The following is a 72,089-nucleotide window of genomic DNA, read 5'->3' as shown; positions in this document are numbered from 1 at the left end:
GGGCTATAAACTCAGCTTTGCAGCTAGTTTGGCAAGAAAGTAAACTCCAGGACTGAGGGAGGCAGAAAACAGAGATGAAGGGAAGGGAGGAAGGGAGGGAGGGAGTGGTCATCTGCAGAGGATGAGAAGAGTAGGCACAGGATTTCTGTGAGTGACAGTGTCTGGAGCCGGACTTTTAGCTGAAGACTGGCTTTGAACGTCTGCCCCATCTCACTTGTAATTCTATGATGTTGGACAACCATTTAATTCACTTGACCTTCAGCTCTTCTTCTGTTTACCAGGAAGCAAATGTTCCATCTTGCAGGTTGTGGCGAGGTTCCCACGAGAAGCTGTGTGAAAAGCTGTGGAAACTGTCCACATTTAGGGGGTCACGTTACTCTCAGAGACCTGGGGGGAGGGGAGGATCATCCTTCCTATGAAGAGTCCCTGTTCCCCATTCTGACCTGAAATTCTCTTCTTCCTGTGAACCTTCAAAGGCCCCATTTATCAGCCGTCAGAGTACAAAGCAAACTGCCTCCTTGGCCTCTGTGTCAGGGTATCACTTACACTTCCCAGTTGGAATATTATCTTTCTTATGTCCACACTGCAGAAATGCATGACACCACCTCTCTGAGTTGTATGGAAAATTACTTAGATGAGCACCCTAGCTGCAAAGAAGAGAAGAGAGTCTGGGAATTCAAAACACAGTTGAGGAAGCCAGCATGATGTTTGAAGTTAAAGGAAAGAGTTCAAATCCTTACCCTCTTACTGGTTGTATGGCGTTAAGAGAGTTGCTTAACCTCCCTGACTATCTGAAAAATGCAGGACAATAATACAAATCATTGCAAGCTGTTCAAGAATTAACTTAGACAATATCCCTCTAGAGTTCTTGACCAACTTCCCTGCTGAAAACACCAACAATCACTATACAGTGTGAAATGACATCTCTGAGATCCAGTCCATAAATATTTATGAAGCCCATGCTGTGTCCCAGGCACTGAGCAAGGGACATAGTACTGAAAAACACAGGAGGATCCCTGCTCTCCTGGAGCTTGTAACCCAGAGGGTAGAAAGAAGGTAGTGAGGGGAGAAAGACACACACACACACACGCACACACACACAAAATTACAAGACTGTTATGGATTGAATTATGTCCCCCAAAAATGTGTGTCAACTTGACTAGGCTATGATTCCCAGTATTGTGTGATTGTCCACCATTTTGTCATCTGATGTGATTTTCCTAAGTGTTGTAAATCCTACCTCTATGATGTTAAAGAGGCAGGATTAGAGGTAGTTATGTTAATGAGGCAAGACTCAATCTACAAGATTAGGTTGTGTCTTAAACCAATCTCTTTTGATATAAAAGAGAGAAGCAAGCAGAGAGACAGGAGGACCTAATGCCACCAAGACTGAAGAACCAGGAGGGGAGTGTATCCTTTGGACCCAGGGTCCCTGCACTGAGAAGCTCCTAGACCAGGGGAAGACTGATGACAAGAACTTTCCCCCAGAGCTGACAAGAGAGAGAAAGCCTTCCCTTGGAGCTGGCACCCAGAATTTGGACCTCTATCCTCCTAGACTGAGAGAATAAATTTCTCTTTGTTAAAACCATCTACTTGTGGTATTTCTGTTATAGAAGCACTAGATAACTAAGACAAACACAAATTCAGATCATGATAAGTGCTGTCCAAAGAGAGACTTAAAATAAGATGATCTGATAGAGAGGAGATATGTGGTGACCTAAAATTGGGTGCATGGGGATGGCTATCCATGTAATTAGGATGACCAAGGGGACAGCCAGTGCAAAGTCCCTTGGGCCTGAGAGAACTGAGCAAATGTAAGGACTATCAAGAAGGCTAGTAGGGCAAGAACATGAAATGTGCAAGGAGAATGGTAAAAGATAGAGTCAAAGAGGTTGGTGGAGACAGATGACAGAGGGCTTTGCAAACCAAGGGAAGGAGTTTGGGTTTGGTTTTGGTTTCTGTTTTCAGTGACACCAGAGGCCAACAAAGGGTTTTAAACAGGAGACTTATTTGGTCTTATTTGCCTTTTTAAAAGATCACTGTGGCTACTTTGTGGAGAATGGATCGTAGGATGACAAGAGTAGAAGGGATCCTGTGATGGTTAAGATCGTATGTCAACTTGGCTGGACCATGATTCTCACCATTTTGTCAGTTGTATAATGTTATGATCACTTCTCTGTTAAGATTTGATATGTGATCACTCCATGATGCAATCTGCTTTGAGTAGCCAATCAGTTGAAACGGAGTTTCCTCGGGTGTGTGGCCTGCATCAAGTGTGGATGGACATTCTGGCAGGGCTTGGGGGGCTTTTGCTCATTCTGGATCCTGCAGCTGGCTCCTGTTCATCTGACTTCCTGTTCTTGGGACTTGAGCTAGCAGATTACCTGCAGTCTTGCCTGCCGATCTTGGGAGTCACTGATCTTCACAGCCTGTGAGCAACAGCCCTGCTCTCTAGCCTGCCAATTTTGGGTTTGCCAGCCCCTGTGGCCACATGAATAAGAAGAAGCCTCTTTCCTGACCCACAGACTATACACTTCCTGGTTTTGCTTCTTTAGAGAACCCAGCCTAACACAGATACCAATTAGGAAAATATTTTTGATAGTTCTGATGAGAGATTATGATGTCTTAGACTGGGTTGGAGATGAGGGAGTTGGAAGAAGTGGACAATTCTGTGTGTGTTTTGAATGGAAAGTCAACAGGACTTAGTGACTATATTAGTTTCCTAGGCTGACACAAAAACTGGCTTAAAACAACAGAAATTTATCTTCTCACAGCTCTGGAGGCCAGAAGTCTGAAATTAAGGTATCAGCAGGGCCATGCTCTCTCTGAAGTCTCTCGGGAAGAATCCTTCCTTGCTTCTTCTTGCTGCCCCTGGCTGCCAGCAATTCTTGGTGTTCCTTGGCTTGTAGATACATCACTCCAATCTCTGCCTCTGTAACCACATCGTGTTCTTCCTGTGTGTCTCTGTGTCTCTGCTTTCTCTTCTTAAGAGGACACCAAGTCATTGGATTAAGACCTATCCTACTCTTGTATGACCTCATCTTAACTTGATAACACCTGCAAAGAACCTACTTCCAAATAAGGTCACATTCATAGATACTGGAGAGTTAGGACTTCAACGTATCTTTTGGGAGGACATATTCAACACAACTGGATACAACAGTGACCAATTAGATCTGGAAGATAGAAGAAAGAAAGGAATCAAGGATAACTCAGATTTCTAGAGTGAGAAACTATGAAGCTATTTACTGAGATGGGAAAGCCCAGTGGAAACCAGGTTTGCAAGGGGAAATCAAGAGTTCTGCTTTGGCCGTGCTATTCTTCTGATGCCTAAAGATCTCCATGTAGAGGTGTATACTTAGTATTTAGATATAAAAGTCTGGAGTTCCAGGGTTTTTTCAGGGCTGGAGGTAAAAATTCATGATTCACTGAAATTGCAGATACCATTCAGGAACCTATTTATTCAACTTTATTACACATGATATATGATCGACTCTTTGCACCCAGCCTCTGCCCTCAAGATACTCTCAGTGCTATGGAGAAAGATACAGAAAATTACAATATTGTTTGGTAAGTATTAGGATGGAGGTATTTACGGAATGCGAATCTGGGACCTGGGTTCGATTCCCAGCTGAAACACCTCATGCACAGCCATTTGTCAGTGAAGGCCTGCATGTTGCTGTGGAGCTTCCAGATTAAGTTAGACTAGAAAGAAAGGCCTGGTGATCTACTTCTGAAAATCAGACAATTAAAACCCTATGGATCACTACACTCCAGTCCTCAACCAATCATGGGGATGGCACAGGTCCAGGAAGCATTTTGTTCTGCTGTGCATGGGATCACCATGAGTCAGGGTCTGACTCAATGGTAGCTAACAACAACATCAACTACAATCTACGTGTCCTTCACGCTCTTGGGTCTCTCTAGTCCTCAGTTTTGCTCACAAAATGGGGATAATACCTCTTGTCTTGCCAACAGGACGGTAAGAGTCTCATAGGATATAATGTAGATGGAAGTAAATGGAAAACAAAGAGCCCTGTATTATTATCCTACTGAAAAGAGGCAGAAAGCTGGCATGAAGAGCTTATTAACAAACTTCCCAGCAAAACACAGGGCTAAGTTCTGGCTGATAGGACATAAATGCGTCAGTCTATCTAATCACTGCAGCAGGAAATGTAATTCTTCACAAAGCCAGTGTTGCTATGTGGGAATTTGCATGAGGCGTAAGATAGGATGGGAACCTTCTCTCTTTGCTGCTGCAGCAAAGTGATAGATAGATCTTAAAAAACAGACACAAAAGACTTGGTGGCTGTTTGTTCCATACCAGCCCACCCTTGACCCTGTAACAGAAGTTCAACTTTCAAACTCTGCACCAATAACATAACACTGTCCAATTGTAAGTCCAAAAAGTGCAATGAGCCGTTGAGTGGGGATCTGCTCATAGTTCAAATGTTGAGATTGTCCCCTAATAGATATACCACATGACCAAGTTCCATAGCCTCACTTTCCTGATTTATAATATGGTTGTGAGGATTTATCAATACAATGTTAGTGAGAGTACTTACTATGGTGCACGCTACAAAATCAGTACCCTAAACATGTCTTGCGGCATTGCTGGTTCAATGGTAAAATTTGCATCTTCCAAGCAGGAGATCTGGATTTGATTCTGGCCAAAGCCACCTCATGTGCAGCCACCACCCATCTGTCAGTGGAAGTTTGCATGTTGCTATGATGCTGAACAGACTTCAGCTTACCTTCCAGACTAAGATGGACTAGGAAGAAAAGCCTGGTGATCTATTTCCAAAAATCAGCCAGAGAAAACTCTACGGATCACAACAGTCTGATCTGCAACCAATCATGGGGATGGTGCAGCACCAGGCAAGATTTCGTTCCACTGTGCATGGGGTTGCCATGGAGTTGGCAGCTAACAAAAACAACAAACATGTCTTAATCTGGAAAGAGTCTGGTTAAGGCAAGAATGGCATATGACTTTATTCAAATCTTTACTCACTGGGGCCACAAATGGATTCTGTTAATCTGGATACTGCCAGCACCTAGCAGAATGGAGGTTCTATATATGTTTGTGAAATAAACAAATGGCATGCAAAATATCTGCATGAAGTCCTTGAAGGGCACAATAAGAGACCTCTGGCTAAAAATGCCTTCCCCTTACCAGAGACCCTTCCCTACTGGGCCCAGCTGGTGCCCAGAAGTTGAAAAAATCAACTTTCTGATTCACAATTTCAATAGTGCCTTTGTTTAAGAAGTCTGACATTGGAGCCCTATGGGAGAAAAAAGAAAAGTTCCTGTCACTATATAATTACCTCAGTTTTCTTCCTCCCCTCTACCGAAAGGCAGAGCCTACTTTGACAAAGGGAACATTAAAACCCTGCTTCTGCTCTGGCAGGTTAAAAAAAATGTCATTGTGAGACTCCTCTCAATGTGATCGGCTCCTACAGAAGGGAGAATATTCATTGAAATAAACTTTCTTCACCTTGTAAAAATTGAATTGTACAAGAAGTAGATGTTTGCTTGGACTAACATTTCCCAAAGTGTAATTGTTGGGACACTGGATCTGCAGAATGTTAGTAGGTATTACTGGGAAGAAAGGCCTCACTCCATGGCCACCTAGGTTTGGGAAAGACTAGCATAAACAAAGTTAAAGAGCTTTTCTTTTTTTCTGTGGAATTGTTTCACCTTTAATATGCTAATGTTCATTGTCAGTCTCTGATCATGAGGCTAGAGGGTGACTCAGTGTCCAAATTCACTGTATTCCTAGAGCTTCTCACAGGCTTATCACACTTTGCGTAAGGTTGAACTGGACTGTCCTCCAGAATTCAACTGGGTACAAGTCTCTGTGATCGTTAAGGTTGTGTGTCAGCTTGGCTGGGCCATGATTCTCAGTGGTTTGGCAGTTATGATGCAGTCTGGCAGTCATATACTAATGTGATCACCTTCATGATGGGATCTGCTCTGAGTAGCCAATCAGTTGAAAGGGAGTTTCCTTGGGGGTGTGGCCTACATCCAATATAGGTGGACTTTCTGGTAAGGCCTCGTGGGCCTTTGCTCTCCCTGGATCCTGCAGCTAGCTCCTGTTCATCTGACCTCTGGTACTTGGGACTTGAGCTAGCAGCTTACCTGCCATCTTGCCTGCCAATCTGGGGATTCATCAATCTTCACAGCCTGTAAGCCAGAGCCCTGATGTCTGACTTGCTGATTTGGGTTCACCAGCCCCTATAGCTAAATGAATCAGGAGAAGCCTCCAGCCTGACCCATGGACTTGGGATGTTCCAGCCTCTACAACTGCATAAGCCATTTCCTTAATATAAATCTCTCTATATATATATATATTTATATGCCTTACTGGTTTTGCTTCTCTAGAGAAACAGCCTAAGACATTCTCCTTGGAGTCAGAAATGGACCAGATAAGATTTCAAGTCCCTTCTGGCCTAAATTAACTGTTTATTTCCTATCATACAAAATTTAAAAGGAAGCTATAAATAGGCTAAGCATGTTTACATACTCTTGGAAATGTTCCCTGACTATCTCATGAATCCATTTATTTATTCATGTAAGAAATCACTATTCGTTAAATATATGTTAGAAACCTGCTTCCAGAAGTCCCCCACATTCTCTCCCCAAACACTACCCTTCCCACCTCCCCAAAGGTACCTACCACTCTGGCTTCTGACCCCTGTGGATTTGTTTTGTCTTTTTTGAACTTTATATAAATGGAATCATACAGTATGTGAGCTCTGCCGTTTTAACTACTGTGTTATGCTGCAGGGCTGAGGATAAGACCAGAATAAACAAGATGCCAATCTCCATTTTCTCTGCACATAGTAAGTGGTCACATAGGAAAGGTGGCATGCTGGCCTATGTCTTTCTTCTTCCTCACAGAGGGTCTGCATGATGCACGCTTTCTAGGTCCCAAGTTGAATTATGGTCCTCTGTGACTACCTCTATTAATTTCCTATTGCTGCTGTAAAAAATTCCTACAAATTTAGTGGCTTAAACAACATAAATTTATCCTTGTATAGTTCCAGAGGTCTGAAGTCCAGACAGGCCACTCATATTCCCTGGCTTGTGGTCGCACATCACCTGACCTCCGCTTCTGTCGTCACATCTACTTCTCTGAATCTGACGCTCCTATTTCCCTTTTATAAGGATCTTTGTAATTACAGTGGTCCCATTTGGATGATCCAGGAAAATCTCCCATCTCAAGATCCTTAACTTGATCACAGCCCAGTCCTTTTTGCCATGTAAAGTAACATATTCCCAGGTTTCAGGGATTAGGATGTGGTCATCATCTTTGGGGACCATTATTCTACCTACCAAACTACCCCATGGAGCCTCCAGAAAGAACACAATCCTGACGTCACCTTAGAGACCACAGAGTCGTAACCTCTGAATCTGAACACACACATCACTTACCTTTTTATTTTTTTCATTCCTATTTGTCTCTGTTGAGGATCTAACACATTCTAGGCACCCAATACATGACTGCTGAATGAAATTGAATAGCTGTGTCCCCCTCTAGACTGTTAGATCTTGGAGGAAAAAGACCATGTCTCATTCATCCTCATATCCCCAGCCCCTAGCATAACGTCTGCTACATGGCTGGTGTTTAATAAATATTTGTTGAATAGACGGATAAGTCAACCAGTTCCTGGAACCTCCCCCAAGGCCTGGGCTTCCCCACAGACAAGTGGAGCCAGATGACGAGAAGCACAGCTCCAATCTCAGTGAGCCCCATGGAGCATTCCAGCATCACAAATATCAGTTACCAAGAGATGATATTATAAGAGCCATAGCTGTATTTTACACCACAGGGGAAATTCTCTGGATGTTACCATAATTATTGCTCACATTTTCCAGTCATAACAACAAATAATATAAATGCTTACCATTTCCCAAAGAGTCAGTGAGAGAGAAATACCCTTTTGAGGCAATTATGTTCCACATCTGCCATTCTCGATTGTCTACAACTCCCATAGAATCCAAGAACATTACATTAATGCCGGAAGGGACCTCAAAGACCAGTTAGTCCAGCCCTCTCCTTTTACACATGAGGAAGAAAATAACTTGTAATGTTTTTTTTTTCCTAAATCACTTTTTCTAGGGTGTGTTTCTTTTTTTCCAGACTTGATAAGACATAATACCCTTTAAAAATAGTATTTTATTAACACCTATCTTACAAATATATGCATCATACATATATATATACACACCCTTGAGGAAAAAATTAAAATATCTGGAAGGAATATTAAATTCTGAATGACCAAATCATGCAGTCAGGATCTAGACAGAAAAAAAGAACCTGAGGTACAGTCTCACCACTTGTCAATAATACAGCTCATCTATGGAAATCATTTTAGACAATTTCCAAAGAGAGAGCAGAGCCATGCCAAGCTTATGTCCATGGCTGAAGGAGAACAGGGTGCTACAGGGAGAAATGTGTGAGTTGTGGGGAGAAAAGTATGGTTATATCACAAATCATTTTGATTTTAAAAAATGTGTTATCAAGAGCACTCACTATTCTCTGGGGAGTTTCCAGAGGCATCTACAACTGCCTCCTCTTCTGACCAACTCCGACAAGTCCGGAACCTGGTTTCCCACATTCTGAATCATCCAATGTGCCTCTCCCTCTTGTGGCTGGGAAGAAGAGGGTGTGAAAAGCCTGCATGGAACCGCCAGGCCCAGTCCTAAGATCGGTTCTGGAAAAGCTTCTAGAAAAGCCTCTTTTCTTTCAGAACATCAGATTAGAAAGAAGGTTCTTTATGATCTTATCTTGCTTCTTTCTTCATGTCATCTCCCACTGGTGCCCTGTTCAATCCCTGCATCTTAATCAGGCCAAACTTCTCATTTATCTTGATGTGGTAGGTATCACACTTCTGCTGTTGGCTGGACTCTCCTTTCCTCAAACATTGGTTTGGTCAATTCCCAATTCAGAACAATTTGTTTCAGTGTCACTTCCCTCCTACCTCCCTGCAAGCAGTTGTGGAAGATGCCCCTCTTTGCTGCTTCCCAGCCCCCAGTGACGCTTCTATCATAGCTCTCATCACATTCCTGTGTCTCCATCATTCACTTACCTATCTCCCCAATAGACTCTGAGCTACTGAAGACAGGGAACTTAGTGTCCTCCACTTAGAACAGTGCCAGGCAATGAAAGTTTGCCAAATGAATGAATAAAGAAGTAGAGTTATGCAGAGAACAGTCAAGTAGGATGGGGTGGGAAATGATGTTATAAAGCTTCCCTAATAATTTTCACAATGTTAACTATGATTCTTTATAAATAGATTTCTCAGTCTTTTGTATGCAAATGTGCGTAGTAAATGTCCAAGGGGATAATATAAGAAGCAGTACTTCCCAACTTATTTGACCATGGAACACTGTGTGTGTGTGTGTGTGTGTGTGTGTGTGTGTGTGTGTGTGTGTGGTGTTTCTGCTAACATCTCCCAGAAAGATTGCTCAGGAGATGCAGCTTTAGGGCATTCTCAACTGGACCATTTCCTTAAGGGTGAGACCATCACCAGAAAGTATACTACTTGCCAGTGTCTGAGTTATTAGTCCCATGTGAAGGGCTGTGAGTGCTACCACAAACAGCTGAGTTGAGTTAGACTTAAGAGTAGCTCAAGCTAACTTGAGGCTAAAATTCTCATGATGAAGAAGTTCTTCTTCTGAAGTTCTGTAAAATCTGTCTGGACTCTTGACTGGGGAACATCCTGTACACTTTGTATGGAAAAATAAAGGAGATGGTTATACCAAGTAGCCTGGCCTCACTCTTCTCATCTCTGGGTAAGTAAAGGTCACCAGAAATAGCTCCCAACCATTGCTTTCATGTACCACATTTCTGGGTGTTCTGCATGCTGGGTGGTAAAGATAATGGGAAAAACACCTTTTGAAACCATGGTAATTTTCCCACAGGTGATATTTTTTGTAGTCATAAAATTCTTGCCTATGATTTACATATGTCTGAATCCCCTAGGCATTGTCCGAATGTAGAGGAAGAAAATGTGATTCAGAAATTCATTCAGAAAATATCACTGACCACTTTCTTTGTGCCCAGTGCTAGAACTGCAAGAGTCCAGTGCTAGAAGCTAGAAAATAAAATGATCTGCTTTCAAGAAGATTGAGGTCCCTTACAGAGATGAATCATAAGTAAATAGGTAAATGACAATGAGATCAGGGATGGAATCTGATTTACCATGATGTCTCCAGCATAAAGCCTTGAACATGGTAGGTGCTTCATAAATATTGAATAAGTGAGTAAATGAACTCACAAATGAATGAATGAAGGCAGCATTTGAATGGATGTCTTGATATGTCAAAGGAGGGTTTCACAAAAGACTGGGGATTGAGGAGGGCTTTGAAAGTGGGCTTCCCTAAATGGGCACATTCTGGATGCATGGGGAGCATGGTGGGATCTTCCTAAGTAATATGGAGGCATGGGGTGAGGGGTGGTTCAAAGCCAATGACTAGACTTATCTGAGCCAAGCGGGGAGTTTGGGCTGGAACACAGTACTCACACTGACAGCTACATTGGGGCAACACATAGAAAAGCATTAAATGCCAGGTTAAGCAGCCAGAGTCTTATACTAAAGGTAAAAGGAAGTTGCTGAAGGACGTTTTTGACATGGGAAGTAATAAGATGATGGCTGTTTTTAGGGAGATGGATGTCTCATCGTGGATCACAAGGAAAAAATTTTAATTGGATGGACATTGATGAAAAAAACTCTTCTCAAGTCTGAAGTCCTTGGGAATATATGTACAAACCAATGCTTCAGGGTTCTTTACATGTAAGGAATTGAGTGGAGATAGTGTCTGAGAGCAGTAAGTAGGATATCTGACATACCAATATTTAAATCTCTGCTGCTTAATGACTGTGAGATTTGGGGCAAGTTACTTAATCTTGCCAAACCTCAATTTCCTCCACTGCAAAATGGGGATAATAATAGTACCTACCTCATCAAGCTGGTGGTGAGGATTAAATTAGATGATGAATGTCAATTTCTTACACAGTGCTTGATGCACAGTAAATGCTAAAAACATGTTGCCTACTAATATTAGTCTTGAAATTGCAATTAACATTTCATCTACTCAATAGGGCCTTGTCGACAAGACAAATCAATGAATAAATCAGCTATGAAAGTGTTAATTCCTTGGTCTTCTTGTAAGATTTTAAAACATGTTTTGAGGCTGCATATGACCAGGAATGTAGTAAATCACAGTTAATATTTTTGTTCTTTTCATTAATATTTTTGTTCCATTTGAGTACCCATGATTGTATACTGCAGGTATTTAGTTTTTTATTGGCATTCAAGGCCAGTTTGTGCCAAGCCTGTCCCAATTCAATTTCCATCTTCTGGTGACAAAAAACCAAAACCAAACCTGTTGCCGTCGAGTTGATTCCGACTCATAACAACCCTATAGGACACAGTAGAACTGCCCCATAGGGTTTCCAAGGAGCAGCTGGTGGATTTGAACTGCCAACCTTTGGTTAACAGCCAAGCTTTTTAACCACTGTGCCACCAGGACTCCTCTGGTGACAAAGTTAGAGGAAATTAAAGAAAATAATAGGCAATGCCAATTCATCCTCAATGTCCACCTGTACAGACTTGTTCAAGGCTACACAGCTGGTCAATGAGAGAGCAGGACTTGGAACATAAGCCTTCTCACTCCCAAAATGGTGTCCACTTACACCCATAAAATGTTTTTTCCACCCCATGAAGGTGTGCCAACTAAGCAATGATAATACTAAAGTAAGAGCAAATATGAAGCATCAATTTGAAGCGATACAGGAATGCATGGGTGTTTACTGGCACGGCAAATCTGTAGATTTCACTTTCTAAATGAGTCAGATATATATTCTGATGGCTTTATTTAATTTTTGCATTAAATATAGGAAATTTTATATAGCAACCCACATGCAAATATTTGACGTGCTGCTTTTTAGCTCACAGTGTTTTCCCTGCACCTTCTAATCAACCAACCGGAAGCGGTGCGGAAACAATAAAGCTTTTACATTTTGGTCCTCAGAAATTCCCAGATTGCGTACAACACCATCAGAGGACCTCATCTTGACATCAGTACTTCTCCAGCTGGCGCAGAAGACTCTGTTTTAAAGGACAGCCCCATGCTGCAGAGAAATTGCCTAAATATAGATCATAGGCTCATGCTTCTTAGTCCCAAACAGCAAAGTCATCAAACACTGGCTCAAAATAATGCTCAGTGAGTTGGTGGGTGGGTCAGGAGGTATGTATGGCCTCCTGACTTTACAACTTCCCATATAAAAAGTAGGGAAGAGTAAAAATGAGTAAAATGCCATCTTACGAATGTCTTTAGAGCCTGTCTCTAGCACTGAGCACTACAGTTAGCTCAAAGAATCTGTAGCTTCAACACCTCCACCATCAGAGATACACATACTCCATTTTTTTTCCATCCCAAGTCTTATACATGGTGTTGCTTCTACCTTGAAAGTCCTTCCCCACCCTCTGACAACTTGGCACCTCCTACTTCACTTAAAGGTCCTCCTAATAAGAATTAGAAGCCCTGGTGGTGTAGTGCTTAAGAGCTACGGCTGCTAACCAAAAGGTCAGCAGTTCAAATCCACCAGCTGCTCCTTGGAAACCCTAGGGGCAGTTCTACTCTGTCCTATAGGGCTGCTATGAGTTGGAAACGGCAATGAGTTTGGTTTCTTTTTCAGTAACAACTTCTCTGACCAGTCCCTATGTTCCCCTATTGCTTTGCACATGCCCTTCGTATCTCAGTTCTTTGCACAGTCCACTGTTTTGACATGTAACTTCCCCACCAGGCTGTGGGCTACTTACAGGTAAGAAATGTTCTATTTGTCAAATTCTCTTTCGTGGAGGAAAGGGAATGTGGCTAAAGCAGCCAGCACTGGGGCAGTCCCCACTCCTTGAGAGCTGGAGCACACCACGCAGTTACCCAAACCAGATGGTCTAGCATGGATAAGTGTGTGAATGCAAAGCAGAGCCAAGGAGGGTCATGAAGACAGTACCAAGGTTACTGTTAGTTCCAAAGATGGAGTGTGCACACAGGGATAAAAGACAAGGACAGATGTCCTAGGCTAGGGTGATGAAGAACAGGAGGAAGTGATGTATGAAGTAGAAAGGCTCAAGGAAGAGGTCAGGTGGGAGCCAGGCAGAAGGGGACAACATCCAGGGATCTTAATGTCATTGTTGATAACTGAGAGGTAAAGGAGAAAGTTGGCTAGTCTAAATGAGCATGGCTGGAATAGAGCTGTCTGTTTCTAAATTCCCGGAATCTGGTGCACTGCCTGAGACAAAGCAGATATTTGATAAATACTCCCTAAATAAAGGACAGAAAGATGGATAAGTGAGTAAATGAGTTTTCTAAGAGTAGACCTATATATCCCAATAAGGATCTCTGCCTCGCTTACACAGTAATTTGGTCATCTTCTCTTGTAGCAGTTACCATAGTCTGCTTTATTTGTAAGTTATGTATCTATATGTCTCCTTCTATAGATTGTTGTACCAAGAGAGCAACCACGGAGTCCTAGCAGAAAGAAGAATAACATCTCTTGCACAGAGTAAGTGTTCCATAAATACCTGTAGAGTTGCACTGAACTACAATGAATTTAAATGAATCACTCTTCAGTACTGATCAACTTCATGGTCCAAAATGAAAGTTTAGTTTTAGATGAGAGGGAGGGAAAGGTGAAAACAGACATAAAAGAACTGATAAATCAGACTCTAACTTACCAGATGTTTATCATTTTGGACATCTCCTCACTTCGTCACTTCTAGAAGAAAATGGCTACTGGCCATTAAAACACATATAATCACATAAACATACATATACACAAACATCTCAAGCACAACCACACACACACACAAGCATAAACTAGTTTATAGTAAGATTTTCTCTATAAATCAGATTGCTGACCCTAGTAATAGAAACCAGTAGATCTTAGCTTCAACATCTCTCAGCTAGTTAGCTTCCAAATGAGCAGGCATCCCCCATCTACTCTCCATTACAAAGGAACCATTCTCAAAGGGTCCCCAAACAGGTACCACAGACTTCAAGAGCAGAAATGGGTCTCTTCTTGGTCTCAGGATGAAAACAGATGTGTCTCTTTCCCTCCTAAAAGGAGACTCCCCTATGAGCAACTCACTCAGAGGCGGAAGGAAGGTAGAGAAAGTTCTTACAGGCCATCTGCCCACACAGGACCTTGATGGATGCCACATATATGACCACATCACCATGGCACTGAGACATGTGGCTCATAGTGGACCCAGTACACTCGATTCAGATCTACTTAAGAATTCAGATATCAATGTGCTTCTGATCAGTGGGTTTAATGAACAAAGAAACAAGTGCACAGATCTCGAGCCTGGAAGGAAAGATTTCGTAGTCCCTGCTCACTGTCAGAAGGCTTTTCTCCTCCTATCCACCAACCTAGTCATGCATCCTAAAAGGGCCAGTTCAAGTTTTACCTTGTTTGTGAACCCATCCCCCAATTATCCAAGTTCTCAGAAATTTATTTCCCTCTCAACTCCCATGTAAAGATTCTTGGACACCCTTCAGAATAAAGGTTTATACAAGAGTCTCTAGAGCTTTTGCTGAGTTCTTGCTTTGTGTGGTGTTTTGTTCTCAATTAGACTGTGAGTCCCAAATTTGAGCCCACTGCCTTGTCTTCTCTTCCACTTGATACCAGCTGCATCATAGAATATTCTAAGGAATTGGTTAAGTGATTGAGATACTTCCATAACAGCCCTACTGGGTGGAAACACAGTAATATCCCTTTTTAGCAGGTCTTGGTACGTAGCAAATCATCAATAAATATCTATAAGCTGACCATCTCCACTCTGGCACAGCAAGAAGTGCCCTCTCTGAATATCAGTTCTGAGTCCATTTACCAACCAGGAGAAATAGCAGAGAAAAAGCCAGCATCAACTGGCCCCTGAGTAGAGAATACACGTGGACGCCTCCAAGGGTCAGAACTGTGGAGAATTTTGGAGAAGCCCTGGTGGCACAGTGGTTTAAGAGCTTGGCTGCTAACCGAAAGGTCAACAGTTCAAATCCACCAGCTGCTCCTTGGAAATCCTAGGGGCAATTCTACTCTGTCCTATAGGGCTGCTATGAGTCGGAATCAACTCAATGGCAACAGGTTTCAGGTTTTTTGGAGTAATTACCTAATCCAAAGTCAGGTTTCCCCAGAAAGGGAAACTAAATTCAGAAAGGAGAGTAGTTTGCTCAAGGTCACACTGTGAGGTGGGGACAGCTCCAAGACTGGAACGTAGTCTTAACCATAGGGTGGGAGTAATCTACTCAAAGGGCTTTTAACAGTCCATTTCTTTCCTTCCTTCCTCCCTCCCTCCCTTCCTTCTAATCTCTAGATGTGCCATCCTTCCTTCCTTTTAATCTCTATATATGCCACTAGAATGTCAGCTCCATGAAGTCAGGATCATTTGCTGGCTTTTTCTCTGCTATATCGGAAACAACCTAGAACACTGCTGGGAATGTGGTAAGGACTCAATAAATAGTGCTTGAATAAATGAACGCATGTTTAAATGAACAGATGGCTAATACTCTGACAATGACGTGGAAGCACAGAAGAGCAACGTCTCACTTCCAAAATCCAGAGGCAGGTGGAAAAAGAAGAATCGCAGAAGGACACAGAGAGGGCACTCTCCGAGAGGTAGGAGGAAAATCAGAAGAGTGTGATGCCAAAAGCCCACAGAGGGGAGAACTGCTAGAAGGAAAAGAGGATTGATATGTCTTCATTCAAGAATTGTTACTCATCAGCCACTTTGGGCCCCAGAGCCAGGATACCAGGGTGAGACAATGAGGTGCCTAGGGTGTAAAGTTTCAGGAGGCACCCACTCTCAGCGTCATGCAAGGCAGGATCAGTACCGGAAAGCAAGTGTCTCCTTAAACTTTGTGCCTTTTGGTGTCTGGCTTCATTCTAGTCCCAGCCCTGCCGGGTCCAGCACTGTGCTAGGTGCACGGGTATAACAGTCAACAAGAAATAGCCCCTGCCCTCAACAAGCTTAAGGTCTAATGGGCAGACAGCTAAACCAGTGACTCCAGTGCAGGGATGAGATCTGATGGGAGAAGGCAGAGGAGCCATGGGGGACAGACAGGGGCATCTCCATCAGAATGTGGGCTCAATAAATGAGCCAATCACAACCCACATCGGGAGAGGGTGGAAAAGCATTCCAAGCAAGGGAACAGCATCAGCAAAGACTAGAGGGCTTGAAAGTACATAAAGTGGTTTGAAATGTTGAAGTATAGCTAGAAGTGGAAAAAGATAGGTAGTAAATGAGGATAGGGATGTAGGCTCCCATTTTGAGTCCTTTCAGACTGGAACTCCAACTTTCTCTTCACCTTTGTATCAGTATCTGGGGTGGTTTTCCTTGGAAATGGTGCACTGCCTAAATAAATTTGGGTGGGACATCAATCTGTCAGTTCTGCCTGGTGCTGGCCTCTGAGGGAACAGGGAGGAGCCCCACAGAGCCTCTGCTGCTCAGTTAGATGTATTTTTAGCCACAGCAGAAAAAAAAAAAAATGGCAGTGTGTATTTAATTAAAAAAAAAAAAAATCAAGCCCTGGGAATGATCTAGTGCCCGTGTTGGAGCAATCAGGGACAGAATATGTTTCCAATTGAATTACTACTGTGGTCATAGTTATAAAAAGAGAGAGGGAGGAGAAAAATGTGAGGCTGGTCAGCTTCTCGAGAGCATTTAATCTTGGTTTGCTCTAATTTTAACGTTCAAAGACACATGAGCCAACTCTGCCCTTAGGAGTTATTTCAGGAGGACCGGCCAATGCCTGCAATGAGCGGTGAATGCTGGGCGGCCTCCCTGGCTGCTGTTTTCTTTCTTTTCTTCCCTGTCACCCCCAGTTTTGGCCTCCACCAGTTCTTCTGCTCACAAGCTGAGGAGGTACAGTGTGAATAATCACGATGAGGGTAAATTTAGACTCTGACGAAACCGAGGGATGTGGGGCTCCAAAGCTGGGGCTGAGGGAGAGGCGGGGACTGAACCACAAGAAGAGAGCTTTGGGGACTCGTGGGCACTGTGCTTCCTCAGTGCTTCCACAATAGTAAAGTCTCCCTTTCATGAATTGTCCTGGACTGCATCTCATAACCTGGTCATCTTTACCTTTGCCACGTCATCTGTCTCCTGGTCCCCTCCCACGCTTTACCATCTCCTCTAGTGAAAAATCATAATGATTAGCTGCCACCAGTTGGGGGCCTCCTTTGTGCCACACGCTGGCTGAGCAATTAGAGAAGTTATACCATCTCACCTTTATACGGACATTAAAAGTATAAACCATTTATTCTCTGTTACTAGCGAGGAGGCTGAATCGCTAAGAGGTAAAGTCATTTTCCAAACGTCACCTAGCTAATAAGTGACAGAACCTGGATTCTGGCTCATTCTAGAGTCCATCCGGGCTTCCTGAGTGGTGCAAACAGTTAATGCACTCAGCTGCTAATCAAGAGGTTGGCGTTCAAGTTCACCCAGAGGCACCTCAAAAGAAAGTCCTGAAGATCTACTTCCAAAATATCAGCTATTGAAAACCCTATGGAGCACAGTTCTACCTCACACACATGAGGTCACCATGAGTTGGAAAAGACTTGACAGCGACTGGTTCAGAGCCCATCCACCCTCTGCCCAGTGTTACCCTGATGTCCCAATTGGAGCCATTTCTTTAGATGCCGTGCACCTTATACTCCCATACCTTGCACATGCTGCCCCTCCCCTGAAATGTCTTCCCATGCCTTTTCCTAAAATTCTCTCCTAGAATATCTTTGTTTTACTGCACAATTCTCGTGCCATGTATTACCATTAAAATTAGTAATAACTATTGTACATTGGAAACCCTGGTGGCATAGTGGTTAAGTGCCATAGCTACTAACTGAAAGGTCAGCAGTTCAAATCCACCAGGCACTCCTTGGAAACTCTATGGGGCAGTTCTCCTCTGTCCTATGGGGTCACTGTGAGTCAGAATCGACTCTATGGCAATGGGTTTGGTTTGGTTTATTGTATATTAAATTCCGATTGTGTGCCAGGCATTGTTCTAACTACTTTGCATGCATTATCCAATTTAATCTTCTCTTTTCAACAATTTTATGACTTACTATTACCATATCCATTTTACTGAGGGAAACTGATGCATAGAGAGATTAACTGATTTGACCAAGCTTACAGAGTTGGTAAGTAGTACAACTGGAAAAATAACTATCATTAATTGAGTAATTACTACATACCAAGCCTTGGGCTTAGCACCAGACATGGCATTGCACTTGATCTTCACAGCAGTTGCAAGGTAGCATTATTAATCCTCTTTTGCAGATGAGAAGACAGAGGCTAAAAGAGTATAGAGTAACTTGATCGAAGCTACAAGCCAGAATGGGAATTCCGATTTGAGAACTATCCAAGTCCATTGCTCTTATTCTCTGCAGTATTAAAAAAAAGAAAAAAACCTGTTGACATTGAGTTGATTCCAACTCACGGCAACCCCATGTGTTCAGAGTACAATTGCTCCATAGGGTTTTTAAGGTCTTTCAGAAGCAGATCACCAGGGCTTTCCTCCGGGGCACCTCTGGGTGGGATGAAACTGCCAATCTTTTTGTTAGTAGTCAAGCGCTTAACCATTTGGGCCACCCAGGGAATCCAAGTTGCTTCCATATCGGTCTTTTCAATGGATTGTCACTCCTTTAGGACATAAACCAGGCTTTCTTCATTTCCCACAGCCCAGCACTCAGCACAGTGCCCCGGACACATAGGTTCTCAGTAAATGTTAGATGAAAGGAAGAATAAATATAGGGCATTAGTAACTAGTTTCCAATGTGTTATGTTTAAACACATTGGGAACAAGAACCCAGAGTTGACCGTGGACCGGCTGGTGACAGACATTCTTAGGACAGAGGACACTCCCAGTGTGTGTGCCTCCTGCCGGCTGGCCTGGCTGTCAGGTCAGATCGGTCACTGGAAGGCACCACCCCCAACCCTCCAGGCCCCCAACCCCCCGCCCCCCGCCCCCTGGCTCCGGCTATCTGCTCCTGCAAGAGGAGAGGTCGGCCCTGCCCCCGGCCCTCCTCACTGCTCCTGGCCCTCACACAGCTGCCCCTCTCTCACAAGGCCTTGGCTCATTCCAGAGCCCACCCAAGATCCCTGGGAGGTGCAAACAGATAACACACTCAGCTGCTCAAGTTGTCTGCAGGCAGCTATGATAAGGATCACGAGACTGTTGACGTCCTTGCAACGCCCCCTGGAATCCAGCTGTCCTTACGGGGCCTTCACTGCGTCTTTTCTCAGCTACTCTGCATCATGACTGAGGTCAGAAAGTCCTAAAGGCCCTTTTGAAATAAAAAGTTAAAGTGGAATTGCCCTGGGGCTTCCGAGAGCAGGTGGCACACTCCTCAGAATAAGTCCCTGCAGCTTCTTCATGACTGCCACTGTTTCCCTTTCAACCAGCCTCAGAGCTGGAGAGAGCTGGATTCCAAACCTGCTTCTGCCCCTGCTTAGCTAGGTGGCCTTGGGGAAGTCATTCACCTCTCTGAGCCTCCATGTAAACCTGTTGCAGTCAGTCGACTCTGACTCCTGGCGACCCGTGTGTGTCAGAGCAGAACTGGGCTCCATAGAGTTTTTAATGGCTGATTTTTTAGAAGTAGATCACCAAGCCTTTCTTTCAAGGTGCCTCTATGTGGACTCAAACCTCCAACCTTTCAGTAGGTAGATGAGCACTTAACCATCTGAGCCACTCAGGGATTCCCGAACCTCCATTTACCCATCAGTAACACAGGATAACAATCCTGAAATTTCAAAGTTGTTGCAAGATGAGATGATGTCGCGAGTGTACGGCAAGAGAGTGAAAAGGTTAAGGACATGGTCTTTGGCGTAGAGGAAGAATCTCAGCTCCAGCTCCTGTGACCAACTTGCACGGTTTGCCCAGGACAGAAGGATCTCCTGGGATATGGGACTTTTGGTCCTCAACCCAGAAAAGTCGCAGGCAAATGGGGATGACTTGGTCACCCTAATCATCCACCACATACTTGCAGGAGAACTTGAGAAGTTGCTTGATCTCTCTGAGTTCTCTGTTTCCTCATCATTAAAATGAGGACAGTAAGTGCTCCTCGGAATCCCTGGGTGGTGCAAATGGTTAAAGTGCCTGCCTGCTAACCAAAAACTTGTTGATCTCCTTCCAAAAAATTAGCCACTGAAAATAATGTGGACCTCAGTTCTACTCTGACACATGCGGGGTTGCTACAAGTTGGAATCGACTCCACAGCAACTTTTTTTTTTTTTTTAATGCTCTTTCTTTATAGATGATCACAGGATTCTATGAAATGAGAAATGTAAAGCACATGATCCCCTTTCCTTCTGATCCCGACAGTTCGTCCGTGGGTGTCACTCATCTGTGTTGTTTTCTAAACAAAGGAGTCAAGTCAGCTACCCAACCAGGCAGATGGTGGCTAAAGGAAAACCACACTGTCCTTGTCAATCCTTGAAAGAAGGTCTCCCTCCTGGGACTGTTGGCTGAGTAGGCAACTACCGTCTCCTGAGGATGCTGAGTCCCCATTGAGTCCTGAGGAACAGATTTCCGCGATGCTAAATATAAGCTGACTTCACTCACCTGCTTCAGGTCAATCTGGTATCTTGCAGCTTTTGGCTGAAGAAGAGCCAGAGCAGAACCTTCTTTTCATGAAACGACACAGGCCGTGAGCTGAGAGAATGAAGGAAGTGAAATCAGTCTTGTGAGCTGTTCCCAAGAAGGACGTGGATGGAGCAGTGTCACTCAGGGGTAGAGCTCATTCCGTCAAGTCTGCTGAAAACACCTGGTTGACAGATCCAATGCCTGGCACAGGGAAAATGCTCACTAAATATACTTTTAAATGAGTTGATTTTGAAACCATTTTGACATGTCATTTCAAATATTAATTAAACACATTCAAATGTACTTGCCCACACATATCTTTTACTAACATCCCATATCTATTGTACTGAACATTTATCATTAATCCTGTTATCATTAATCCTGTTCACTGTTTGTACCAGCAACTTCATCAACTCTTCACCTCTTTGGTCTTTCCTTCTCTCCTCCACATGTACCTAAAATAAGTCAGGAAGACTGTAGCTCCAGGAATAGAGCATGAGATTTATAAGTCAGACAGGCTTGGGTTCAAATCCAAGTTCCATTACTTATTAGCTACTTCCCCAAGCCTCAGTCTCCAGATGTAAAATGGGAAATTATAATACCTATATTACAAAGTTGTGATAAGAATCAAGAGACATAAAGCTTGTGGGAAGCACCTGCTAAAGAAAGTTTCATGGAAAAACCAGAATTCAAAACCGGGACGCTTGACACCAAAACAGTGATGTGAACTTGAGCAGTGCAACTACTCCGGAGCCAACATAGCCCATCATTTCAGGGCTTGGTTGACATTTCCTAGGCAGGTTGTTTTTTTGTTTTTGTTGTTTTTAACCTAGTATTCTTTTTTTTAACCTAATATTGAATACATATATTAGTTATCCTCTGTATGCCTAGTATATTAAAACATATTACAATGGATAAAAAGAAGTAGTAAGCACAATGGTTGCTGCTGCTGAAATACCTACAGTCTATCTGGGAAAGTAAGTACATATGTAGAAATAGCTAATGAATAATTCCAAGGAGCCCTCAACCATAGCATGCTAGAATCTAGAATATTCTGTAAGTCTGACTTTCCAGATGAAATTGAGATGAGCTGTTTGGTTTGCCTTGTATCTGGGTTCATACTACACTCCACGTGAGCAAACATGATAATAATGATAATAATTGCACCAGCAGTAGTTAACATCTATGGAGTGCCTATTATGTGCCAGGAACTGTATTTAAGCATTTTAGCTGCCATATCCCTTTTAATCCTCACAGCAGTTTTGTGGGCTCTAGTTTAAATACATCAGAAGTGAATCTCAAAACATAATGCTGACTGAAAGAACAGGACAAACTCATCTGTATGGTAAAAAACATAAAAACAGTGGGTGCTTTGAGGGAGTGGGGGCAGAGATCGACAAGCATGAAGGAACTTTTGGGGATCATGGTAATGTTTTATATCTCACCAGGGGTTTGCATTACACAAGCCTATGCATTTTATACATGCATATTTATAATTTCCATTTCCATTGGGAAACTCATCAATGGTAGAGATTTCTATGTTCAAAAGATTTAGAAAATTATAACAAATATTGTATTCTGGATAACGGCAAGATGCTGAAGTATTAAGGAGAAAGTGGTCTGATGTCTGTAACTTACTTTGAATTCTATAAAAAAATATAGATGGATGGATGGATGGATAAATCAGTAGATCAGTGGATAGACTCGTGATAACACAAGTTACAGTGAAATGATAATGGTAGAATCTTGGTGGATGTCCGAGTGCTTTCAACTTATCTGCGTATTGTAGCATTGTCATAAGGAAATTGAGGGGGGAAAAATAAATGCGCAGGGGCAGGCAGCTCACTTTTATCCCAGTTCTCTTAAGGAAACAGAGCTTTAGTGAGCTGCTGACTCATCCTTGCCATGACAGCAAAGCTTAAATTGGGTCAGAAATGGCTGAAAGATAGGACTTTATACACCTGGTTTGGCAAGAAGATGCAGCTGAGACTATTCTCCCTGGGGAGCACCGGCCCCTCCCTGCAGGAGGATCAAAGACTGGCCTTGCTGAGTCATCTCTGCCCTGTGATCCAGGGTGATAGGGAGTGAAGGTCCCGCGCATGTGATGATGAGCGTGATGCCCAGGGGGAGGCTGACATCACCAGGAGCGAATCACTGGGATCATTACAATGACCTGTGTGCAGCATTTGGAAGAGGGAGAGGCAGCCAAGTGCTCCCAAGGCCAGAGGAGGAAAAGCTTAGCCCTGGCCAGCGATGATGCATTCTCCAGTTGATCATATTTAGTCCTCGGTTAGCTTCTATTTGATTTGTTAGATCCAATATTTCACTCCAGTCTGGCTTCTGGGAGTTCACCTCTAGCAGGGCCTTTGTTCGGAATGATGCAACTGGGCCTGCTCTTTTGTTAAAAGGAGAGCTGCTGGTCAGTGGGAAGGCTCTGGATGTCACATCAGGAGGCTTGGGTGAGGGTTGCGAGTAACTAGCTTGGGGACCTCATGAGTCTCTTTAATCATCTGGGCTTCTGTTTCTCCCTGGTTCACAGGTGCTCTGCAAACACTGGCTGTAGGTTCACCATCAACTCCTTGTGAGGACTGTCCCTCCTTCATCTTGATCCTCAGAGGCTAACCTAGCTTCTCGGTGCACGTGAGGCTCTCCATACATGTTGGTTGAACTGCAATGAAGAAGTAGCCACCTCACTTCTGCTCACTATCATCAATGCTGCTAGATTCTGAATCTGGTTTTCATTCTCTCCTGTCACTTACCCAAGTCTCACTGCATGACAAATATGTTACTCAACTATGTTTAATCCTTGCAACAACCGTGTGAAGTAGGCATGGTCACCCTCATTTTACAGTTTTGGGAAAGTGAGGCAGAGAGTGGCCTGCTGTTGAGTCAGGATTGGAATCCACACCTTCAAAGCTCACCCCCTTATTTCTTACCACAATGGTGGATGATCAAAACAGCGGGTAGCTCAGTTTTCCAACGCTGAGTTTCAGCTTTTCCTCATGAGAGACCATAAGTAACAGGTTCTTCCACACTTGACCAAATAAGCAAATTTGTGAAAACGCAGGCAACAGAGTTCTTCTTAGGGGAAATCTCCAAATGTTCTCCATCTCTAGCTGCTGAGAAGGAACAAAGAAACCAGTAAATCTACTCTTAATTGTGGTCCGGGCCCCCTGCAAGATGCATCCCACTTTTGGATCACCCAAGCAGATCAGAAGTCCCTCATGGTGACCCAAAAGGGCTTCCAAGTCACTCAAAGTGATAGCAGAGAGCCTTCAATTCAAGGGCCTGAGTGATGGAATGACTAAGAAAAGATGCTCCTGATAGGCCCCGACCTATCAGCCCAGCCATTCATCTCGCCTGACCATAACCTTTCTCTTCTCACGGGGGAAAACTGGCCTCTAATCCAGCGTACAGCTCCACCCTCCAGATTCCGTTAGCAGGACTGTGATTGCCTTGACTCTTTGAAGAGGGGATAAAAAATACTCCAGCAAGAAGGATGGTTCCTAATGTCTTTATCCGTGAATGATACCTCTGACCCACAGGAGGAGGTTAAACTGTGCTTTGATGCCAAAAAGTTTATTCTAATCGTTAAATCTCATCATTCCTCAAAAGCCACATGATTTTTATCTGTCCTGCTGGAAGAGACTTTGCATGGGTTTCTATGAGCCTGGGCAGTAGTATCACTTAAGTACCCATATTGTACCACACACCATGCAAAGTACAGTGTGTACGTTGTTGTCCTTAATCCCTATAGTGGCCTTAGAGCTGGCACACTCACCCAATTTATGGATTAGGAAAATGGGGCTCACATCCTAGTTCAGAAGATGGTACTTGGCCAAAGCCTTGAAGAAAGAATGTGATTTAAATGCTGTTATTAGCTGCCATCAAGCCGTAGCCTAACTCATGGTGAACCCATGCACAATGAAAGGCTACCCAATCCTGCTCTATCCCCACAACTTGTTTCAGATCAACCATTGTGATCACAGTTAGGTTTTTCATTGGTTGATTTTTGGAAGTAGAGCACCAGGCCTTTTTTCCTAGCCCATCTTAGTCTGGAAGCTCCACTGGATGATAATTGTACATGAGGTGCATTGGCTAGGACCAGAACCTGGGTCTCCCGCATGGATGGTGAGAATTCTACCACTGAACCGCCACACCCCCAACATGATTTAGATAAATGTCACATAATGGCATGGCATTGCGGCTGGGGAATGGCACTTAGATCCAGTCACTCTGGCTGTGTGACCTTGGGAAAGTCACAGAAGGCCATCTGTAGAAGGGGCCTGAGCCTTCCACATGATAATACCCTGATGATAACGCCTTTATCTCAGGACCAATCCAAGGATCAAATAAACTTGCGTAGAACAGTACATCAGACTGGGCCTGATAGATGAGAGGCATTCAGTAAGTTTTGGTGACTTTTAATCAAGGAGAAGAGATGAGACACAAAACACGTGGAAAGCAAAGAAGTGGAGATTAAACAGAGTATAACCTGCAGAAGGGGAGGTCAAGGAGCAGTGGAATATGAGTGGCATAACCAAGACAGAGCCCCTGATTTCAACAGGGAGTCTGATTGAGCAGGATTGGGAGGGAAGTAGGTGAGAAAGGGTTGGGACTGGAATGGCATGAGGAAGAGTTTGGACTGGACCTGGAGGGACACAAACGAGCCATCGCATGTTCTTGAGCAGAGGAGTGGCATGGCCAGAGGAGAGGTGTTTGGCCACCTCCCTGGTCTCTGGCATGGGATATTAACTTTGACATCACGTCAGCTGCCAAACTGCAGTCAATGTTTTTCTTGACTGTCTAATTCTTATAATTCTGTAGCAGTTTTTTTCAAAGCATGGTCAGCCAGTAGCCAAATCTCCTGGGGAGTATAAGAAAGTCACACAGTCGTAGGCCCTGCCCTTGTTGTTGTTGTTGTGTGCTGTCAAGTCCATTTTCAACTCATAGCAACCCCATGTCACAGAGTAGAACTGCCCCATATGGTTTTCTAGGCTATAATCTTTATGGGAGCAGATTGCCTGGTCTTTCTCCTGCAGAGCTGCTGGGTGGGTTCTGCCAAGCTTTCGGTTCAAATCGGCAACCATTGCACCACCAGGGCTCCTTAAGCCCTGCCATAGACCTACGAGTTCAGAAATTCTGGTGATCACGTCCAGGAATTCACATGCTTCCATGTGTCTGGATGATTCACATACTAAAAGTGGAAAGCCACTCTTGTACCACAAAGGGCTTCAAATGGTATAAGAAGAAGACCTCATTGGAACAGACTATCTTATCATAATCGGGGCACTGGTTTTCCAAGGGGCCATTCATAGTATAATAATAAACCAAGACAGGTGCAACCCTCTTCTAAACTGCCAGACACCTAAAAATAAAGTCAGCGAGGCAATGTGGGCTCAAGTCTTGGAAAAGTATCCAGAGGAGAAATTACAATCAGTAACTGACCTCCTGTGATAGAGCAGGACTTTTCTGGACCTGCAGCTCGTGCCAATTCAGAGGCCGAGGGAAGAGCCCAACTTAAGAACAGCTTACACCAGTAGCTAAATAGAGTCCTGGAAAGTGACCATCAGTCTTGGCAACTCTGAAACTGGAGGCAGGGTGCAGAAGAGGCAGGGAGAAGTGGGAAGAGATTCAAGTCAGGTCAACCGTACTGACTCCGCACCTACCATGAGGGAGATAAAACCAAAAAACCAAACCCACCGCCGTGGAGTCAATTCTGACTCATAGCAACCCCGGAGGACAGTGAAGAACTGCCCTACAGGGATTCCAAGGCTATGATCTTTAAGGATGCAGACTGCCACATCTTTCTCCTTTGGAGCAGCTGGTGAGTTCAAACCACCGACCTTTCGGTTAGCAGTCAAGCTCTGTAACCATTGCACCACCAGGACTAATCATGAGGCAGATAGGTAGGTCTTATCATTGTCCCTACTCCTGGTACCAGATCAGTAGGCACCATAACTAGGTTTGAAAAGAATGAATAACAGGAATGAGACTAGACAGCTCCTGGCTCTGAGGCCTCTGCTTGCACAATGTTATCAGCTATGCCTCAATAGATGGCTCTGGATATTCCCTATACAAGTCAAAAACAGTACCTAGAGTCAGGTAACTTGATGGATAGAGAGATGTGGAAGACTGAGGCCAGCCCTCAGGGGACTGTGACCTACTGCAAAGGACAGCACAAGAATATATTATAGTGAAAAAAAAAGAAAAGAAAAGAAAGAAAAATTTAATTCGAATAGGAGAGGAAGGGAAGGTGTTGTGGAGGAGGCTGGCATTTGAGCAGGGTCTTTATAGCATGATCCAATTTCAACAGCCAGAGGTGAGGGGTGAGAATATACAGAGAAAATTTTATAACATAGAGAAATACATTCAGAGAACTCTAGGAAATGCTGAGGATTCTGATGGGATAGAGCTGGTGATTTCTCTCCAAGAAGTAATGGGCGAGAGACTGGAAAAAGAGATTGGGAGTGATTCGTGAAAGCCTCGCATGCTAGACTAAGAAACAGTGTCGTTATTTTGTAGACAACGCGAGGAAGTTCGTTCAAATCGCCTTGGTGACAAACTGGATAGAGGACTGCAGTGAGCAGGCGTAGAGGCACGCATCAGTTTGTCTTAGAGGTTGTTGTTGTTGATGCTGCTAGGTGCCCTCGAGTCGATTTTGACTCACAGCAACCTCATGTGACACTTGTGACCTCTGTGACCTCAACTGCCGCATAAGGTTTTCTAGGCTATGATCTTTATGGGAGCAGATTGCCAGGTCTTTCTCCCATGGAACTGCTAGGAGGTTGGAATCACCAACCTTTCAGTTAATGGCTGAGCACTTAACTGTCGCACCACCAAGACTCCTCCTACCTTAGAGGCAGCAGTGTCTTTGTCTGCATCCCTGCTGGGTTGTTGTTGTTAGGTACCATCAAGTCTATCCTGACTCACAGCGACCCCATGTGACAGAGTAGAATTGCCCTGTAGGGTTTTCTAGGCTGAAATCTTTACCTGAGCTAATCACCAGCTCTTTCTCCCACAGAGCCACTGGGTGCGTTCAAACTACCAACCTTGCAGTTAGCAGGTGGGCACTTAAACATTATGCCACCAGGGCTCCCTGAGGCGGTGGGAGAGTGACTGTATATATTCCTAGAACACCTGTTTTTTTTTTTCCCTGGGTTTAGCACAGCACTGGGGAGATAGTAAGTGATAAATAAATGCTGGTTAGATTGGTTTGAAGGCAGGAAGATCAGTCTGGAGCTGCCCCAATGGTCTAGGCTGCAGGCATCATGAAACCCTCTCCTAGGCAGTGTCAGGGAGGAAAAAGAGCAGGGGGCAAATAAAAGATAAGAGGGGACAGGATCCACATTTTCCTGACTTTCTGGAGTTTTATAGCATTAAATTGCTGCCCCAGCTTAGATATAAGGTTATTTGATAGATTGATTGCCCTGCCCTTGTAGAGCTTCTGGATGTGAGCCCTTCACAATTTACAACATGCTTTCATATCCACTAGCTCATTTGAGGAGCCCTGGTGGTGTAGTAGTTAAGAGCTTGGCAGATAATCAAAAGGTCAGCAGTTCAAATCCACCAGCAGCTCCTTGGAAACCCTATGGGACAGTTCTACTCTGTCCTATAGGGTTGCTACGAGTCAGAACTGACTCAACAGCACCTAAAAACGACAACAGCTCATTAGATTCTTAAAACTCCTACAGGAAGCTATTTTCAGTAGCCTCCACTTGCAGATAAGAATACCAACATTCAGAGAGGTCAACTAAAGTTTCAGAGCTATGCGGTCAGTAAGCTTTCATGCCCCCTAGACTGACAGCCTGTCGTTGTCCCTACTCCTGGTACCAGATTAGTAGACTTCATAGCTAGGTTTTAAAAGAATAAACAACAGTCTAGGATTAGACAGCTTCTGGCTCCAAGGCCTCTGCTTGCTCTATGATATCAGCTATGCCTCAATAGATTGCTTTGGATAGTCCCTACACAAGTCAAAAACAGTACCTAGACTCAGGTAAAGAAAAGGAAATTCATATTCCTCATATCTCCAGCTCCCAATTCTAGTGTGAGTACAGTGAGGGTATCTGCTCAATGTAGTTGCAAAGTCTAGGGATTCAGGCATAGTAGGATCCAGGTGCTCAAATACTTCCTCTCTCTCTCCCTATCTCTACTCTGCTTTGCTCTGTGTCGGCTTCCTTCCCCTTCAGACTGTATCAGCAGGGTGGGTAAAATGAACTCTGGCAACTCCAGTCTTTCAAGATCCTTTCAGCTCAAGACCTGAGAGACACTGTCTCTCTGAATGTCCATGTTAACTCCCTCTGAAGGACTCTAATATGCCCATCTTAGGCTACATGCCCAACCTTGGACTAATCATTCTGTCCAGGAGAATAAGGTACTCTTTTTGGCCACTTTTCTGTAAAAGTAAACAAAGACAACAGATGCCCACCAGAGTAATCAGTAAATACTCTGTGCTTGGCTGATCTTGTCTGTTTTCATGCATCTTGCATTCATCTTTGAATGCTTAATGAATGAGTCTGGACTCACAATGATTCAGATCTATGCCCACTGCTAAGGTAAAGGCCAACGTCTCCCCGCTCCCCACCCACAACATTCCAAAAGTTGAGTGTTGTCTAACCAATAACCCTTCCTCGGAAGCAATTCTACACGCATCTGTACCCTGAGTATATAATTAAATCAGAGATGAGTTCAGCTAGTGAGAGCAGGAAGACATGCACAAACTCTTCAATCTAGGAATGTTTTTGGACCCTGTCATTGTATCCGCCCCCCAACCCCCGCCATGCTAATCTGTCCCACCGGGACTCCACAAACTCCATGACTCTAACTGTTCTCTGGCTGAAAATACATGACTTCTCTTCCTGAACAGTAGCTTTCCACTGCTCTCCCTTTACTGAAAGTCTCTGCAAACGATCACCAAATGAAAACAATTCCCAAGCCATTAGGTGAGAGGTTGAGCTAAGTGCCATTCAAGGCAGAATATCATTACTGAGAAAGGAAAATTAAAAAGAGTAGATTTTAGAATCAGAAAGACTGTCTATACAATTTACACACTGTGTGATCTTTGGCAGGTTACTTAACTTCTCTGAGCCCCAGTAGCTACATCTGTACAGTATGTGTAATAAAACCTGCCTTAGATGGTTGCTGTGAAGATTAGAGGTTGTTAGGAATATAACAGGCCCTAGCACAATGCCTGGAACATAGCAAGAGTTTGACAAATATCAATTCTCTTCTCCTTATAAGCGTGGAAGGTTCTGATTCTACTTGTCAACTAAAAACCAACAAAAGAAAACAAAAAGGATAAGGAAACATAAAAAGAATGTCCCTTAGACATAATCTCCTGATCTTCTTAAAGCAGAATCAAAATCAATTATAAACCTAATCATCTTGACTATTCATTTATTTACTCACTTAATGAGTTGTTTACTGAGCCCCTACTATGTGCCAGGTACTCTGCTAGGTGCTAGGATGCAAACTTGAGTAAGACACAGCCCCTAGGCTGACAGAGCTTAAACTCTAGTGGGCACAATTAATTTCTAATGTAGGATGCATTAGAAATTATAATTGCATTTTAGCCAGTCAAACATTGCCTTTAAATTTGTGTATCGTTATTAAAATTGGGGCATTTATGACCTAACTCCCCAAATAAACCATTAGCTAAGATAGAGCAAGACATTTTTATACCCTCCAAACTGTCAGTTAAGTGCCATGCATATGCCTCATTGCCGTCCAGTCGGTTCCTATTCATAGCAACCCTAGAGGACAGAGTAGAACTTCCCTATAGGGTTTCCAAGGCTATAATCTTTACAGAAGCAGATCTTTCTCCTGTGGATTGGCTTTTGGGTTCAAATGGCCAACTTTCAGTTAGAAGCCGAGCGCTTAACCACTGCACCACCAGGGCACCTTACCATATATATAGTAGGTGCTAAAGTTAAAAATACGTATATTTGAAGAGAGGCGTTGGGGTGAGAAAGGAAGTATTCTCTCCATTTTTACATTAACAAATAATCTTCCTCTGAATAAACACTTAAGGATGGTAAAGCTCTGGGGTCCTCGCAGCACAGCCACATTGTCACAGTGCCGATTTAAGAACATCATAAACAAAGTTTTCAAACCTCAGTTTTTCCCATCTGTAAAACAGACATCGTAGTACTTTTCCACCTTTATCAAGACCCATTCAAGAGCAGAGATAATGTTTTATCATCTTGTATTCTCTGTATTTAGCAATTTCTGTCACATAGTAATTCTGTCACAAGAGGTCATTAAAAAAGACAGGAAGAAAGAAAATACCAAAATGGATGTCAGGAGAAACTCTGAAACTTGCTCTTGAATGTCGAGTAGCTAAAGCAAATGGAAGAAATGATGAAGTAAAAGAGCTGAACAGAAGATTTCAAAGGGCAGCTCGAGAAGACAAAGTAAAGTATTATAATGACATCTGCGAAGACCTGGAGTTAGAAAACCAAAAGGGAAGAACATGCTCAGCATTTCTCAAGCTGAAAGAACTGAAGAAAAAATTCAAGCCTCAAGTTGCAATATTGAAGGATTCTATGGGGAAAATATTAAATGATGCAGGAAGCATCAAAAGAAGATGGAAGGAATACACAGAGTCACTATACCAAAAAGAATTGGTCAACGTTCAAACATTTCAGGAGGTAGCATAGGATCAGGAACTGATGGTACTGAAGGAAGAAGTCCAAGCTGCACTGAAGGCACTGGCGAAAAACAACCCTCCAGGAACTGACAGAATACCAACTGAGATGTTTCAACAAATGGATGAAGTACTGGAAATGCTCACTAGTCCATGCCAAGAAATTTGGAAGACAGCTACCTGGCCAACCAACTGGAAGAGATCCATATTTATGCCTATTTCAAAGAAAAGTGATCCAACTGAATGCAGAAACTATCGAACAATATTATCAATATCACACACACAAAAAATTTTGCTGAAGATCATTCAAAAGCAGCTGCAACCGTGTATCGACAGGAAACTGCCAGAAATTCAAGCCAAAATCAGAAGAGGATGTGGAACGAAGGATATCATTGCTAATATCAGATGGAGCCCGGCTGACAGCAGAGAATACCAGAAAGATGCTTACCTGTGTTTTATTGACTATGCAAAGGCATTCAACTGTGTGGATCATAACAAATTATGGATAAAATTGCAAAGCATGGGAATTCCAGAGCACTTAATTGTGCTCTTGAGAAACCTATACGTAAATCAAGAGGCAGTCGTTTGAACAGAACAAGAGATACTGCATGGTTTAAAGTCAGGAAAGGTGTGTGCCAGAGTGTATCATTTCACCATAATTATTCAGTCTGTATGCTGAGCAAATAATCTGAGAAGATGGACTATATGAAGAAGAATACAGCATCATGACTGGAGGAAAACTCATTAACAACCTGTGTTATGCAGATGACATAACCTTGCTTGCTGAAAGTGAAGAGGACTTGAAGCACTTACTGATGAAGATCAAAGACCACAGACTTCAGTATGGGTTACACCTCAACATAAAGAAAACAAAAGTCCTCACAACTGAACCAGTAAGCAACATCACAATAAATGGAGAAAAGATTGAAGTTGTCAAAGATTTCATTTTGGACACCCACGGAAGCAGCAGTCAAGAAATCAAACGATGCATTGCACTGGGAAAATCTGCTGCAAAAGAGCTCTATAAAGTGTTAAAAAGCAAAGATGTCACCCTGAAGACTAAGATGTGCCTGACCCAAGCCATGGTGTTTCCAATCGCCTCATATGCATGCGAAAGCTGGACAATGAATACGGAAGACGAAAGAAGAATTGACACCTTTGAATCATGCTGTTGGCGAAGAATACTGAATATACCAGGGACTGCCAAAAGAATGAACAAATCTGTCTTACAAGCTAGAATGCTCCTTAGAAGCAAGGATGGTGAGACCATGTCTCACATACTTTGGACATGTTATCAGGAGGGATTAGTCTCTGGAAAAGGACACAGTGCCTCGTAAACTAGAGGGTCAGTGAAGGAGACCTTCAATGAGATGGACTGACACAGAGGCTGCAATGATGGGCTCAAGCATTGTGAGGATGGTGCAGGACCAGGCAGTGTTTCGTTCCATTGTACATAGGGTTGCTACGAGGCAGAACCAACTCCATGGCACCTAACAACAATAGCAACAGTATATGTTCAATAAGTGGCAATGGCTTAAAACAAAAAAACATTTATTATTTCTCTTGCGCCAGCAGGTTGGGTGGGCAGTTCTGATATGGGCTGGGCTCAGCTGATTTTGACTTGGCTCACTTGTGCATTGGCGATTAGCTGGTGGCTGATCAGCTGGGGGCTACATGATCTAGAATGGCCTTGGGTGACACAGTTGGGCTTTGCTCCATGGGACCCAACAGATGAATGTGGGTCTGCAGGAAAATCAAGATTTGGCAGGTCAGCACTTTATTTGATGGCACCCAGAGATAGCCTAGGAAAGCTACTCCATCAGACAGGTCTACATGAGTACAAAGAAAGATGTTCAGATCTCACATACATTTATATTCTCCTAGAGCAAATACACAACCTTGGAGATAAGTGTCAAAAACCAATGTGGGAGCTCATTTGAGCTTCAGTTTGAAAGGTTGGGATGTATTAGGCTAATGTCTTAGTCTCCTAGGGCAGCCATAACAAAATATCACAAAGTGAGTGGCTTTAAAGAACAGAAATTTATTTTCCTCAGAGTTCTGGAGGCTAGAAGTCCAAATCAGGGTCCCAGCTCTGTTGATTCTGGTGGCTGCTGGTGATCTTTGGCGTTCTTTTGCTGCTTATAGATGCATCTGCCTCCGTCATCACATGGCATCTCTCTCCCTGTGTGTTAGATCCCTTTTTATAAGACATCACTCAGAAGGAATGAGGAATTACGACTCTGATAAGACCATGTGTGATGCAATTGATAAAAAAAGGGAAAACCCTATTTCCCCAAACACGGTCACATTCACAGGTACAGAGGTTGAGACTTCAACATATCTTTTGGGGGAGACACAATTCAACCCATAACAGCGGCACAGGGTAACAGGTAAGAGGATGAAAAGGAGAGGGAAATGAGAGAAGAAGGGAGGACAAGGGGAGGGGAGGCAGAGAAGTCAGAGGGCACCCTGCATCCCAGTGGCCCCTTACACCTCTGTCCCATGCTCTTCCAAAGACCACTTGGTACCCTGAGACCAAGCCATAACTGCCCAGACCCTCTCCCCTCCTTCCACAAACAGGTGAAAAGAAAATTTGGGCAATTAAACACTGATGTGGGAATCCAGGTGGAGCATACCATGCCACCCAGCCTGACATCCCCACCCCCCTAAGTGGATGTGGGGTGGGGTGGGGCGGGGTGGGTTGAGAGTGGGATCCTATGGTAGAGGCAGTCCCCAAAACCCCCCAGGCAAAGAAAACAGCTCTTGAAACTTGCTGGGCATCAAGCACAGGTCATACCGAAACCATTAACTGTGCAGGTAATGTGATGTTCAAGTGTAACTGGATTTTTTAGCTTCAATCTCTCAAATCTCTGCAGGGAAAAAATTGCCTCTGTTTTTTTCCTTATCTGTTCCCGTGTCTGGGTTGCTGGAGTTAGTAGCAAGCTCGACAGTCTAGAATATGTTCTCCATTGTGCTCTTTCTGTGAAGAAAATTACAGCGTGAAAAGGAAAGCGGGGCGGAGAGGAACATTACATTCTAAACAGTCTCAGGGAGATAATTGCAAAGTCTCCTCTGCTCTCTCCCTGCTCCCCCTCCCTCTGTGGCTCCTCTGACTTTTCTTCCTCCTGGAGGATCTGGTGAAGGGCCTGCTGCAGAAACTGCTGCTGCAGCTGACCCCTGTGCCGGTGCTTCCCCGGGCTTGCCGCCTCTTGCTCCTCATCTCCCCGGGCAGCATGGTACCCACCATCACTGCCAACAAGGGAAATTCAGAAGGCTTTGTCTAGGGAAAGATGAGTTGTTTTGTTTGTGTCTTGTTCTCAGTTATTTGGGTTATTCCTTTAAGAAAGCAGCAGCATGCCTTGGCATGATTCGGTTCAGGTGGGTGCCAGCATGTATTGAGTAACTACTTCATTGTTTTGGCATTTCCAAGTACAAAATAATGACCATTTATTGATTCTTTACTCTATGTGCAAAAGCCTGTCAAGCATGTAGATTTCACTGAATCCTCACATCCATCCTGGCAGGTATGTTCTATTTTTACTTGTATATTAGAGATGAGATGTGGGGTCTTGGTGAGTTGAAGTCACCTGTACAAGTTCACAAGCTAATAAGTGGTATTTAAGCCAATAAGCTAAGATTTGAACCTAGTTTTGTCTGAGTTTAGAGCACACATTCCTGACCTCTATGCTGTATGCCTACCCCCAAAAAACTGATAAAAGGAAGTCCTGGTCTTCAAGGTCCTTGGAGTCTTAAGAAGGGAAATAGAAACTTTAAATAAAGATAGTTCTAGGGGAATCAGGAATCAGAGGAAGAAATCTAATGCATGCCTGGCTGCCTCCATGAACAACTGCCTCCTTTGCCATGAGACCAGAAGAACTGGATGGAACCCGGCTATCATTACTGAATACTTTTATTAAAGAGTCTGTAGAAGAATCCTGATCAAAAGGGGGAAATGCCGAACAGAACTTCAAATTCTCAGTGGAATCCAGACTTTCTGAAGCCATTGAGTCTGGATGAACCCCTGAAAATGTTGCCCTGAGACAATCTTTAAACTTTAAATCTTTAATCAAAACTATCCCCTGAAATCTTCTTTGAACCAAAAAATAGCTTATTTTAATTAGTAAAGTATGTATACCTTGAACATTGTGCTCTTTTAAAGAATTATCTATGTGAGACCAAGTTGACAATGGGAAGCCAAGAGAGCAATGAGTTTAAGATAAAGGTGACAGAATAATGTGGAAAACGATAGAAAGAATGGTAGCACAACTTTAAAAATGTAACCAATGTCACTGAATTGCACATGTAGAAATTGTTGAAATGGTGTATCTTTGGCTGTGTATACTGTCACCAAAATAATTGTTTTAAGTGACTCTAGGGGTAGCAGCATAATCTATTTCAGGCCAATGAGATAGAAGCAGGAGAGGCTTCCACAGAGTGGAATGGCTTGCCCAGGGTCGTGTGGTGGTAGATCGAGGTTGGGGGAGGCAATACATACAGTTCTCCAACACAGGTATTTAAAGAATTCTGACAGCCAGGTCCGAATTAGCAGATGCTTGACCTGGTGCTAAAAATGATCATTCTCCCTGCCTCCCTGCACACAGCTTGGAAGAAACTGCTCTACAAATTTAACAATAATAACCTTGGTTTTCTTGTTTTCTTCTTCTTCTTTTAATCTGAGCTCTGGGTTTCCTGAGTCTGTGTGTCCCCATTTGATGGTTGAGGAAAGTGAGGCTCAGAGACATTAATGAGTCACCTGTATCTAAAGGCCAGTGGTCTTTCCTCCACACCAAAAAACCAACCAGTCATCCTTGAGTTGATTTTAACACATGATGACTCCATGTCTATCAGTGTAGAACTGTGCTCCACAGGGTTTTCAATTTTTCAGAAGTAGATCACCAGGCCTTTCTTCCAAGGTGTCTCTGGGTGGACTCAAACCTCCAACCTTTGTTATCATCTTAATGCATTAACCATTTGCACTACCTAGGGACTCCTCCTCCACACCAGTGGTCCTCAAAGTGTGGTCCCTGGACCAGCACTCAGCATCATCTACCAGCTTATGAGAAATGCAGATTCTAAGGGTCTACCTTGGACCTACTGAATCAGAAACTCTGGGGTTGAGGGCTCAGCGATCTGGGTTTTAACGAGCCCTCCGAGTGATTCTAATGCACACTAAAGATCGTGAACCACTGCTCTACCATGTTTGGTAATTGACAGTTAATAACAAAATCCAGTTGCAAAGCCATACATTTTAAACTTTTGTTGCTTCAAATTAGCGGATGTTCTGCAAGCAATCTTATTTTGACCTTGGAGAAAGCAGTTGGAAAAGTGAAACGCCAACAAACTTTTAGAAATCTAATCAGCCGTGCAACTTGTGATATGCTGGCATTTGGCACCTGGAACAAAACAGCAGGTTGCTGCATTAAGTATAAGGTGTGGGTGGAGAGGAATGTCCAAGTTCTCATCTCTTTCTTCTTGTGTTGTGCCCAGCTGGGGCTGAACTAAGTGGAGTCCTCACCAGGTGACAACTGACGAGGTACGACAAACTGTGTGCTAGATGCTCTCGTTCAAGGTCCTCATTGTACTGATGAGAAATCGTGCCCAGCTTCCACCAGAGTGAAGTGACTTGCCCAAGGTCAGCTGGCTGCAGCATAAGTTGGGAAAGGCACTCTGCATGGTTCTTTCCAGAGCAGATATTTAATGAATTCCAACTGCCAAGCGACTTTAATAGATGCCTAAACCAGTGCTTAACATGGCCACTCTTCCTGCCTCCCTACAATCATTATCATGCAGTTTGGAAGAAATGCCACAAAAATCAAAGAATAACCTTGGTGTGTTTTGTCTCCTTTTTTTTGGTTTTGGCACTTTGGGTTTGTTGGTTTTTTTTTTTTTTTTTTAATGTTTTCAAGATTTCTCTGCGGTAAAGTAATAATATTATAAAAGTACTTACATAATTCCTTCACTTTTCAAAGCAAATAAAAGCCAAGCAACGTCCAGTCAACCAGCATGGAAACATTCAGTGGCAGCCTCACAGCTCTCTCTCCTTTTGTACCTGGGCTTCCTGAGAGGGTTGACCCCTCTCCTTGGCTGCACCTGCCTCTCCACACTCTGTTGGGGTTTCTGCTCCACATCACTGCCATGTCTCTGCCAGAGGTCACCAACAGCCCCATTGTTTGACCATTTGCTGATCATGGACCTTTCTCTTGCTGTGACTCTTGTGTTTCTCCTTTTTCTTTCACTAATCCTTCTCTTTCTCCTCCTAGAATCCACATCCTCTGCCTGGCCCCCAAACACTGATCTCTAAACTCTCTGGACTTCTCTCCATTCATGCTCTTCTGGATGATTCCATCGGAGTATATGAATAATTCAAATATATATCTATCCCACTTTGACTTCTCTTTTGAGTCTCAGACTGGAATATCTAACTCCTTGTGAGACTTCTCTCATAAGCATTTCAAACCCCAGATGGCCCAAACTGAATTCATCTCCACCCCTCCAAAAACCTACCCATTCCATACTCGACTCAGTATATGGCATCCCCCACTACCCAGTTACTTGACCCAGAAATTAAGGAGTCCTTGTTGATCCTCCCAGTTCTCAGAAGCATCACCCCCACGGAGTGCAGCAACACACACATACACACCCACACACATACCCATATGCACTCAAAGACCACACCCCACACCCCCCCATCCTCTCCTCTCTGACCCTCTTACACCACCAATTGAGCTCAGACTCTCAACATTGTTCACCTGACTATTGGGAGACTTTCCTGTCGTCCCGTGCTCCAGCCTTGGCCCATTTAAAGCCAATCTCCGTGTTATAGCCAGAAGAATTTCTCTAAAATTCCACATTTCCCCTCACTTTGTACATTTCCACCTCTCCTATTGCCTGTAGCATAAAGTCCAAGCTCTTAAGGCTTGGCCAACAAAGTCCTCCTTGACCTTGTCCCCAGAGTCCCTTCACCAGTTTTCATGAGAAGTCTTCCACCAATGAACAATTTGATATTTTCAAATAGTTTAGTAAATTCTGGGGACAATTTATATCAATAGAAAACTATCAACTAAAAAAATACTAATAAATCTTAGTGAAATGTGATTTCTGATTAGAGATCTGGGACACATCATTTAGTCATACCAGACCATCTAACCCCTCTGAACCCACAGCATTTAATTTAACAAAATGGCATTGGGAAGAGAGTGTACTTAAGTATAAGAAAGAATCAGGAAACCGTTTATACACTGATATGGATGTGTGATTATTTAACCAGCCCTGTATTGATGGGAATGAAAACAACTGTCAATCTTACATTACTAAGATACCAGTCTGTCTGCCTTAGGGAGAATGTTAGAAGAGAGGTGAAAGAGGAGCTGGGAAGACCAGTTAAGGAGTGACAGACCAGCTAAGAAAAGGTTCGTGGCAATAAAGATGGATAAGAGAGATATTTAAAGACCTCGAGGCCCTGGCCTTAAGGAGCTTCACCTTGGGAGAAGTACAACCAAACTAATGGCTTCAAAGCATATATTCATTTGGCATGCGTTCATTGTTCAGACAATACAGTGCTGAACAGACACATGGCCAGTTCCTGCCCTCATGGGTGAGGACTCCAAGGAGTGCTAATCCAGCCTGGGACAGGGATGAGAGATGTCAATAAGACATGCAATAAGCAGTGGTCACAGAAGTAGGGGAACCCCGGGATCCCTGGTTCTCCAAGTGTGGTCTCTGGTCAGCATCGGCGTCACCTGGCAATTTGCTGTTGTTACATGCACAATGGAACGAAATGCTGCCCAGTCAGCCTCATGAATAGTTGAGGATCAGACCATTGTGATCCAAGGGCTTTTTACTGGTGATTTTCGAAAGTAGATTGCTGCTATTTCTTCCTAGTCCATTGTAGTCTGGAGGCTCCACTGAAACCTGCTCAGCATCAAGATGGACAAGTGGTGGCTGCGCTGAAGGTACATTGCCTGAGAATTGGACCGTGTCTCCCACATGGAAGGTGAAAATTCTACCAATGAACTACCAATGTCCCTGGGTACCTGTTAGACATGCACAGTCTTAGACCCCACCACGGAACTCCTGAATGAAAACTCTGCAGGTGGGTGAGGCCAACCCTTTGGGTGATCCTGACAGAGTTACAGTTCGGGAGCCACACCTAGAAACCTAAAAGATGCAGGAGTAACTTTCCCTGGCTTGTGATGGCCTGCAAAGGCTTAAGACAGGAAGTGACTTATGAACCTGGCCTTCAAAGGAGAGTTCGCCAGGAGGACAAGGAGCTGGTGGAGAACATTCCAGGAATTCCAGGTGTTTGCTCTCTAGAGCCAGCCTGCAGTTCCTCCATCTTCATACTTTCTTAATGAATTTACAAGCAAATCAGGGGGAAATGACATGTGCACAAGGTTATTCATTGCATTTTTGCAAACAATTTAAATGTCCATCAGCAGAAAACTTGTTGAATAAACTCTGATTCTTGTACATGAATGAGTGCTTTGCCTCAGTTTAGGAAAGAGGTCTACTTCAAGATCTATGCAGAATACGATGCTAAGTCAAAAAAGTATAAATAATCATAGCTCCCTGGGTAGCACAAATGGTTTGCTCTCAGTTACTGATGGAAAGGTTGGCAGTTCAAACCCACCCAGGGGTGCCACAAAAGAAAGGCCTGGTGATCTGCTTCCATAAAAATTGTTGTTATTAGGTGCCATCTAGTTGATTCCGACTCAGCGTTACAGCCAAGAAAACCCTATGGAGCAGTTCTACTCTGTAACACAGGAGGTTGCCATGAGTCAGAACTGACTCCATGGCAATGGGATTAAAATCGTGTGTATAACATGCTACCTTTTGTGTGAAAAAGTGTAAATATGTACATATGCTTAGAATATTGCAGAGAAACAAGGAGCTAGTAGCAGGTGTTGACTCTAGAGTTGAGAACTTAGGGGTAGGGACAGGAATGGGAGGTAGATTCTCACTGGATACGATTTTATACCTCTGTATTTTTGTACTATGTGCATGGATTACCGATACAAAAACATAGAAAAAACTATCTTTTAAAATACATGAACGAGCAGTAGGGGGAGGGGAAGATGCCTGTCCAAATGCCCTCCCAGCCTGCGATTCTCACCCCACCCTCGCCCTTCTAACACCTCTTGGGGAATTTGAAAGAGTGGAGAATGTGACAGGGAGGGGTCCTAGTGTTATAATCGCCACTTTCGGTACCGATTTTGTTCTAACAGGATGTGCTGTTTGGGGCCAAAGCGCTGGGCCAAGAGTAATAGAAAGGCTGCTGTTCTCAGTACTTCTCTTGAGTTACAGGTATTTGGGAAATGGTCACCACATAGCAACAATGGGGGTGGTGCAGGGCGAGGGTGCAAGATGGGGAAACACAGAAACAACCACTGCGGTGCAAAGTGAGGGCCCCACAGGGTGGGGGGGACTCCATTCAGAAAAAGGACAATCGGTGGTTTCAGGCAGCTGAAGGGAGAGAAGGGAGGGAAATGAGACCGCTTACCAGAGAGGAAATACTCACGGTGGCCTCTATCCAAAAAAGGGAAAAAATTTGTGCAAAAAATGTAGCCCTGAGTGCACAATGCTTCTTCCTTTAGCAGGTTCTACACCCGGAGAAGGTCATCTCCTGATCTCTTGTCTGCCCCTGCTTCCCTGGAAGGAGAGGGAACTCACCTTTACGAAGTGCCAAGTAAAAACCAGGTCCTGTTTATTAACCCTTTTTGGTATCTCATTTAATCTTCTCCAAAACCTTTCCAGGAAAGGATTGTGTCCCACTTTGCAGATGTGGAAACTGAGAAGGAGAAAGGCAAAGTAACTTGCCCCAAAGTTGCAAATGGTGGAGGCAGGATTCGAACCCAGTTCTTTCAGAATCCCAAATACTGGCTACACTGATTTTGTAGTACATTAAGCTAGGGAAAGACCCTGCCTCAGACTCTGAAATCACTCATTGCTGAGCTAGGGTCAGACCCCTGCATTGGCAAACTGCAATTGAAGACAACAGAGAGCACGGTGATATCTGCTAGAAGACAAAAGAATTCACCCAGGAAATCCTGTTGAAGACAGAGATAGGACTCCCAGGATTTATCTGCTTGGGTAACCACTGTGTGTATTTGCTTCTGTAAAAATACTGGTTTATCAAGTCCATGTACTTGATGGCAATCTTGCACCCATCCATCACACGATTTTCTGTTTGTTCATTGCCCAACAGCCAGGCCCACACAGCTCTCAGCTCCAAGAACATTATCAAGATAAAAGCTGGTTTAAAAAGGATATGACCTTGCCTAGGGTTTGGGGAAAAAGAGAAAAAACAAAACCTTATAGATGGTCTTAAACTGAAAGTCACCTTGATTCAAATAAAATACAGTCTAAGGGACTTGTTTGTCCAATCATTCAGCAAGATTCATTGAGGGCCTCTGTGTGCTAAGGGTACAGAGATGACTAAGAGATAGTTCCAGTCTTTATGGGACTAACATACACAAGTATAATACTGAGAGATGGACTCTAAAATAGGAGCCTCAACAAAATGGTAGGGAGCGTAGAGGGGTGAGCGGTTAATTCTTCACAGGATTGGTATGGTGGAGCAGGGGGTGAACGGAATGGGGAATTGTGAAAAGCCTTAAGTGATGAGGTGACCTCTGAGATGGTCTTCACAGGGTATGGAGGAGGGCATTCCAGGTAGAGAGAAGAGCATAAGCGAACTTTTGGAAGCTTGATAATTCATTATGTGTATAGGGATGTTGTTCATAGAGTTGGAGTCTGTCTCAAATCTCTGCCCCAATACCACCTTGCTATATTATTCTGGACATCTCATTCTGCCTCTTCCATCTTCAGTCTCAAGTATAGTTCACACACACTCTAGATGCAGAAGGAGAAGGAGAGAAGAAGAGCTGTTTCAGTTTATTGCAACCTCTAGGCATCACTGCATGAGAACTCACAGGTTTGATTCAATGATCATGTAGGAAGGATTCCAAGGCTAGCTGGTGGCTATCATTCAGATTGACTCATGCCTGAGATCTATGGCCTCGTTCTCAACAAAAGAAGAATAAAAATAAAAAGGGCTAGAATGCTGAGAGCAGCTGATTGATAATATTGATTGCTGGTGAACTGGGGGAGCTGGGAGATGGAGCGCTCCCTTAGCCACATGCTGTTCCCCTCTGACTGGACCACTTATAATCTCTCCCTTCTGGCCAGTCCCAGCTTCAACATCATCTCTTCTTAGATTCCTCCCCTGATCCATCAAGACAGATTAGGTACCTCTCTTCTGTGCTTTCCAAGACCCAGTGCTTCCTTCATTAAAGCTTTTATCATACTGAATTGTAAATGTCTCTTTACTTTTTAATATCCCTCCTTAGACTATATGTCTCATTAGGATAGGTATCATGTCTCTCCTTTATAGCCCTAGCCTGCTACACAACATGTGCAAAGTAACTGTTGCATGAATAAGTGAACAAATGAATGAGTATATGAGAGCGTGGACGATAAAAGAAAGCAAATGGCAGTCATCACAGAGTAGCCAAGAAGACTTATTCCCCAGAGCATGAATGATAAAATCTCTGGGCTTCCAGGCACCATTGTGGATGAAGGTGAGTGAGGAGCAGGGAAATCCCAAACAAAGAAGTACTGTGTTATAACTGTTGTTGAGACCATGTTCTATCCTCCTGCTGGAATCGTGAAAAGCCAGGTGAGTTTTTTTGGCCATTTTTATTTGAGAATCAAGAGATATAGTCCACTGCTACCCTCAGCAGTTAGCTTCAGATGACTGGGCCAGGTGAATTTTTAGAGGACATGAAAAGAATTTAAGAGAAGAAAGGAAAATGGGTAGTGTTTCAAATATGGGAGATGGCAGGCTAGAAAGAAACGGAAGAATCAAGATGGACTTCATTGAACCACAGGAACAAGTGAGAAAGTCAAGGGAGATGATGATGATGATGATGATGATGATGATGATGATGATGATGATGATGATAAAAGTGGTAATGATGGTGATCATAATGGTAAAGTTACTAACATTTTGAGCATTTCAGTAAGTGCCAAGCATTCTACATGCGCTATCACATTTACTCCTCACAACAACCCTAGGGGGTGGGTATTATTCTTATTCCTGTACTACAGTTCAAGAAAATAAAATCAGAAACATTAAATTATTTGCCCAGGAACAGACAGTTCATAAGTAGCAGAGCCAGGACTCAAACCCAAGTCTAACACCAAAGCCCATTCAGCTCAATACTCTGCTATTCTGCCATCCACATTTCTTTTATGAGTTTATGCCCTTTTTCTTAGGATCTTGGTATCTTCATGCTAATACTTCCTCTATCCTGAAAAACGGTCTTTCAGAATCATAGCTAAGGAGAAATGAATTTTGTATCAGATTTAGTTCCCTGGAAGGAGGGCAAGACACTCCTGACTATTCATATTAATTAAACAGTGATTTAATTTGAGTATTCTGCACTTCAAGAAATGAAAGACTGTTGTTCCTAGAAGATAGTGTCCAGAGCCTGGTTTTAGAAAATAGACAGTAAGTTCATATGTGCTGGAAGAATCCAAATTTCACATAGTGCTCCTCGTAATTCTCATGAACCACCAAACTGTCATATAGATCCCATTATTTCTTTAGACTGCTCTTCTTTGCCTAAAGGTAGCCATCAAATACTTTTCAAACTTGGAGTCACACACCTCTGCTTTGGAAAGAAAAATCATGACATCCATTGACATTCAGAAATTCTGTCAGGTGCTTGATCCACTTCAGGGGATTAATACCTACTGTCTGAACCAATTGCCAGCTCCTAAAAGACATGAAATCTGACCATTAACTCCCATTTATCCAAAGGTCAGGGGATAGAATGGTCTCATGTAATAGTCTAGTGAATTAAAATATACTACAACTAACAAAAGATGGGTTTCTAGATTTCCACAATGTACACTACAATACAATATAGTACATTTAACCTTCTATATAATAAGAATGACTTCTACTTTACAGAGTACCTCAAGAACATTACAACATTTCTATGAGGGAAATAGTAGCATTACCTGCATTATATGTAGAAAAACTGAAGCTTGAAGAGATTTTAATTATGTGCCCCAGGTCACGCAGAAAATAGGTAGAATTTGGGCTTTTGTCTCTTAAGTTCTCAGTGAGCATTCTCCACCTGTCCTGCCCACATTTTCTGGTCACTCTTCATTTCGAGCCAAGATGAGCATCACCAATAGGGGTGAACATATAGAACTATGGACGGTGAGCAAACCATACAGAAGTGCAGCCAGTAAACTGTATTAGTACAAAGAAAATGTGGGATGTATTGTGGAATATAGATGGCTTATAAGCCCCTTAAGTGCAAGGGTCATGTCTTATTAACCTTTTTATCCCTAGGGCTCAGCACCTAGCAAATGTTTGTTGAATTCAGCAATTAGCATGTTATTATTCTATTTGGATAAGAAAGTGCTTTTGGGGAGCTCTCAATGATGAGTCAACTGTCTTCCAACTAGTTCCTTCTCAGTTAAAATCAAGCCAAGAGCTCAAAGACGTGGGCTGAAAATGTTCCTAAACAGGATCCCTGGAGACCTTCTACCTAAAACGATGTGATGATGGGCTGTCAGGTAGTGTCTCCATGAGAGCAGTGACAAGGAGCAGTACGTGGCATCAAGCTGATGCAATCAGAGCCTGGTCTATATCAGCCAGTGGATACCAAGTCAGGGCCTGGCTTCAGGACACAGCCTGCATTTACTTGCAAGACACACTAGATGTCCCTGCAAGAAACAGGGATCAGTCCAAAAGAGTTGTTCCCAATCTGGTGTAGAAGCCTTCAGTCATGGAGGCCAAGCAAAGCTCCCATAAGGCCAAACGAAAAGGCCACATTTTTAGGGATGGGAAGTTGTCAATCAACCTTGCTGACCACTGCTCTCATGGCAGGGGGCGCCTGATAGCCCACGGCCCAGATTAATCAATAAGGGTGGGAATGGAATGGCCAAAGGCTTGGGAGCCAGACTGTTGAGGTTTAAAAATTTTGATTTTCTAGCTGTGTGATCTTGAACAAGTTGCTTAATCTCCCTGAGCCTTAGAGTCTTCTTCTGTAAAATGAGTGGTCTTAAAGATTTAATGAGATAATGTATGCAAAGCATCTAGCCCATAGTAAGACCTCAGTAAAATGGAGTTGAGTCTCATACTACATACAAAAGTTACATCTAGCTAAAATTGCCCTTGAGAATCCCTTAAGTTGCCAAGAAAGAATATGCATGTGTTGTGCATATAAATCTGTCATAGTAATATATACAAATAAGTACATGATGTATACAGTAATTATGGTGCATGTGCAAAATAAATGTACAATTTTATAGTATCGTAATTACATATAAAAGAGTATATTCTTGAATTTGCATGAGTTAAATGAACATATGAAAAAACTCCACTGTAAATAGAAGCTGAGCGCTTACTATATTACTGTTTTGAGGGTAGTAGATGCAAAGAAACATAAAATAGCTAATAGTCATAAATTGAGCCTATTCCCTACCCAAGGTTCTCTTCTAAGCACTGTTTCATGTATTTCCTCATTTAATCTTCACAACAACTCCATAATGTAGGTGCTATTATTATTCCCATTTTATAGACAAGAAAACTTAGGAACAGAGAAGCCAAGTAAATTGAAAAAGATCATATAGCTAATACACATACCATGTGGCCCACAAAGGAGATTGCGATCTACTTATATAGGTGAGCTAAAAATGAAATTGATATCTCATAAATATTTATAAAATGACAACCCGGAGGAATAAATATGAATGAGAGAGGAATCACACAGATGACACTTCATCAACTTCAGGTTTTAGAGCTGGAAGGACCCTGAGTTCATCTGGTCAGTGTAAGGGAAAAAGGGTTCACCGTAGGGTTGGAAGTTTAGAATGGACTATCCTAAAGTTGAAACCTAAGTTGTGCCTTAAAGGAGGGATTGTCTAGGCAGGTGGTGAGCCAGTCAGTGCATGTTATGGAGTGCAAAAATGTGGAGACAGGTGTGTGACACTTTGTTTTGTGAATATATAGAAGAGCCCAATGGTAGCTATGATGGGAAAAATAGGCCAAGGTCATATTGTGTTGGTATCTGCAGTAAAACTCCCAGAAATTAGACTTTGGAACTTAGAAAGCCACTGAAGGCTCTTTAGTAGCTGTGGATCAAGAAGATTTAAAAGGGTATTTGGGGAAGATCAATCCTACTCCAGTATTCCTAGCCCAACATGTTTTGACTATCAAACCTGCTGGACTGCCCGTCCACAAGAAACAGCTAAAAAACTGTTCAGCAGAGGTCATTTTTACCCAGCAAACAAATAACTAAACAAATGTGTCTACTTTCAGGATGAATCTGGACTTTCCAACCCTTGGGGGACATCATATACAACCCACAGACAGGGCTTCTGCTGAATGTCCCTTGCTGCCTAATAAGAAAACCACTCTTGACACTCAGTGGTGATGCTTTATTTTCAAAGTTCCTATAAATTAAGTCTCCTGGAAGGCACCTTCTCTGAACTTTTCCTCCTGCAACTTAATTCTTCCCTTTTTCAAATTTCTGATGGTGACTGTAAATATTCACTACGGAGACATCCCTGACTTCTGGTGCCTAGAGCTTTGGTAGTAAAATAAGTGTCCCCTCTCCCCGAAAACATCTTCTATACTCATCCCACTTTGAAAAGAAACATTGATTTTAGATAAGCCCCTTTTGTAAAGCTGTGAACAGAAAGGCTTGTTCAGATAGAGTCCTGGTTGTTTTTTAAAAACCTGAAGGTAACTCAGTGTTGAAGTAGCTCATGTGTTGGATGGTATCACCTAGTGGCAAAGTGTGGTATTGCAACTCAACCTTATTAGACACTATAAATACCAAGGATGGGGGTGGGGGTGGGAGATTGGTGATGCAGAGATTGACAGGGTAAGGAGGACTAATAAGAAAAGGTTCAAAGAAGTTTCAAGACTGGGAGAAATTATAACAGACCAGGAAGTAGAAAAAGAACGGTATTAACAAAGAGAAGCAGAAAATAGAGACTAATGCTAAGTTCTGAGTACACTACCACAATCCTAATACTTGTCACAGACTTTATCACTTTTGTAAAATCTTGCTGATTTTGTTCTACATGAACATATATTGTTTATTGGGGGCCTATCTGGAGATGTATTTGCTTTATAGTTAACTTTATTCTGGAAAACCAAGAATCACATTACTTTTTTCCCCAAGAAAGAAGATAATGTAAAATATAACCCTGGCTTCTATCCTAGTTTCCTCATCGTCCCATTAATAGAAAAGAGCTGATTCCTAGTATGTCATTCATGCCGTTTCTTATGCCTCAAATACTCCCTCCCACTATCCCCATGACAACCCACCCCATACTTTAGGACATTATTTCTTGAACATTTATGGTATATTCCATATACAAATGGAATGATTGAGAGAGCACACACTGGAGTGAGACGGATATGGATTTGGATTCTAGCTAAGCTACTGTCTTAGTTATCTAGTGCTACTCTAACAGGAATACCATGAGTGGATGGCTTTCACAAAGAGAAATTTATTTTCTCACAGTCTAGTAGGCTAGAAGTCCGAATTCAGGCCATCAGCTCCAGCGGAAGGCTTTCTCTCTCTGTCGGCTCTGGAGGAAGGTCTTCATCATCATCAGTCTTCCCCAGAACTAGGAGCTTCTCTGCGCAGGAACCTTGGGTCCAAAGGATGCGCTCAGATCCTGGTGCCTCTTTCTTGGTGGTATGAGGTCCCCCACCCCAACTCTCCACTTGCTTCCCTTTCCTTTTATCTCTTAGAAGAGATAAAAGGTGGTACAGGCCACACCCTAGGGAAACTCCCTTTACATTGGATCAGGGATGTGACCTAAGTAAGGGTGGTATTACAATTCCACTCTAATCCTCTTTAACGTAAAATTACAATCACAAAATGGAGGACAACCACAAAACCCTGGGAACCGTGGCCTAGCCAAATTGCTACACACATTTTTGGGGGGACACAGTTCAATCCATGACAGCTACCCATCAAATCTTTGTCCTTGGGAAAACATGGAATTCCTCAAAACTTCAGTTTCCTGATCTCTACAATAAGTATTAAGTGTGAATGCACATGCTGGTTTCCAGCACACTTTCTCGCATGAAGCAGGTGCTTGGTAAAATACAGCTGCTTTTACTATGACTTGTTAGCCATTATTCTGTGTATCCAGAACTCAACTACGTACTATCTCTCTGTGCTCTAATTCTCTCATGTGCATGAAAGTTGTGTCTCAAGTGAGACTCTAGGACATTTGAAAGAAGGAGTCATACTTGTGTTTATGACTGTCTCAGAGCCAACTCCTGTTTTCCTTCTGACTCCCACTTCCAATCAGTTGCAAATCTCTCACTGCCATCTTCCCCACCATCTTCACTGCCATCTCTCTGGTTTAGTACCTCCTGGGAGCACCCAGATTCTTGTACAAATATCCTAACTAGAGATCCCCCTTTTCAGTCCTTTTCTGACCTACTGTAATATTAATAACTACTCTTTCTTGAGCTCTCACTTCTTACCAAGGACTGAGATAAACACACAACATACTCTTTCTCTAATCACCATAACAACCTTACAAGTATTTCTTTTTATTCTGATCTGTAGATGAGGAAACTGAGTGAGGCTGAGAGAGGTTAAGTTATACGTCCAAGGTTACCCAGTAAGTAACCAGGTTATGGCTCAAAACTAGGTCTGTCTCAGTTCCAAAGCTCTTTTCACCATGCTGTCCTCAAACTCCACATATCTTAAAGTCTTTTACCAGTTGCCATCAAGTCATCTCTAACTCATGGCGACTTCATGCATGTCAGAGTAGAGCTATACTCCATAGAGTTTTCAGTGGCTGGGTTTTTGGAATTAGATTGCCAGGCTTTTCTTCTAAGGTTACTCTGGATTGACCCAAACCTCCAACTTTTCATTTAGCAGCCAAGCACCACCCGGGGACTCTAGGACACAGCAGGGCTCAAAAAATGGTAGCTTTGTATTTCTAATACGTAGTCAGTGATTAATCATTTCTTTCATATACCTCTTCGCACCTTACATGAGAATAGTTCCATGTAAACACTCACTAACTTGAATTATCTTATTGTAGTCTAAACATATGAATAGAAACATTGTCATGTTGATTAAGACTATATTACGGGGGGTATTTTTTGCAAGGCCGAGTTTTGTTCTGTGCAAAAAAACTCATAAAGAAACAGAGGTTTGGGTTGAAAACGCTAGGGCTTAATCATATACCACCTCGTCTAGTTTATCAGCTACTATACTAGTAAGCCTAATAAGTGAGTCATTGTTATCAAGTTTGTGTGTGGAGGGGGGAGAGTGTCATTTAATCAAAGAGAGAGAAAAAAATAGGCCTAGTGAGAAATTAAAGTCTCATAATTCTTTCTAAGCAGCATTTGTGGTTGATTCTCGGTTTAGATGGTGGTGGTTTTTAGTTACTGAAGATACAGGAACACTCATCTAAGAAAGGAAATCTCATTAAATATTCTCAGGCCAACCCTTCTTAATTCAGACTAATAGAGAAAGAAGGGTAGATCATGAATTTGAAGAATTTTTTAAAGGCCATTGTGTTACACTCAAATGAACACAGTAACCTCAGCTAACCTAACCGCTAATTAAATCCAAATTGAAGTTCTCTGGATACAGTTAATATAATAGAATATTGAGCCCACATGGTGTACACATTGCTCTAGGGGTTTGGGGGGAAACACACTCATGAATGAGAGCTAGGGTCTTTCCCGAGTGAGAGACATGCAAATATCTAACTTCACTCCAAGCCAGAATGAAATACAGTAATGCAAAATGGAAGCAAACTTTGCATGTTGAACAAGCTTCCAGAAGGGAGCAATCATTGTAATTTCAAAGAACAAACTTCCTCTTCTAGAGAAGGTGGCATTTTATATCTGGGCTTTGAAGCAGGGATTTAAATCGGTTCGTTCAGGTTCCAGTCCTGCTAAGAATTTGTATTTCTAACAAATTCCCAGGCGATAGAAATATGCTGGTTAGGGACCAATGCTGAGAACCACTAGTAGAGCAGTGGTTCTCAAAATTTATCATACATAAGAATCACCTGGGGATCTTGTTAAACTATAGATTCTGATTCAATATATCTGGAGTGGAAACGGAGCCATGGTAGCACAGCAGTTAAGAGCTTGGCTACTAACCAAAAGGTTCACAGTTGGAATCCACCAGCCACTCCTTGGAAACCGTATGGGCAGTTCTACTCTGTCCTATAGGGTTACTATGATTCAGAATCGACTCAATGGCAACGAGTTGGGATGGAAACGCAAATTCTCAGCAGGGGTTCTAACTGGGATGAACCAGTTCGAAGCCCTGCTTTGAAAACTAACCTCACAGAAAGCAAGGGAGCTCATCTTTGTTGAGTACCTACTCTGTGCTATGTGTTTTATATACCGTTTCATTTAATTCTTTCATCTCTCTTAGGTAGATATTATTGCATTCCCATTATACAGGTCAAAAAATTGAGACTGAAAGAGGTTAACGTATTTTTCCCAAGGGCATAGCCCCAATGAATAGGAGCTGGGATTCTAACATGGGCCCGGATGCTCCCAGAGCCTGTGATGTTACCTCCTCCGTTGCCCTGAAATTTCTACATAACATGTACAAGGTCAGCTCAATGGGAGGGGAATATAAAGTGATTGGATGAGTTTCTGGCATTGTGGCCAAACAATGAATCCATGAAAGCCTTTGTAAACAGTCCATTTCTCTAAGTAGCTTAAATATACTCACTGCCAATACTGCTTATACTATTCATTACCCAGTATAGATTAACTAATTTACAGCTAACTTATAGCTGATTTATACGATTAATAAAGTTATTGAACTGAATTGAATGAAATTTCTTTCTCATCAGAGACAGTGTAAAGGTTAACTTTGGCCCAGTTCAATTCTAATTATAATAAATTATACAAAATACTGAATTAGTCAGAGACCTAATGAGGTGTTCCCAAGGCTTTGATTAAAGCACTAGCTCACCAGGTACTAACATATAGTTGATGCCTGTGTGAAAGGCCAGGGAAATACAAGGAAGGGTTGCTAGGATGTGGGTCATGGATGTTTTAGAGTACTTATGGAAGACAGCCTAATGTCCTTCCCTAATGGAACGGCTAAGTAAATGACAGTTCCTCCTTGAGATGGTAAACTATGCACCCATTAAACACCCCACTGGATGCTGCTGTTTGGTTTCCTTTGCTGGCCCTTCCTCATCTCTTCAGAGAGGAGTTCTTGGATCTCTTCTCTTACTGATCCACACTCAACTCCTAGGTCATCTCATCCAGTCTCATGGCTTTTAACATCATCCAACACTCAAAATCTCTGAATTTATATCTCTGTACCTCTCTCCTGCGCTCTAGACTTGTATAGCCAATTGCCAACCTGACACCTCCACTCGAATGTTTGATAAACATCTCAGATTTAACATGTTCCAAATTGAGTTATTATTGGATTATTGATTTTGACTTCCTCCTACCTCCTTTCCACCCCCTGATCCATTCCTTCTGAAGTCTTCACAGTCTCAGGTAATGGAAAGACCAGTTATCCAGCCATTTACAACAGATAACTTGAAGTCATCCTTGACTACTCTCTCTCCTTCATACTCCACATCTAACCCATCAACAAATCCTACCACCTCAATCTTTAAAATATATTCAGAAACTGTACCACTCTGGCCTAAGTCACCATCATCTCTTGCCTATAGTACTGCAGTTGCCACCAGTGAACTCCCTGCTTCCACACTTGCCCCCCTATATTCTATTCTCAGCAGCAGAGTGGTGTATTTAGAGCATAAGTCAGAGCATGTCACTCCTCTTTGCAAAGCCCACCAATGGCTCTCCATTCTAATCAAAGTAAAAAGCCCAAGTCCTTACTAAGAACCATAAGGCTCCACATGACCTGTCCCCACAACCCTCACTTGCCCTCTATCCTTATATCCTAACCATCTCACTCTTGGCAACTATAGTTTCACCACACTGATCTCCTTCCTATTTCTAAAAATGACACACACGTTTCCACCTCAGTCCACTATCATGTAGGTAATGAGTCTCCATCTCCTCATCTATAAAGTGAAGTAGTTGGATCAGATGATCTCTCACGTGCCTCCACAAAGATATTATGACTTTATAACTATTTTCACCTTCAGATACTGAAGACCATGAAACCCCAAGTCTAACGATGAGACAAAATTATGAGCTCTGGTCAATGGCAAAGAAGAGCCTACATTTCCATGCTTCTGCATCATTGACTATGAAAATCAAAATTAAACATAATAAGCCATTTTTATAGTGAGAACTGGAAAATTAACAATGGTCAATGGGAGTAGTATTTAACCATTCAAATACTACTTTTATGAATAAAACCAAAACAAACCAAATCCACTGCCATCGAGTTGATTCTGACTCGTAGTGGCTCTACAGAACAGACTAGAACTGCCCCATAGGGTTTCCAAAGCTGTAAATATTTATGGAAGCAGACTGCCACATCTTTCTCCCACAGAGCGACTGGTGGGTTCAAACTGCCGACTTTTTGGTTAACAGTCGAGTGCTTTAACAACTATGCCACCAGGGCTCCTATGATTATGAATACTGTATTATAATAAGGAAAATTATTCTGTTAAAATACTAAGGGAAAGTAAAAACCAAACCCACTGCCATCAAGTCAATTCCAAATACTATTATAACAAATGAAAATTTTTAAATAGGAGGAGATGTAAAAGAAAAATCGTCAACATGCTAAAAGGAATTGTGTTAAAGTTGTGGGGTTAGGGATGACTTTTTTTTTTTTCATTATCTTTTCTAAATTTTCTACTACATGGTTGATTTTATTACATTTTATAATGAAGATGTGTGTGTAAGTGTAATATTTTCAATGTTTAACCTAGAAAATTGATCTCCAGCTAGAAACAATGCTTTATGTTCTTTCAATTACTGGGTATATACACCACAAGCAAATTAGGAACAGTGTTCTTTGAAGAAAAACATGGTAATAAAAGATTAACAGCCAATTTCCCTACATTGATGTGGATCAGCCATGCAGTCAACTCACTTGGCAGCCAGGAGCCCAGACACATGGCACCAGGTATTTTCCTATCACAGACACATAGTTAGTGGTACTTCCACCGATTCAAAGAGCTGGGCATGCTCAGGGGCTCTTGAAAGGTTTCTATATCTTTTCTATTTCCAGTGATGCCAAGATACTGTTCTCAAGAGACAGCACAAGCCTCATTATTCAAGACTATTCACTGAGTTTCTCCAACTGCAATGCAGTCTATCCAGTATTTACTGAGTCTAGTTTATGAAGCTAGGAATTTAGAGTCTAGAGTCCTAGATTCAGAATCCTCCACACAGAAGCTGCTTGACCTTGGCCAAGTTACCTACCATCATGAGTCCCGGTCTCTTTACTGAAAAAATGGGAAAAGGAAGACCGTTGCCACGATAAAGGGAGGAGGGCAGAGGGAAATGTTTCCCACTTTGTCAAGTTGTCAAGTTAACATACGACTTGGTTCAAAATACACGCTGAAAACTTCAGTCCTTTATCCAGTTAGCAAGTGTCAACTGAAAACTTAGACATGCCAGGCTGGTGGCAGGTGATGTGGCTACCACAGTGAACACAGCTCATTTTCCTGCTCTAAAGAAGGGGAATCCAGGAAGTAAAAGATTATGACAATTCTATTGGAGATGCAGTAGGTGTGCAGAAATCTCAGGGCTGGGGAGTACAGAGGAGGGCAGGGGAGTAGGGGGACAAATTGCTGCTAAAATACAATAAAAAGTGTTTTTTAATATCAGCAATAACTCTGGTGATTATTAAACACCAGTCACAGTTCAGAGATTCTCAAAGATTCTCACTTGCATTATCTCATTGATTCTGCTCTATCATTACTATCCCTATTTTAACATAGGAGTCCTGGTGGTGCAGCATTTATGTGCTCAGCTGCTAATGGAAAGGTTGGTGGTTCAAATCCATCTAGTGGCACCATGGAAAAAAGACCTGGCAATCTGCTCCTGTAAAGATCACAGCCTAGAAAACCCTATGGGGAGTTCTACTCTGTCACATGGGGTTGCTATGAGTTGCAAATCGACTTGATGGCACCTAAGAACAACATTTTAAGATAATTTAGACACAGAGTAATTGAGTCACAGTCCTAGAATCACACAGCTGGTAATCATTGACACTAAGATTCAAAGCCAGGAAGACTGACTTCCAACCTGCATTCCCAACCACTATACACACTAGCCTCCTTCATTGACTAATGTGCTTGGTAAGTGAGATAACAAACGTAAAGTACTTAGAATATTGCCTGGCACATAGTAGGTACTCAATAAATGTTAGCTAGTGTTAGTAATAACAGTAGTAGAAACAGAAGTATGAGTAATAAAAGAAGGAATAGTAATAGCAGTACTAGCAGTAATAGTAGTCGTGGTGGTAGTAATAACAGTAGTAGCAGCAGCAAAATGTAAAACACTCTACAAATGTTGGCAGTTATTATTAGTCTGTAAAAACGAGCCTAGAAGCAACCTAAAAAGGAAGGTAAGATGTATTCTTGTGTTTCTGTGTCATACGTTCCCTGCTCTCAAGAGACCTACTTTTTGGTAAAGAAGAAGGACCCACATGCATAAAACAGCTCGTGATTTAGAACAGGATCTATTTATGTTTCAGATCAAATAGTTGAACACTCAAGAACCAAAAGATTTAGGAAAAGGTAATCATTTGGGGTTAGCGCAGAAAGAACATAATAGCTAAGTCTTATGCACACTTAGCAAGCACAAGGCACTGCACCAATCACTCCACACACTCCTGGTCTTTTAACTCCTCACAACTGCTCTGTGAGAGCAATACTGTTATTTTACCCATTCTACATATGAGAACAGTGAGGTTCAGAGATGCTAAACCAATTGCTCAAGATTACGTGTCTAGTAAGTAACAAAGCCAGGATTTTAACTTAGAGCTATTTATTCAGCTCAACTGGCTGCCAAGATGAAGGTAGAGTACAAACTGGGCTGAGGATGGGTCAGAATCAGACAAGGGAAGAAGAAAAGGAAAGACATGCAAAGAAGAGAAGCTTCTAGAGCAGAAGCCAGGGAGGAGACGACTGTGCTGAGACTGAAGGCTGGGAGGAGCAAATCAGACCAGCTGTCAATGCAAACCTGGGCCCTGCCCTTCCAGAGCGCCCCACCCAAGAGAAAAACACACATCACAGAGACACACACTGGTTTATCCCAACTTGTCTGTAAGTGGCATTTTGTTTTTGCCATCTGTACCGTGGTTTACCAGACCAATATCAGAACGCTGAGAGAATACAACTATTGTTTTTCATCTTGGTGTCTTAAAAAATGTACACTAAATTTAAAAAAAAAAATGTAAATGATACTTTGGGTTTGGGACAATATTGGGGCCATGTTCATATACCCATTTCACCTTCTTGGCTAAAGCAAGCATTGAGCGCTCAAAATGGCAGCCATTAACTCAATCAACAAGCATTAACTGAGCACCTGCTTTATATCAGGCCATGTGCTCAGCACTACAAACACGGCAGTGAACAGGAAGAAGGAGCCCACGACGTGAAGATCTCAGGCCAGAGGGAGCTAGGCAAAGGTAACCGTTACTACGCAGGCCCTAACAGAGTCAAGAACTTGGGAAGTCTGAGGAACATTAAGGAAACCAGTTTGGCTAGATCACAACATGCCAGAGAGAGAATAGTAGGAGATGAAATCCAGGAATTAGGTAGGAACCGAACATGAAAGATCTGGTAGGCCTCTATATAAAGAGTTTGGCTTTTACCTTAAGTGTTGTAGAAGCCACTTGAAGATGGTAAACAGACTAGAGAAGGATCTTATTTGCGTTGGAAAAAACACCTACTTGGTAGCTGTGTAGTGAATGGATTGTAGGGGGCAAGCGAAGGTGAGAAATCAGTTAGGGAGTATTAGTTGCTGTGCTTCAGGTGGGTGAGGATAGGGGCTTAGACTAGGATGGTTTTGGTTTATTTGGAGCAAAGCAGATAGATCTGGAAAATGATTTGAAGGTAGACTTGAGTGGCCTCACTGACAAGTGAATATAGGGGATGCAGGAATCTGTCAAATCCAGAAGGACGCCTGGGTTTTGGCTGAAGGAAGTGGATTTGTAGTGGTGGCATTTAGTGGAATGTGGAGATCTAGGGGTGAGCAAGCTTATCGGTACCAGGAAGGGAACTCAAGAGTTCTGTTGGACCTAATGAGTTAGAGATGGTTATTAGACATCCATATAGAAATGCCAAGTAGGCATTTAGATACATAAGTACACAGTTCAGAGGAGAGGACAGGGCTGGAAATACACATTTTTGCCTTTTCTTCACATTAAGAAAACCAGTTGTCGTCAAGTGGACTCTGATTCGAGGTGACCCCATATGTATTAGAGTAGAACTATAGTCTATAGTTTCTTCTGAGGCACTTCTGGGTGAACTCGAACCTCCAACCTTTCGGTTAGCAGCCGAGCATGTTAACGGCTTGCACCACCCAGAGATTCCTCTTACACACAGATGGCAAGGAATGCATGCGATTGGATGAGATCACCTTAGAAGAGAGAGAAGGGGCAAAACTAGGTTTAAAGCATCTCAAAATGGATATGATACTTTAAACACTCTCTGGAGGTAATGATAAACATCCCATAACCCTGGTGGCACAGTGGTTAAGAGCTGGGCTGCTAACCAAAAGATCGGCAGTTCAAATCCACCAGCCACTCCTTGGAAACCCTACAGGGCAGTTCTACTCTGTCCTACAGGGCCGCTATGAGTCAGAATCAACTCAACAGCAATGGATAAGGTGGTTTTACAAATTAAATTATATTCCACTTATATATAAGTACCTAAATTGTCTGACCCCAAATCCCTGGTCATTCCAATGCCATATCAAGGTCTCATCAAGGCCAATTTCACAGAGTTTCACAAGGGACACAGTTAATTAATTGATTTGGAGAGCCAAGATCCTGTGGTCCTATGGTCTCTGCGCACACTGTTTTTGTTCTCCTTATCCTTCCTTGACCAACTCCTTCTCCACCATGTTTTGGCACAGCACACAAACATGCAAAATACATCTGGGCCATTCCCCATACGTTGCTCCTTCCTGAGTCCTCAGAAAAGAAAAGATCTTCAAGAGTCCTGACCTGGTGGCACACGACCCCAGGGAGTTGTAACTGGCATGGGTCGAGCCCTCATTACCCAATGTCAGGTCAAATGGCAGCTGATTCTCTTGGCTGGAACAAGTAACAGCTTCCTTCAGAGACCTGCGCTGGTGCCCAGTGGGATGAATGTCAGGCAAAGGAGTCTTCAATCAATGGGGTGCCTGAGGACACCGACATGAATATGCCCTGAACTGCCTTCTCTGCCATATTCCATTGTCCAAAAGAAAGAGCAGCAGTATCTGCAATAACAGCTAACCTTTACTGAGTGCCTACTCTGTGCCAGGCACTTGGGCAAGCACTTTCCATCCATTACATTATTTAATTCTTCTGGCAACCCAGTGAGATTGATACTATTATAACCCCCAAGTTGCATATTAGAAAACTGAGACTCAGCGAGGTTAGGTCACTGTCCAAGGTCAAACAACTAAAAAATGGCAGAGATCTGAACCCAGGACTGCTCTTAACCACTATATGTCTTGGAAGTATAATGCAATAATCCTTTTCAGATCTATGCCAGCAACACTGGCCTCTCCCTGTGTATATAGTGGGAAAGGTGCTGGATGAGGAGTGAGGCTGACTTCTAGTCCCAGGTCTCTTACTAATTAATTATGTGACTTGGAGTGGTCATTAGGGAGCCTCGCGGCACAACTGTTATACACTCAGCTGCTAACCAAAAGGTCAGCAGTTCAAATCCATGAGCTGCTCCATTGGAGAAAGACACGGCAGTCTGATTCTGTAAAGATTTACAGCCTTGGAAACCCTATGAAGCAGTTCTACTTTGTCCTACATGGTCGCTATGAGCTGGAATCAACTTGACGGCAATGAGTTTGGTTTTTTGGTTTTGAAGTGGTCATTTATCCTCTCTGAACCTTAATTTTCCTATCTCCAAAGTTCAGAGAGGAATCTCTGCCTCACCAGGGGTACTGGGAGCACACAATGAGGTAACTGATGTAAAAATCCTTTGGAAACTCTAAAGGGAGGGATGCACATAAAAGATGATGATGATGATGATGATGATGATCCCTCCCTCTCCACACACACCATAGAATGAAAGCATCTTGGGAGTCTCTTCACTGATTATTTAAAACGCTTAGAATAGTGCCTGGTCCCTAGACAGTGTTTAATAAATGTTAAATAAATGAATAATGAAGATGAAGGAGAAGGAGTTGATGAAGGAAAATTCAATGTATTCAACCCACTTCAAACCATTGGGTCTGGAAACGAATCACTCATGCACACATAAATTAGGGTTAGGATGAAGTTCAAGGAATCAATAGCAAGATAAAGATTCTATACTCGCAGGTCAGCCTTACCGTCTAAGGGCTTCAGTAAGGATTTATAAGGCCAAAGTACTTCCCCTACCTAGCAGTTAGCACCGTGGTTAGCACAGTAGGTTCTTTATAAAAGTGCCTTATGGCTGTCTCCCTTTTCCTCTTTCTCAGTCCACCTCCATTCTCTTCTCTTTCCCTTCTCTCCTTCTTTTTCTTTCTCCCTCTTTATTTTGTTGCTTATTGTCTCTTATTTTTTCAGATTCTCTTTCAGTCATTTCCTCTCTTCTCTCAATTTTTCTCTTCTTTCAGTTCTTCCATATTGTTTGCTCTGTTCTCATTCTTCTACTCTCTTCATTTTTCTTTCATCCTCCCCAATCATTTTTCCTAGCCCACTAAGTAATGAACTCTCTTATTTGTTTTTTGATTATCCACTGAGATGTTGTCTTAGTCTTCTAGTGCTGCTATAACAGAAATACCACAAGTGGATGACTTTAACAAAGAGAAATTTATTCTTTCATGGTCTAGCGGGCTAGAAGTCCAAATTCAGGGCATCAGCTCCAGGGGAAGGCTTTCTCTTTCTGTTAGCTCTGGAGGAAGGTCCTCATCATCATCAGTCTTTCCCAGGACTAGGAGCTTCTCTGCACAGGAACCTCAGGTCCAAAGGATGTGCTCTGCTCCTGGTGCTTCTTTCTTGGTGTTATGAGGTCCCCGCTTTCTGCTTGCTTCTCTTTCCTTTTATCTCTTGTAAGATAATGTGGTGCAGGCCACACCCTGGGAAACTCCCTTTACATTGGATCAGGGATGTGACCTTAGTAAGGGTGTTACAATCCCACCCTAATTCTCTCTAACATAAAATTACAATCACAAAGTAGAGCACAACCACACAATATGGGGAATCATGGCCTAGCCAAATTGATATACATATTTTGGGGGGGACATAATTCAATCCATGACAGATGTGAACCTAGCAAGCTCTTTCCTCCCGGGTTTTGATCCTTTTAGATAAAAGGCTCACCCACAAGACCACTACTAAAAAATTCCTTCCAGGCAACTCCAGCCATGCTCACCTGCAAATGGCCAAGGCCCAGTTCCAATGTCTAATCTGTAAATTGACTCATTCCCAAAGGCACACTAAAAACCACTGACATAATCAGGGCCGCCTCTTCCACTAATACAATGGTTGAGGAGAAATTGTTCAGTTCCAGGAAATATGTGTCCATTTGTGTTGCTACAACAGCCTGCCTTTTTAAAGAACTAGCTGTGTGTCTGTCACTCCCTAGTCTATGAGAGCCTGGAGGTCCTTATTCATATTCAGCATTTTAATTCATTCCCATAACAACTCTATGAATGGAACCTATTTTTCTCCCAATTTAGAGATAAAGAACAAGTGCAAAAAAAAAAAAAAGAGAGAAGGAAACAAAAGAAAGGAATTTTCCCAAATCACATACTTATTATGAGGAAAGCATAGAGTTCAAGCCTAGGTTCCCCTAACTCCAACGGTGCTGGGGAAGCCCAGGTGATCCCAAATCCTTCTCTAGCTGCCTGAAGCATCACCATCAGAGTTACCTGGAATAGAGAGGGAGCAAGTTCAAGTTGTAGAGTCAGACAGATTTAGGTTCATTCCCTAGCTCAACCACTCACTAGCTTTGTAAGCTTGAGTAAGTTATTTAGGCTCTCTATGTCTCATTTGTCCTAAAACAAATAAAATAAAATATCTTCCTTGTAGAGTTAAATGTGATAATGCATGTAAATCCCTTAACAGAGCTCCTAAAAAATACTAATCACAGAAAGTTAGCTATTGTTACCATAAAATTTTATCCCTAAAAGGGATGATCCCTTAAGATGCCATCAGGAGAATGAATACGGGGTCATAATACAGAGTGCATTATGCTCAGAGCTGAATTTGAAGCCCATGGAGAAGAAGAATAAATTGAGGAGAAGCAAACGTCCACGATCTTGGTGTTCAGTTCTCTGGAAATCATCACAATGGCCAACACTTAAAGACATGTTGGTCAATGTAGATGTCTTGCCCTCCCAAGCACAGGTTTTCCAACAAGGCACAAGGTAGCTCAATGATTCTCAGTCCTGGGGGGAGGCCTGAGTTGCTTTCTTTCTCCACAACAAAGTCCTCAGAATGGCTGCATCACAGGAGGCATCAGAGAAAGGATGACATCACTGGTTTTCATTCTCCTGTTGATTAGGAGATGGATCAACTATCCATGTGCATCCACCACAGAGCCCACAGATATAATTAGGGATTGGGCAGGAGACCAGCTGCCTCAGACACCTTCTGAATGAACAGGGGCTCTGGAAGTTAGTTAAGGAGTGATCTTTACACAATTCCATTCTTCACATCCCTGATGCCTCTGCCCTAGAAACTAAGATAAACCTCACAGCATCACCTGACAAGAAAAAGCCAGATTTCCAAATACAGCACAAGCTTTCAACTGTTCTTGTGGGCCCTTCAGCACTGTCCACCAACACTCTCACCTTTTATACCTTCAGATTATTAGAACCTACTATCAGCAAGACATTATAGGAGATACTGAGAAAATAGAAGTACATCATCAGTCTTGCTTGGACAGGAGGATTATGAACAATAGACAAGGCTTGTTGGCATGGCTTCCATTTCATGCTGTTCTGCAGAGGTGAATTGTGTCTCCAGAGGGATAAGCCCCATCTCCCCCTTGACCCTTCCATGACCCTACATCTGTGGCTTTATTCAAAGTCTAGTTGATAAGCATTTTAAGATATTTACAATCGCTTTATGTGTAATTATCATCCTATTCAAGATCAAGCTTGCTTCCTCTCCTCAGTCCGGACATCACCATACTTGGCAGTCTCTGGCAATTTCCTACTTGCACTAAAGGTGATGTTTTATCCATCCTCTTTGGTTTTTTGTTCTTTTCATTGGGAGTCAAGAAAAGATAAAGAAGCCCAATACTGATGTCTACCATCTTTGAACTAATCTCATTTTCAAGTTAAGCTAATAGGCCCAGGGGTATAGTCAGAGTCATGCAGCACCTGAGAAGCAGTGCTGGGCCAAATCCTAGTCTCTTGGCTCCAATCTGGTGCTGTTTCTATCACAGGACATCTGGGGCAATCAACTCATTTTCCTATGGACAACAACGTCTGGGAAGGAGGGCTTCCTGGCTTGATGTCTTGATGATATCTTGAAGAGAAAATGTTGTGTGAGAAGGCGTTGCCACAATGATTTCTCACTCATTCTGACTGCTACATCCAGCTTAGGTGGTCTCAAAAACATGGGAATGTAGCTGAGCCAGCAAGTTCTTTACATGCAATTCACTATCTCATTTGGTGTGGAAAATCAAATTTGGTAGAAGAATTAGAAAGAATGGTGGTTTCCCAGTCAGTTAACATTTATTAAGATCCATCTGTATGATGAGTCCATTCATTTATTCATTCAACATAGAATGTGCACTTTTTACATGCTAGAGGTAGCAATGTATGGTGGTCTTAGAGCTCAAGTTTTAGAGTTAGGGAGCTTTAGTTTGACTACTGGATTTGTTATTTACTAGCTGTTTGACTTTGGGTAAGTCCCCTAAACTTTATGAGCTTTACTTTCCTCATTTTAAAATAGGGGCAGTAATTGCAATCATACAGAACTTTTTAAACGAAATATAGTACCAGTTGCCACTGAGTTGACTCTAACTCATGGTGATCCCTTGTGTGTCAGAGTAGAACTGTACTCCATAGTGTTCTCAATGGCTGATTTTTTAGAAATAAATCACCAGGCCTTTCTTCCAAGGCACTGGACACAAACCTCCAACCTTTAGCAGCCAAGTGAGTTAACCATTTGTACCACCCAGGAACTCCAAATGAGATATTGTAGGCTAAATAATTCACATGGTACCTGGCACATGAATGTCTCAAAATTTTAAGTCCTAACAGTAATGAGTGCTAGATTATGACTGGATAAGAGTACACTGAATGAGCAGGCTATCTCTTATCTTATTTGGGGAAGCATATGAGAAGTCCCCGAGGTGTTTATTTTGCATCTGAAACACTTATTTATCAGCAAAAGGGCAGTGTTTGCAAGTGTGTCCTACCTGAGCTGACGCACATTGACAGACCAGTCTCATCCTTAACTCTGCTCGGTCTTGTGATTTTCTTCTCACTCATAAAAAATAGTCCGACTTGGCCATGGTATTTCCAATAAACTATTCAAAGTAATGACCTTTTAAGAGACCATTTTCACTTTCATCTCTTATGGATTTAAATACTTAATTTGAGGAGCCCTAGTGGCAAAGTGGTTAAGAGCTCAGGCTGCTAACCCAAAAGTCGGCAGTTCGAATCCACCAGCCACTCCTTGGAAACCCTATGGGGCAGTTCTATTCAGTTCTATAGGATCGCTATGAGTCAGAATTGACTCGACAGCACACAACAACAACAATAGCACCTAATTTGAGCCTAAACTACAATGCAGGAGTCCCTTGGTGGGGCAAACAGTTAACATACTTGGCTGCTAATTGAAAAGTTGGAGATTCAAGTTTACCCAGGTGCCTTGAAGAAAGGCCTGGTGATTCATGCCCAAAAAGACAGCCCTTGAAAACCCTATGGAGCACAGTTCTACTCTGACATACATGGGGTCACCATAAATAGGAGTTGACTCAATGGCAACTGGTCATTGTAGGTAGAAGGGGAACTCAAATTACATCCTATCATGTTATCCCCTAACTTTCCTTCATGGCATTTATCACAATTGATATTCTTGAGTGTAATTATTTGATTAGTATCCAAATGCCCAACTGGACTAGAAATTCTCTGAGAGTAAGAAGTCTGCTGATTTTGCCCACCACCATACCCCAGCAACTGGTATAGAGCTTACCACCAGATGGGCAGCCAATACAAATTTGTCCAATTAATAAATAATGAATTAGGTAATAGAAGAATAAATGAATATGTGTTAACTATAGTAACTTATCGAAATGTTATTTTATCCTTTCAACTAGATTTGCTAAGCCTCTAGTCTGCTCCAGTTCCTACATTAGCTGCAGAGAAAAAAAAACTGAGAAGCCCCAGCCCCTGCCCTTGAGTTTATAGTCTAGCAGGAGACATATAAACAAACCATTAAAATACACTGTGATTGCATTTTAAGGGCTTGGGCTATGACTGAGTTAAGTACAGGTAAATGAGGTGACCCAAGAGAATATTAACTCCACTAGTTATCACTCCTTTCATATTGTAGTAATCTTTTTAAGTCTTGCTTCTTTAACCCACCTTTCCTGGGACTTATGACTCAGTCACTGAGAAACAAAGGCTTTTCTCCATAGATCCACGTCCTCCTAGAAATGACTCTATGTTCTTTTGGTCAAGGTCTGTTTATCACGTGTATCTATTGCCAAGAGTTAAGAATTCCTCCTAAAGAGAGAGTTAAGACCACATCTATTTATGTCTTGAAAGAGTTTCTAACTAAGTTAATTTTTTAAATTTATTTTTAGCTAGGGATGGAGAAAGGGGTAGTATCACATTTCTGAATGTGAAGTATTTGGAGTTTTTCCTTATTAGAAGCCTCTTCCCAAAGTCTTATTTTTACCTAATCTAGAGTGTCCTCATTGTGTGTAACTTTTACAATTAGCATTTGTCCAACACCCTAAGGGTCCACCTGGATATTTCTGACAAATATTAACAACTAATATTTTCATGATGAGAAAGCCCATTATTAACCTCTTTGGTGGGGGTTAAAAAAAAAAACAACTTAATCTCAGAAAGTTACAGAAACTTATTCAAGGTCACACAGCTAGAAAGTAGCATAGCCAAGTCTTAAAGCCAGTCACCTGATTATGAATCTTGAGCTCATTCCAACTACATCACATTGTCTGAGTAACTCCTTGACTTTGCTCTCCAATCGTATTTCGGTTCTCTGTGCTTCAAAGGCAAATGTTGGAGATCCAGGACTATACAGAATCCATTTTCCAGGCTAGATGACTCCTAGGAAAGGGCTTGAGATTTGCATTTTCCAGAGAATTCCAAAGCCATTATCACCTCTGGTTTATTATACATTTTAGATTGTGATACTTCCAATTCACGAAGCGCTTTTTAAGTGCCCAGCTGGACTGTTAAAAACAGTACACTCAGAGTTTAAAAGACAGTGCCTGAAAACATAATTAAATAGGGTTAAAATATTTTTATGCTCTTTGGCCCAGCAATTTGACATCTATGAATATCCCTTAACGAAATGATCACAGATGTGTACAAAGATCTAGCCTCATAGCTAAAGGCGGCTCGCTGCTACCTTGTATATATCATAAAGAAAGCTTGGGGAAAAATTTACATCAACTACTGTGTGCTCTTACCGTGAAATATTACTCAACCATTAAAAATGATATTGCCACTAAGTATTTAAAAGCAAAGAAAGATATTGACACTTGATCATTTTGTGAAAAGTCAAGTTCTAAATAAGATGATATAATTTCATACTCTCTCTCTTTTTTAAAGTATATACTTACATGGCACAAACACTGGAAAAATACATGCTGAACTATTAGCAGTGCTAAACTCCAGAAAATGGGACTATAAATCTTCTTCTCCTTTTTTTAAATTTTTTTTTTTTTTGGTATTTTCAGAAAAGACTACAAATAAATCTGTTCTGTTTTTGTAATAAGGAAAATCATGATAAAAATTCAGTTTTTTTTTTTTAAAAAAAGTACTGCTTAGAAAAATCCCTGACAAATTTTATATGCTCAATAAATGTTTAATGAATGAATGAATGAATGACCCACAATTGGGGAAATCCTGATGAGCTGACTGTTCACCTGTCCTACCTCATCCATCCTGGCTCTAGCACTGAATGACTCCCACAGGATAACAAGAGAAAAGGGAGGAAGAAGAAAAGAATGGAGATGAAATGGAGAAGAAGATTTAGGAATAGATGCAATAAGGGACAGGTTACATCACATGGTTGTGGAATGTTTCACCTGGAAGGTGTGCTATGGAAGGGGGATTAACATCTATTGGGCACTGTTCAGGCACCTCATGGAGAACATTCTAAAGCAACCAATCTCAAGTCTAGTTAGTGGCCAGGCTTTGAATCAAAGCCTCTGACTCCCAGTTCAGAGTTCCTTCTGATAGGAAAATACTTTTTCTGAAAAAGAAATAAGTATATTTATGCAAATTTAGTTTAAATTAGCGGCTCAGAAGGTTATGGGAAATAGGAAAGACAGTGAAGAAGCAGAATACTGAAGAAAAAAGAATTTAAGGGTTTATTCATGATTTTCAGTTAAATAGTATTTTTGAATGACATCAATGTTTTTAGGTGCCACAAGAGAACCGATCCACAAAGGAGATGGAAAGTAACTCACCCAGGACAGAAAGCAGCTCATCAGCCCCAACAAACATACACGAAGGTATTTAACAACGATGTGCAGGAGAAGAATTTTCACTGCGTATTTTAGGATGCCATTCATGGCTCTGTTGAGTTCTGTGTTCAGAGACATGTGCCAAGGTCTAGTTCTATTTCCTCACACCCTGAGTCCTAGCCCTTTATGCATCCCAACTGTGATGGTTAAGGGCGTGTGTCAACTCAGCTGGGCCATGATTCTCAGTGGTTTGGCAGCTACGATGTAGTTTGGCGGTTATTTAATGATGTGATCACTTTCACGATGAGATCTGATATAACATTTAATCTCCTCCATGATGAGATCTGCTATGAACAGCCAATCAGTTGAAAGGGAATTTCCTTGGGGGTATGGCCTGCATCCAATATATATGAACTTTCTGGTAAAACTCGCTGGCTTTCCTCTGCTCTGGATCCTGCATTCAGCTCATCATCATCTGAACTCTGGTTCTTGGGATTTGAGCCAGCAGCCTGCCATCTTACCTGCTGATCTTGGGTTCATCAGCTCCTACAACTACATGATGAGAAGCCTCCAGCCTTATGCCTGACCCACAGACTTGGGATTTTCCAGCCTCTACAACCATGTGACCCATTTCCTTGATATTATGTGTATACATATACATATATATGTATATACGTGTGTGTGTGTGTGTGTGTGTGTGTATGCTTCACTGGTTTGCTTCTCTAGACATCTCAGCCAAAGACACCAATCAAACCCCTACAACTGAAGACAGACAGTGTTAACTGACTCTATTATTAACTTCAACTCCAAAAATAATGCACCTCCAAATGCCAAAGGGATGATTTCATGTAGACGGCTGGTCCAACTGGAAAACCCACAGTTTAGTCAAAGTGCAAAAGGAGATGTGTCTCCTATACCACAATTCTCTACTGAAAGGCAGGCCCTTCTTTCGAATTAACCCTTTATTTTCAACTCTGGAACAGGATATGGCATTTCAGCCAGGATTTCAACACGGTTCCCAGAAATTATCTGGAGGCCAGGGTTATTTCTGTCGGTTCAATGAAACTGGGGCAGAGAGAGAAGTGATGTTTCCCAGGTACAGCCATTCCCAGATAAATTATAAAGGAACTCCTGATAAAAATAACACCCATGAAACTTCCCATGAAATATTACAACTTTCAAGAACCTAACTGCAAATCTAGACATTGCTCACTCTTATCAGAACCAAAATCCCATAGTTTTTTGTACCAAACTCATCTCAAACTGTTGTGAAGATTTAAAAGGAGAGCCAACGATGAAAGATTTGGGAAAACGGTCTCAGAAGCAGAGCACAGGGAATTAAGACTCAAAGGAGAGAAGACAGAGATGTGAATTCACCATCTCCAGCACAAAGATTTTCCTGAAAGGGACTACAAACCCACCTTGATATACATCTTTAAGTATAGACACAATTTGCATTTTTCTAGCCTAAGGGGCAATCTCTGACGGATGAACTTGTGGCAAACAAATACGCAGCAAACACTCTCTAAGCATGGAATATACCTCACTGTTAAAACTTGGGCATTTTTTCAAATTTGTTCCAGGCAAGTTCTTATCACTCTCAAATATTTCATTTCAATGACAATCACGACAGTTTATTAAGAATTTACTATGTTGTTGTTATGGTTAGCTGCCATCAAGTTGAGTCCAATATACCGCGACCACCATACAACAGAACAAAATATTATCTGGTCCTCTGTCATCCTCACAAGTCCTTCACTTCAGCTATTGTACTCAATCCATCTCACCGAGGGTCTCCCTCACCCCGTCTGACCTTCTACTTCACCAAACATGATCTTCCCTCATGATGTGTCCAAAGCAAGTGAGTCAGACAATGTTCTGTTGTGATCCATACGATTTCATTGCCTAAGGTTCTAAAGTAGAACACCAGGCCTTTCTTACTAGTCTGTCTTTGTCTGGAAGCTCTGCTGAAACCTGTCCACCATGTATGACTCCACTGGTATTTGGAATACTGGTGGCATAGCTTCCACCATCATAGCAACATGTAAGCCACCTCAGTATAACAAATTGGCAGACAAGTGGTGGAAGGTGTCATTAGCTACTATTATGAACAAATCTCAGAAGTTATAATGGCCAAAACACAAGAGAAATTTTTCACAGATGTGAAGTCCAAAACAGGGGACACTGACCAGCAAGTAGCACTTCTCCTGATTCCAGAACCCAGGTTCCCCTAGCTGCTGGTTCTGCTGTCTTCATCATGGGGCTTCTAAGGCTAATGGCTTGTATGTGTTTGCACCAAGCTGGTCGACCAGAAAAAGCATAGAAGAGAACATGAGAGATAGTTATGTGCCAGATAGAAAGTGAAACACACTACTTCTGTTCACCTTCCATTGATTAGAATTCAGTCATATGACCTAGCTGCAAGGGAGTCTGGGAAGCATATGCTTTGGGCCCAGGAAAAAGAGGGAACAGGTGTAGTGAGCTGCTAGCCAGTCTCTGCTGCAACAGGGAAATACATTAATGACAGCACAATAACAACAAAATGGCAGTTTCCAGAGTATACCCTGGAGGGTGGAGAAGTGAAGCCTAGTCTCTTACAACTGCACCTTCAGCCCTGCCCAAGAATCCCTGCACAGAAGAAAGCTTTGTAAGGCTTTCTGACCAAGAAAATTTAATTCCCATCACAGGACTCCGTCTGCTAAGATAAGAAAGCAAAGAGATGCATTTAATGGTGGGGTGGGGGAGGTTTCAACAACAAGCGCTGAAGCAGAAAGAATTACGAAAATATCTCTGAGTTAGTTTGAAAATTCAATTTACTAAAAGTCAGATTCTCTGTGCAGTCCAGCTAATTTGTGTTTTACCCTAGCCAGTTAATAAAGCCTGGCTATTAACTGTAGTAGTAGTTATCCTCATGAATCCCTATTTTCCATTTATTCCACCTCGAACTAAATAGACGCCTCATGACATAAATATATATATATGTATATATAAAATATATATACCCCTCCACGTGTACGTCATCTCCCCCTCCACCATTTGTTCACCAACTACTACACTTGGCTTTAAAATCAGCCTCCCCTGCTCTAATTGCAATTACAAAGAGAAACTCTGAGTGAGAAACCCAAGAGTATTTGAAACCGGGTTACAACTCCCTTCAGTAATTTGGTTCTGTAAGAAAATATGCGTGCCAAAGGATTATATTTAACTCCTGGAATAAGAGATCCAACTCTCACGGGAATTTGAATTCATTTTGAGGAAGGGGAGGCATTCTTTCTATCAGTTTTTTAAATGAATTTTATAACTGTAAGGATGAAACAAAAGTTTTTGGCAAAAAATACCTGAATTCTAGTCAACGCCAAACTGAAGCTCCTGATGCTGTAGGGTACAGAGTGCGAGATGGACGGAATATGCTCCTCCACCGGGTCATGTCTGCCTCAAACCAAACAAACGCACGGGCTGCTTGCTCCCTTCAATCTAAGTCATTATCTGAGAAGTGAAAACACTGAGGTGCAGTCTTCTCTATTATATATTCTTTTGAGTAACACCTGACATCATTAAGGGTAAATTAATAGACACAGTCAAACACTGCTAATGGAAGTCCTGCCTTTTTAGAAAGCAGTTTAGTCGTAAATTTATCAAGGTCTTTAGATACGTCCATATCTGTGGAGCCAATATTGAATTTCTGGCCTTATTTCAAAGGAAATAATCTTAATATTAAGGAAAAAAAGGTCTTATACATGTTTTCTGTAGAGCTGTTTATGACTGCAGATGCCGAAAACAGAAATTGGTTAGATCAGTTTGGCATATGGATTATAACAAAGGTGTTTGAGAAGAATTGTCGCATCCAAATTGTGGTGTTGGCAAAGAATATTGAATATACCGTGGACTACCAGGAGAACAAACAAATCTGTCTTGGAAGAAGTAGAGCCAGAATGCTCCTTAGAAGTGGGGATGGCAAGACTTGGTTTTACTCACTTTGGACATGTCATCAGGAGGGACCAATCACTGGAGAAAGACATCATGCTTGGTAAAGTAGAGGGTCAGTGAAAAAGAGGAAGACCCTCAATGAGATAGATTGACACCATGGCTGCAACAATGGGCTCAAGCATAGCAACAACTGTGAGGATGGTGCAGGAGTGGGCAGAGTTTCGTCCTGCTATACATAAGGTCAGTATGAGTTGGAGCCCACTCGATGGCACCTAACAACAACAACATATACGTCAAAGGAAAACTATGTTGTTGTTGTTAGGTGCTGTCCAACTCATAGTAACCCTATGTACAAGAGAACAAAATGTTGCCCGGTCCTGTTCAATAACTTCCACATTCCATTGGGTCTCATTTCTTTGGAATGGGCACTTACAGGGATCTCTTCCAGTCAGTTGGCCAGGTAACTGTCTTCCAAATTTCTTGGTATAAATGAGTAAGTACTTCCAGCGTTGCATCCATTTGTTGAAGCATCTCTACTGGTATTCTGTCAATTCCTGGAGACTTCTTTTGTGTCAGTGCCTTCAGCGCAGCTTGGACTTCCTCCTTCAGTACCATCGGTTCTTGATGATATCCTACCTCCTGAAATGGTTGAATGTCGACCAATTCTTTTTGGTACAGTGACTCTATGTATTCCTTCCATCTTCTTTTGATGCTTCCTGCATTGTTCAATTTTTTGTCCATGAAATCTTTCAATATTGCAACACAAGGGTTGAATTTCATTCTGTTATGCATAAGATCTCTGTGGGTCAGAGCTGACTCAGTAGCACCTATAAACAACAACATATATATCAAAGGAAAACTGTAGCTCAAGTCATATGGAGATTATTACAAATCGTGAACTGGTGAATTGTAATTACTGGGTTTTTTTGGAGCTGTATTATCAAAGAAATTGTGAGCTCAGTCATTAGGTTTAAGTGAACGCATCAGCACATGCTTTCTGAATGGCTAGAATAGTGTATTTCCGTTTCTAAGGTTGGGACATTTGTAATGACTTTATTTTGTGCAATGAATTGAAACTGAATGTAGGTATCGATTTGAAAATGATGTCCATTTGCAACAACTTGGGGACATGAGTAAAAATAATACTAACTGAAAAAGGAGAATATAAAATTGTTGGTGCACTCTGATCACAAAAATCAAGACATTTTAAACAGAAAAAAGTCTGAAATGAGATGCATTAGACTGCTAATAAGTGTGGAAACAGAGCACTAGAGATTTCCCCCCATTTTCCTCATCTTTTCAAATTTTTTCAAGAAAAAAAGACAATTTTTTCTTGGAGACACAACAATTATAAATATATATAAACTTGAAAATTATTGCCTCTTAGGTCTACACCTTCTTATACTTCATCTGCATCTTCCAAATCTTAAAAATAATTATCCATTGCCGTCAAGTCGATTCTGACTCCTAGCCACCCTAAGGGACAGAGTAGAACTGCCCCATACGGTTTCCAAGGAGCGGCTGGTGGATTCGAGCTGCCAAACGTTTTGTTATCAGCCGAGCTCTTAACCACTGCACCACAAGAGCTCCAGGTTACATAAATGCTCATATTAACAATGGGTGTATACTATTTCCAGGAGGCCTCATTCCCAGAAGTCAACTGAGCTCTATGAAGGATAGATTTCCGTGTACCCAACCAAGTTTCCCATATACACAACCACATCCGAAATGATTCAGAAGAGAGATGCAAAAAAGAATTACATTCTTCCTCAACTTCCACCAGTAATCACTTGTACTTTGAGTCGACTCTGACTCTGACTCATGGCAACCCCATGTGTGTCAGAGTAAAACTGCTCCATAGGGTTTTCAATGGCTGATTTTCAGAAGTAGATTGCCAGGCCTTTCTTCCAAGGCACCTCTGGGTGGATTGGCACCACCAACCTTTTGGTTAGCAGCCGACTACAATAACCATTTGTACCACCCAGGAACTCGTTCCAGTTCTACAGCTTTCCCTTATTCTGGCTCTGGAAGGAGTTTCTCAGGTCAAGGAAATTTGGGGTGGCAGAAGAGTCAGAATCTGCCCTTTCCCCTCCTC

General features: G+C 42.3%; 1 long non-coding RNA gene across 1 annotated transcript; it reads right to left on the bottom strand.

The window, feature by feature from the left end:
- Positions 1-18,058: 18,058 nt before the first annotated feature.
- On the bottom strand, positions 18,059-34,977 carry LOC111819952 (uncharacterized). The gene is made up of 4 exons (XR_002823526.1): positions 34,092-34,977; positions 23,586-23,765; positions 20,629-20,850; positions 18,059-18,448 (listed from the first exon to the last, which is right to left on the bottom strand). It is a non-coding gene; the product is annotated as an uncharacterized LOC111819952 (long non-coding RNA).
- Positions 34,978-72,089: the final 37,112 nt, after the last annotated feature.

This window comes from Trichechus manatus, unplaced genomic scaffold, assembly GCF_000243295.1.
Source record: "Trichechus manatus latirostris isolate Lorelei unplaced genomic scaffold, TriManLat1.0 scaffold00022, whole genome shotgun sequence".
NCBI classification, from domain to species: Eukaryota; Metazoa; Chordata; class Mammalia; order Sirenia; family Trichechidae; genus Trichechus; species Trichechus manatus.
The sequence above is the reverse complement of the archived record's forward strand: the minus strand, read 5'-3'. Positions and strand labels throughout refer to the sequence as shown.